The sequence below is a fragment of the Solanum dulcamara genome, chromosome 4 (assembly GCF_947179165.1).
Source record: "Solanum dulcamara chromosome 4, daSolDulc1.2, whole genome shotgun sequence".
NCBI lineage: Eukaryota > Viridiplantae > Streptophyta > Magnoliopsida > Solanales > Solanaceae > Solanum > Solanum dulcamara.
The window spans coordinates 7,082,766-7,146,108 of record NC_077240.1 but is presented as its reverse complement, the minus strand read 5'-3'; the positions used below and the strand labels follow the sequence as shown (position 1 = coordinate 7,146,108).

The window sequence follows — 63,343 nt, the reverse complement described above, 5'->3', positions numbered from 1 at the left end:
TGAACTTAATCATAACTTGAATTAATTAAAACTTGAATTAATTATAACTTGAATTAATTGGAACTTGAACTAATAATTAGGTTGTGAACTTAATTATAAATTTGAATTTAATATAACTTCAATTATTTAGAACTTGAATTAATTAGAACTTGAACTTAATTATAACTTGAATTAATTAAAACTTGAGCTTAATTATAACTTAAATTAATTAGAACTACTTGAACTTAATTATAACTTGAATTAATTAGAACTTGAATTAGTTAGAACTTGTACTAATTAGGTTGTGAACTTAATTATAAATTGAATTAATTATAACTGTAATTATTTAGAACTTGAATTAATTATAACTTGAATTAATTAGGTTGTGAACTTAATTATAAGTTGAATTAATTATAATTTGAAGTTAATTATTATATAAATTAATGAATTATAACTTGAACTTAATTATTGTATTAATTAATTAATTATAACTTGAATTAATGACACTTATAGTCTCGATGAATTATAGTCTTTATGAACTAATTAATTAAGCTTGCATATATATAATTTTGTAGATGGATCATCGTTCGTGGATGTATAACATGCATTATGAAGTTGGTGGTGATTTGAAATCTGAATTTATTGACAGTGTAAGAAGTTTTATCGATCATGCAATGTCACTTGATATTTTTAAGAGAAATGGATTGGTTAGGTGTCCTTGTCATGAATGTAGATGCTTGAAATTTTTTAATCCAGATTCAGTCATGGGTCATTTGTATGGTAATGGATTTAAGCCTAGATATTTTGTATGGGTTGATTATGGAGAAATAGATAGATTGAATAATATATTTTATAATTTGCTGTCTGTGGATGAATATAATATGCTTGCACCACATGGTCAAATTAGGGTTGAACATGATAGGGTTCTACATGATAGAGTTCAACATGATACATTTCAACATGATAGAGTTCATGAAATAGTCAATGATGCTTTCGGGGTTCAATGTGGGATGGAACCCGAATAATATTTTGACGAAACTCTTAACAAGACGCTTCTATCAATAATTAGAAGAGGCTAGTCGTCCACTATATAAAGGGAGTTCGCATTCTACTTTGTCAGTTGCAGTTAGGTTAATGAATATTAAATCAGATTGGAGTGTTCCTCATGCTGCTATGGACTCAATGGTTGATTTTTTGGGCGAACTGCAAATCCCGAGTTTAACGTACCTAAGAACTTCTATCAGAAAAAGAGATTGATTTCCAAATTAGGATTTTCGTATGATATAATTCATTGTTGTGTTAATGGTTGCATGTTGTTCTACAAGACTGATAGTGAATTAGAAAATTGTAAGTTTTGTGGACAAGCTCATTATCTAAGGACTCTTGCTGGAAAGATGGTCTCAATTAAGGCGACATATTATTTACTTTTTATTCCTAGATTAAAGAGGTTGTATGCATTAATGAGGTCTGCCCCACATATGAGAAGGCATCGTAAACCAAGAAATATATCCGGATGAAGAAGTATGGAAACATTTTGATAAAACGTATCTGAATTTTGCTAGTGAACCAAGAAATGTAAGATTTGAGTTGTGTGCAAATGGCTTCACACCATTCTCTAATGCTGCCTCACCTTATTTTTGCTGGCCTGTATTTCTTACCCCCATATAATCTTTCTCCTGAAATGTGCATGACAAGTCCGTACATATTTCTAAGTTGTGTTATTTCGGATCCTCGTAATCCTAAAATATTGATTGATATCTATCTACAATCTTTGATAGATGAGCTTAAACAATTGTGATTTGAAGGCGTAGTGACTTATGATATATCAACTACGCAGAATTTTGTTATGCGTGCTTCTTTAATGTGGACTATTAATGATTTTTCTGCATACGGGATATTGTCTGGTTGAATGACTGCTAGAAAGTTTGTTTGTCCTCATTGCATGGAAAATTATAAGGCATTCATCTTAAAGCATAGCAGAAAAAATTCATGATTTGATTGTTATCGTCAGTTCTTGCTAATGGACCATCAGTTTAGAAAGATGAAACATGCATTAAGAAAAAATAGTGTTGAAAATGATCCTCCACCTCCATCACTGACTGGACATCAAATTTGGGAGAGAGTTTCTCATTTGCCTTAAGTTATAGAAACTCCACCTTCTAGACTTCCTGGATATGGTGTTGAACATAATTGGAACAAACAGAGCATATTCTGGGAGTGGCCGTATTGAAAGGATATTCTCCTACGACATAATCTTGATGTGATGCACATTGAGAAAAATTATTTTGACAATTTATTTAACAAGGTGATAGATGTTAAAGACAAGACAAAAGACAATCCAAGAGCTAGAATGGACTTAAAGGATTACTGTAGGAGAAAAGAATTGTGGTTGCAAGAACTATAAAATGGTAAAATTGTCAAGCCTAAAGCCAGTTTTTTCATTAACATTGGATAAGAAACGTGAAATATGTGAGTGAGTTAAAAATTTGAGAATACCTAAGGGATGTGCTTCGAATTTGGGTAAACGGATAGATCTGAATAAAAGAAAGTTAATAGGTATGAAAAACCATGATTATGAGCGGTACATATGTGAGATGAGAGATTTGGTACAGCCAACACCCGAACAATCCACTCAAATTTGGACAGAAAAAGTGGTTGGAGGGAGCCACAAGGGCCGAATATATGGAATGAGCTATAGAAATGATGTACGATGACTCTAATCAGGTTTAAAAGGTATTGGATCGTCACGCCAAGCCAAGGCCAATGACGAGGTTCAGATAGCTGCTATGTCTCAGCAAATTGCAGAACTTACACACGCATTGACAGAATTTGAGGCAAAAAGGGTTGAGGAGCAAAAAATTTTGAATGAACAATTTGAGCAAATCAAAGATCAAGTGCTCAACCTCGCCCATCAGCCTCCGTCCCGTCATTCAAGAGGGTCAACTCCGGATGACTCCAACGACAGTAATGAACACATAGCAAATAGTCATTAGGTTCCCTGTGTTTATGAACATTTTGAATTTTTTTGTTAATTTTGAAAGCCTTAAAATCGTTTTAATTTATGACTTTATTTGTTTTAAGTATTTAATTATGTTTGTTATTATGTATTTTGCGTATTTTGTTTGTTGTTAGTTGTGTTAGGATGGGTTGAATTGCTATGAAGTTAATTGAATTTTAATTGCAGATGGACAGCAGAAACTGCAGAATTTTGCGGTAAAAATTATTGTAGAAAAGCGACGGACATAGTTCTTTAGTCCGTCGCTTATCTACAAAATTTTTATTTTTATTTTCAGAAAAGCGACGGACAGTGACCCTATGTCCGTCGCTTTGCTGGAAAAATTTTAAAACACCAAGAACAAAAGTGACGGACAATGACCATTTATTCTTCGCTTTTTGAAAAAAAAATCAAATAAAACAATACAGTCTCTCCCTTTATATTAAATAATTAATTATTAATTTTTTTTAAATGACAGAGTCCGTCATTTTTTTATTTGTATTTTTTTAATTAAAAAATATTAGGGGCGACGCAGACCGTTGCTTTTTGCGACCCTGTCTGTCGCTTTTTTAAAAGCGTTGAGGAAAAAAAAAACGGAAGTGACTGTGTCGCTTTTTCATAGAATTTGACCAAAAAAGCGACGCAGTTTTGTGTCGAGTCCATTGCTTTTTTGCATCATTTTTTCATAATTTTTTAGTAGTGACACCCAACACGAAACTCTACCCTGATATATAACTTGGGACCCAACCCTAACACCCTACCTAGGATCTTACCTCAATTTTTGACTCGGGATACGACACTCAAATTGAGATCTGACTCCGATCCGATCTAAGATCCAGAAGTAGGGTCTCGAATCATCTTAAATTTAGGAAAAAAAGTTAATGAAGGGAGGTTGTATCTCATTGAATTGTTGATTGAACATTTTGTCCTTTATTGAAAAATTCTTTAATAGATGAAATTATCATTTATTATTTTTCTACAACAGACAAAATTGTCATTTACTATTTTCTTCAAATGATTGTTATTTAATTATTATGTAAATATGTAGGACTTTGCAATTAGTTAAAGTTATAACTATTAAATATTCACTCGTTAAAGATATAAAAGTCATTCAATATTTAATGAATATTTTGATCAATCAATATTATAAAACTTGTAGAAAGTCCCTACTCATAGTTTGCTTGAAATAGATTTAATTGAAATAGATTTAATGTTGAGCTTTTAGTATTACATGAATAATATATATCATGCAAACTTAGACCTGATAGAAATATGTTTTATTTAGTCCTTGTATAAAATTACATTTATATCATTAGTAATTTGTTAGACGGAGAAAATTTTAACTCAAAAGGACAAATAAGTAACTTAACTTTTAGTGGATATTTTGGTCAATCAATATTTATTTTCGTGCTTTTATAATAGTATAGATAAATACATATCCAACATAATTTTATCAATAAAGATTGAGAAAATATTTTTTTTTATTTTTTTTTATGTATTTACTAGTTACTATTATTAATAAAGGAAGGGGGTATGGGGTAAACCACCTACTAACCTTCTACTTTAATCCTCAACTTTCATATATTTCTATCTCAGATCATATCCTTAGTAAGCTGAAATTGTGTTATGTCAAGGATAATCACCTCTCTGGCCCCTAATTATTTTTCGATCTACCTCTACCTCTCCTAGTTCCTACTACAATCAACCTCGCACACCTTTTAATTGTTGCATGTGTGAACCTCCTATTCGCATGTACTAACTATCTCAACCTCGTTTATCTCATTTTATCCACCCAAAGGTCACTCTCCCTTGCTTATATAATTTCGTTCCTAATCATAACTCTTTTAAAATGCTCACACACCCATCTAAACATTCTCGTCTCCGCTATATTTATCTTTTGGACGTGTGCATTCTTACTAGCAATTACTTTATCCTATGCAACAATGTTGGTCTAGCCACCACTTTGTGTAACTTACTTTTATACCTTAGCGACATATTTTTAGCGCATAGTACCTTGGCCGAAAGCCTATATTTCATCCATCCTTCCATTACGATGTGTGACATCATCATCAATCTCCTAGACTCTTTGAATTATGGAATCAATATACTTGAAGTTTTCTCTTTTGGATAAGACTTGTGCATCGATCTTTACATCCATTTTTTTCTCATTTGTTATGTCACTAAACTTGCACTTCAGGTATTTGTTTTAATCTTGCTTGACCTAAAACTTTTAGACACTGATGTCTATCTCCAAACTTTCAATCTATAGTTGACTCCACTACGTTTCTCGTCTACCAACACCGTTTCATCCGCAAATAACATATATCCTTGAGTATGTCATATAAACTCATACGTTAATGAGAAAAATATCACTAATTCAAATCCAATTAATCTCACTATAAGATTTTGTTGCATAAGGTGGAGCTAGAAATTTTAATTTATAGGTTTTGAAATTTTTAATAAGTAATTTATTAAATCTTGAATAAATTATGTATAAATAGTTAGTTAATTTTTAAACACAAATATTAGATATGAGTTTGATTTATTGGATTGTACCAAATCTCTATGTAGAACAATAATTCAGTCTTAGTTGCATTATGGTATAAATATGATATTCTAGGGGTTGATTTGCCTCAAATTGAATGCAAAAATTACAATATGGATTGATAATAATATAAAATAAAATAAAAAAGTGAATAATACACGAATTGCTATGTATTACTAATGGCCTACTTAAACATATATTTTAAAGTACTTTTATTCGAGTATTGATAATACACGTATTCTTATTTTATTTTATGTGATGCTAATTTATTTTCAGTAATTCCAAAAAAACATGTCAAATTTCTATAATAAACAATTGCACTCTAAACATACTTTTAGTTGTCGTTTATATCCATAGAAATATCTTGATATGCTTAAAATAGCAAAAAAATTACTGAACTTTAAATATAGTTAAATATCATCGTATAAAATGAAATTGGTGAAATATGTTTATTCTTTCATCTCAAAAGTAAATTTCAATCAGGCAAGATTGAAGTTGAAATTCTTACGTTGCCTGAAGTTAGATTTGCATAATCTCCAACTCCTGACTCGTTTGAAGACTTTCAAGCCTAAAGGTCCCAAAATTATGTTGAGAAACATAAAAACTAATTTTATATTTCAAATTAAATGATTCCTCCCGATTATGATTTTATCTCTTTATATATATCCATAAATTAAACGATCACTTATAGTTCAAAGTTAACTCTAACTGTTAGGAGAGTAAATCAGATTTACAAAAAATTTGAAGTTTCTATTCTTCAAAAGAAGTACTCCTATATCAGAATAAATCTCTTTATTATTAATACTTAATGTCTGAAAGTTGCCAAAATTGGTTAAAACAAACACTTAAGAAAAAATAGATATAAGCATTTGACATACAATTGTTCTCACAACACAAAATTTACTACTATTATATGTTCTTTCCCTAGTTCCAACTACCAACCAAATCATAACATATGTATGATTCGTGTTTATGGCATTTTTATATCAATATCAAAATGCGAAAGTACATGACTATTGACATATTTTAGTAGGAATAAAGTGCATAAAGTGTTCGTTATTTTTTAATTTTTGTAATTCATGTAATTATTCTAATATGTTATCCATATTATATCCTACAAATTATCTCACTATATTTTAATTTATTATTCACTTTCTTAACATTTACTTAAGGAAGAAATCTTATACCTATATAAAAAATTTCTTTCTTGTATTGTGAATATGAGAAAGATGAAAAGTATTAGTATGTTGTAGATGAAAACGAACTGTGTTATGTTTATAATTTGAGGTTGATCTAGTAAAAAAAAAAGAGTCGAGGGAGTAATTTTATGTTTGAATGAAGGTGTTTAATTTTTATTAGTGGAGCTTTGGGCGCTTCGACTAATTCAAAATTGTCTGATTTATATGTCGTTGGCAAACTATTTTATCCTTAAGGGGACAAGTTAAGAGTTATGTTGCTGGACCGATAAAGAATTTACTGCAGTGGGCTTAAATTTACTATAAGAGAATGAGATATACACGCCTCAATCTAAATAATTATTTATTCATTTTTTTATTTCATTTTCAATCGTAATTTAAGATACATTCACTAATATGTATTTTTATTTTATTTTTGAAATTGTATGTCTACTACTTTTAATACATATAAACTTAATGGAAATTAATCCATTTTAGTATACAAGATGATTTTTTAAGTCAAAACTTTCATCGTGTTGTCTCTTACCGCTTCCCAAGCCCCTAGAATTGAGATGTTCTATTCTAATGCTCACTTCCCCTCAATTGAAATGTGAACAAAGAACTCCAAATTTATTAAGAATTTTGAAATATATATATAATAGATTTTAAATACAACAAGGAATGTCCTATTTTCAAATAACGATGTTTTAATATAATTTTAAATACAATGAGCAATGTCCTATTTTCAAATGACGATGTTTACTTTACTTAACCTTTTAAATAATTATGATATTTTAAATTTATGTAACAAATCTAAAATAGTAGTACTATAAGATAGAGTTTGGGACAAGCCAGCCAATTTGCGTTACTTTGACTATTTTATCGTGTACTAGAACATTACCTATATCAGAAAGGGAGGATGAAGTTGAAGGAAGAACAAAATAATTTCAACAAAATGACACAAGCAAAAGCGGAGAAAATAGATCTCAAGAAAGGGGGAGGCATTCTTTAGCCATATTAGTCTTAAACTCGGGATCTGTTTAGACATATGATTTAAAATTATGATATAAAATCAGATTGATATGAAGTTGAAGTTTTATTAAGATATGCAACTTTGATTTTTGAAGTTATATATGTTTTTCTCATAAACATAAAAATTTCACAAGCTGTGGAAACTATCAAAATAATTCAAATTCTTATATAATTTTACCTAATGAGACAATTATAGTAGTTAATAAACAGATATAAGAATATCTTAAGGTGACACATTGATAAATCACACATCTCTTTTTAAATAAATGTTTGTGTTTATAAAATTTTAAATTCATAAATTTTATAAAGATTCACTAGTCAATGATAATAGTAAAAAGGGCAGCCCGGTGCACTTAAGCTCCCGCTATGCGCAGGGTCCGGGGAAGGGCCCGACCACAAGGGTCTATTGTACGCACTAACTATTATTTAATATGATATGGACAATCTCTTCAAGTCGAATATGAGTTTTTTTTAATATAGAAATTGAAATGATGGATTTGTTAAGTTTTATATTTTAAAAAATAAATTTACATCTTGATTTGAAATCCCAAATCGTGTTTCTTTGGAAAATTTTAAAATTTGAAATTATGATATCAAATATTCCAAATTACATGTCCAAACTCTCATCTAAAATCATTAATTCATACTGAATGTTTGAACAAAAGCTTGATAAGGAGTATACTCTCTTTAAAGTAAACTAAAAGGAGGTATGAATAATTTCATATATAAATTTAAAAATAACAATACTTGAAGAGTTGAAGATTAGTACATGTATTTACAAAGCTATAACTTTCAAATTCTGAAGGGCACATAATATTTTTCCGTCATAATACACACGTAAAATAGGATTTATATATAAGAAATTATTAAAATTAATTCATGTAAAGAACTTAAAGGTTGATACCGAACACGGAACATGAATTGCCGGGGCAAACTTTAATCGTAACCGTACAATTTCTCATGAGGAAGAAAGATGTTGGACTGGATTGGGCCAAACGTTTTAATATTGGATCATGACATCAGACTGTTGCCACCGCGTCACTGATTTGACCCGAATTCACCGACAATTCCATACCCTTTAAGGATGTGTTTGGTTAAGGAGGAAAATATTTTCTTGAAAAAATAAGTGATTTCTTATTTATTTTCTAATATTTGGTGAGTAAGCAAAAAAATATTATTCTAAAATATTTAACTGTGAGGCGGATTGAAATGAAGATTGTAGGGGGGGGGGAGTTGGGAGTTGGGAGTTGGGGGGGGGGGGGGGGGGGAGGCCAGAGGTAGGATGGTCAAGTCGTGAGAGTTGAGGGATTTGGGTGAGCGGCGGAAGAACAATAAACATATATGCAACTTATTTTTCCAACTTCATTGAGGAAGTCTTTTTTTTTTTAATTCTTAAAGAATTTATTTTCATAAAAAATATATTTCTAAAAATATTTTGATTAATCAAATATAAAAAATTAAAACATATTTTTCTCCGCACCAAACATATCCTAAAAAGGTTAAAAAATCACCACATCTTTTTAAAAAAAAATTATAATAAATAAATCAATATTACTATCAAATAAACGAATTAATTAAGGAAATAAAAAGCAAACATTATATTACTTCTACTAGTACCATAAATAGGGAAGATATACTTTAACGCATGAGCTTTCAATAATAAATAAAAAAAATATTCTTCATTCCTTTTTTTCACTTTTTCTGTTCACCATTTCACACTTCTATGCACTTGTGTCCCTGTTACTCGTAGAATCTCTCGCCCTGTCTCATGCACACACACAGACACACACTAGTAGATTCCTTGCTTTAGCTTCAAATCTCTGCTAATTAATCTTTGATTTTGTTTTTCTCTCCTCTTTTCCCACCATAACCCCATCTCAATTTCGTTTTACCCATCTTCAAAGGCCCACAATTTCCCAATCTTTGTGTCTCAAGAAACCCTAGTTCTGCTAAAATTCACAGATTCTCAAACACCCTTTTCTGATTTTGTGCATATATGTTGATCTTGGTTCGTATCACGTTGTAATTCAGCTTAAAGGTGTTGAATTCAGGTTGGTTTTTGGGAGTTTGGATTTTGGGATTATTTGGGTATTTTGTAAATTGCTTTAAAGATTGACCCTTTGATTTGTTAAATTGAAAACCCCCACATTCCCAATTTGGCATCTTGCAGCAGAATTTGGGTTTGATTGGTGTTTGAAAGGGAAATTGGATAAGAAAGTTTGAAGCTCAAGTTTTGGTGGATTTTGTGGTTTTGAATTAAGGGATTTTTTTGTGATTTCATATATATAGTTAAGTTTGTTAAGGATAAGAAGATGGAGAAATACGAGCTTGTGAAGGATATAGGGTCTGGGAATTTTGGTGTTGCAAGGCTCATGAGGAACAAGGAGACCAAAGAGCTTGTGGCAATGAAATACATTGAGAGAGGACACAAGGTTTGCAAAATTAACGTCTTTTATCATCAATCTAACATCTTCAGATGCTCATTGTTTTCGTTATTGTTATTGTGTTTCCCCCCCTAATTATCGGTTAAACATTCTTTAATCAACCAGGTCCCCCACTCTCTTTTTTTATATGCAATATCATATAAGCTTCCATTAGATTTGAGATACCACTTTTGTTGTAGATTGATGAGAATGTAGCAAGGGAGATCATTAATCATAAATCACTTCGACATCCAAACATAATTCGCTTCAAGGAGGCAAGTGTGTTCATATCATTTACTGTTTTGCAGTACCTATTGCTTTAATTGAGTTTACTTTTGAAAATGGAGAGAAAAAGTGGAGTAATAACTGGCCTTACTGTTGTTCATTTGTTTTGTGAGATGCAGGTGGTATTGACTCCCACTCATCTTGCCATTGTTATGGAATATGCAGCTGGTGGAGAACTGTTTGAGCGCATTTGCAATGCAGGAAGGTTCAGTGAAGATGAGGTATAGTTGAAATTTCTAACTGTGTCAATAACGAGTCTCGCATACCAGTGTATATAGGATTATGAAAGATAAAGAAATTGTGATGAAGGCCCTTCTTTAGAATTCTGTAATTTTAAAAGGCCACTCCTATGGGATCTCAAGAGCCTTGATACCATATCTTTAATGCCTCTCTCATTTGGTTCTTGCTGCTATCATTTCAGGCTAGATACTTTTTCCAGCAGCTTATTTCAGGAGTCCACTACTGTCACAACATGGTGAGCAACTTACAAGAATCTACAGAAAACTATTCATTAACTGTGAACATATAAAATGCCATCTTTTTAATTTAAGGGAGCTTAGTCGTCTTCAAATTTCCATTGCCTCTGCAGCAAATATGCCATAGAGATCTGAAGCTGGAGAATACCCTTCTTGATGGAAGTGCAGCTCCACGCTTGAAGATATGTGATTTTGGATACTCAAAGGTTTATGTGTTCTGCTGAATCGCAGATATAGACATATTATCCCCATAGGGATCACTAAGATGCTCATAGTTTTCTCCTGCAATTGCAGTCGTCCCTGTTGCATTCAAGGCCAAAATCAACTGTTGGAACTCCAGCTTATATTGCTCCAGAGGTCCTCTCCAGAAGGGAATATGATGGCAAGGTAGATTAATTATGTGAATTTTTACGTTTGGTGGAAAGACATTATGCGAATGTTTTTTCTCTGGCATCCATCTGTGTGGAGCTGAATTTTCTACCACGTGTGTCATTTATTTTATAGTATATATTACCTTTCTTCTTATGAGTAGTTAAGAAACTACTATAACTGGCCGCTCTATGACTTGTTAAGAAACCACTATAACTTGTCTCACTAGACTTGGTAAGAAACCACTGTAACTGGTCGCTCTATGACTTGTTGAATTCCAGGTTATGCTTCCATCATTGCGTATATTACATCTTTTTGTTTACATCCTTCCCCTTCTTTCCTAAAGGTTGAGTTTTTTTACTGATCTTTATTCTTATGCTGCGAACGTTCGCTTGTGAATTATTTCAGCTGGCTGATGTTTGGTCATGTGGAGTGACACTTTACGTGATGCTGGTTGGGGCATACCCTTTTGAAGACCAGGAGGATCCAAAGAACTTCAGGAAAACTATTCAAGTGAGTATTTTCAAGTCTTCACATATCCGACGAACTCCATGCGATGCTTACTCTTTTTAATTTGGCTTTGATGTTTCTCTTTCCAGCGAATAATGGCGGTACAGTACAAGATTCCTGACTATGTTCACATATCGCAAGATTGTAGGCACCTTCTCGCTCGCATATTTGTTGCCAATTCAGCAAGGGTATGCTCTCTTCTATCTTTATTGGGTGTATTCTAGCGGAGGTTTTGCTTGAATTTTTAATGGTCTTAACAATCTGATAGAGATGTTACGTGTTTGAAGCATCATTTACTTTCACCCAATGGGTCTATGCATTTGGCCTTTTTGGTGCCATTTTCATCTTATTTCAGCCATACACATTTGATAGATTATCCTCCAATTAGGTCATTAGTGTTACAATATATATCCAGGATCCCCCTTATCTGAACCAAAACTTTGAATTTTGATATGATGGAAAATTACGTTAAGTCGTCAACCTTCCAACACCCTTTTTTGCTTGATCTGAGCTTCATCCCTCATCCCAGTAGTAACCCCTGTACTCTGGGAGTGAGTCGTCGTTGCTCATTTAGATGAATGCAACCAGATAACCATATTCCATGGTTCTTGTCAGGTTAATGTGTTGTTTAATCCTCCAACTAAAATTGAGTTAATGTCAAGGAGTACAACAATTGCTTGTGCCATTAATTAAAGCAGTGTTGTTTAGTCCGTCAGATCTTATCGTACTTACCTGCCTTATTCTTAAACGATCAGTTCTCCCCAAAAGGATGACGTTATCTTCTAATAGTTTGTGGCCACCTCGAAACAAATGGAGTTGGGGTAGTCGTTTTTTTTTAAAATTCAGGTACTACTGGATTAATGATTCCTTGTAACTTTACTTCTCTTTCAAAATGAGAGAATCAGAATCATCCAGAGGGGAAATAAAGTGATATCTCAATTTGGTGGTAATTTGTGATTTTGTAATTGTTCCTATAATTGTAATGGCAGTCTGCATTTGCAATCTTAACCTTGAAAAAACCTGAATCAATGTCTGCTTTGTCATCTCTTCCAACTTTCAACAGTATAAAGTGTGTAATACTGTAACATGTCATAAATAAAAAATATATGTACTAGTATTGAATTTTTCATCTTTCATTTCTCTGTTCCTGGAGTTCTTAACATATTGGAGAGGGAAAAAAGAAAAAATGAGGAAGTTATAACAGAGTTTAAGTTGGAGGAGATTGTGGCTTGTCTAATAAGCAGGTTTATGTTGCAGAGAATTACAATCAAAGATATAAAGTCGCACCCATGGTTTTTGAAGAATTTGCCTAGGGAATTGACAGAAGCAGCACAGGCAGCTTATTATAGAAAAGAAAACCCGACATTTTCGCTTCAGAGCGTGGAGGAGATCATGAAAATTGTGGAAGAAGCAAAGACCCCTCCTCCAGTTTCCCGTTCAGTCTCAGGTTTTGGCTGGGGAGGTGAAGAAGAAGAAAAGGAAGGAGATGTAGAAGAAGAAGTGGAGGAGGAGGACGAAGAAGAAGAAGACGAATATGACAAACAAGTGAAACAAGCACATCAAAGCTTAGGGGATGTTCGTCTCACCTAAGCGTAAATTATCTTCCTTGCTCGCTCAGAACTGTGGACACACATTGGCCTACTTATGTCTTTGGCATTTCCTGGTTGTGTAAAAGTTGTTTCACCTGGGCCTACTTTATCCTTTTTGCTTGTAGAAAACTATAGCTTTTAAGTGTGGCATTTCCTGGTCTTGTCAAGATTTTCTTTTTTCTGTTGTGTGGAACTTAAAAGAAGTCTTGTAAATTTCGAGTTTTGAGTTAAGGAAGCTTGTGAATTATATTTCTATAAGACTAAGGCATTGTGATGTACTGAAGTTGAACCTCAATTGAGTCTTGAGTTGCAATTTGCAGGAAACTTTGGTGAGTTTTGTTGTATGCATCTTGGATATATGCAATATGGTTGTGATGGTCTTGCAGTCTTATTTGCCTTTTATTATGGGTTTTGTTATCACTGTTGATGTTTGAACTCGTCAATATTAACATATAGCTTGCAAGTGTATGGACTTTTCTATTTAAAATAGAAAAAAATTAATACTGAACTAGACCCAATAAATACTACATGTGTAATATATAAGAGAATATCATATATTATGCCATTAATTAGCATACAAAATTTAATTATTGGGTTTTCTCCGGAAACAACCTTTCTAGGAGTAAAGGACACTACCACATATTTAATTATTATTTTAATTCTTCTTTTAACCGATTCATCTGATTTTAGATTTTATTTAAGCAACCTTCTATATTTGATATAATAATCCAAAATATGACTTGTAAATTAGAATAAAGCAGGCCGTTCTTTTGTTATCTCTTAAAGAAAATAAGGTTAGAAAAGCCAAGAGTGAAAGCAAGGTTGAGAAACATGACATTCCAACTCAATTGACACTTGCAAGAGCAGTCACATCTGTATTTTTCAACGTTCAATATTTGATACTTTTTCCGTTTCAATTTATTTGTTATTTTTGACTTGACATCAAATTTAAAAAATAAATAAATTATATTATATGATTTTAAATTAAGGATATGTTAAATGTATCAAATTGTCTTTTAATCTTATGATCTTAAATATGTCACGTGAAAATTCATAATTGAAGAATTGCGAAAAGAAAAAACACGACAAACAAATTAAAATGTATGGAGCATAACAGTTGCTTTCTTGGGTTCTATATATTGGTTTGTTAGTTTATTACTATTCAAAGACTCCATTGGAAGTAGAGAGGGGGAAAAGGCAAACCTATTATACTATTTTTGCTATTTATTCTTTTATATGATTGCAACTTGGATCTGAAAGAATTAATGGAAACAAGTGCAATGATGACAGCGTAGAATCTTTTTTTTTCCACACCGTGCGAGCAACGAAAAAGGTCGTTTTCTCTTTTTGAAAAATCAACTTAAAATTGATAATGTTACAAATTGATTGGTACGTGAATGAGATTGAAGCAAGAAAATGGCAATAAAACTTTTAATCCCTTTGACATTTGTCTATCCAAACAAAGGAATTAAAGTGACTTTCATGTGATGTACGTAATAAGCAAATTGTTCACGAGATATGATTAAAAGTTTAGCTCAAACGCACAATACTGTCATTTTAGAACTATTTCAAGCAAATATTTTTCTTTTTTAATCTTTTTCATGTGCAAGTTGGAAGTACTTTGGGGTTAGATGCTTTACCCCAAATACAATTATTCAGGTTAGTCTTCTTATTTTGACTAGACACAAAATTGAAGAAAATAAAAAAATTTGAATCTTATGATTTTGTATTAAAAATACATCAACTGTATCAAAATATTTTTTAATTTTGTGATCTTACATGTCACGTGAAAAATTGGAATTAAAAAAATGCTAAAAAAATAAATAAAGAAATTATTTTTTAAACAAACTAAAAAAAAATAGGTCAAACAAATTAAAACGAAAGAAGCATAAAATATCCAAGTATTGGAGCAAACGGTATATTAAGTAATAACTAGTAAGTACTAAATGAACAAGTCAAACAATATTTCATATTTCTTCTATATCTATTCCATAACATTTGAGCTTATTTTCATTCCAATATTCCATGATTTGTTGGATTAGCCAAAGCTACAGATTAACCAGACTTCGCACTTACCGTGCATAGATAAATATCTCCAAGACGCCAACTGAAAAGCTGGACTAATAAGAGAACCTCTAATTCCAACACAAAAATCTGCCTGAAATGGCGAGGCAGAATATAACAAATATCAGAAATCTCTGAGAGGCATATGACTTCAAAAATAATTTGAAAGGCAAAGAAAAACATCAACCTTGGCAATGAACACGTACAGTAAACTTCAAGAATTTGCACTAGTTTCAGCCTCCTACTGTACAAGATAAATGAAATATCATAAACCTATCTAGGACAGCATTGACAAAAGGATATCAAAATTCCGGTGCCTGCATTTACTTCTCTAGACGCAAAGTTCACTTTCAAAAATTTGACTAAGAAATATTTTAGTAACAAAAATCGAGGTTGCTTTGCCTGTAAGAGAATGTGTGGTGATCTCCAGCATTTCTTCAGTTCACTATTTTGGTTGACTCCTTCAGCACCTCAAGTAACTTTCTGGTCTCAGTCAAAACACATTCCCTATCAAACAGAGCAGATACAACAGCAACGCCTTTCAGGTTTGGGACACCTAGTTCCATTACAGCCTGAGCATTAGAGATGCCTATGCCGCCAATGGCTACAACTGGTAATTTGGATGACAAACAAACAGTTTTTAGGCCATCCAAACCAATCGTCTTATTGTTCTCTTTGGTATTGGTTGGATATACACCACCAGAGCCGATGTAATCAGCACCATCTATCCATGCTTGCTGAGCTTGCTCCGGTGTTTTGCATGATACACCAATGATTTTGTCAGGCCCAAGAAGAGCCCGTGCAACATGAGCAGGTATGTCAGACTGCCCAATATGAACACCATCAGCATCACTAGCAAGAGCTACATCAATCCTGTCATTAATCAGCAGAGGAACACCATGAACTCGGCAGATTTTTAAACAAGCTTTTGCTGCTTCCAGAAAATCACTAGTTTCAACCTCCTTTTCCCTGTAGTTGTAATCAAGAAAATCCACATCAAAATATAAATCCAAGTCGGGGTATAATTCTTATTTCAAAAGTATCCTCTCTTTTTTCATAAATTCCGTGTTCAGTTAAACTACGCCATATAAATTGAAATGAGGGAGTAGCTTATAACATCCATAAGTCTGACTTCTTAAAAATCTTGCAGAGTTTACATTAATTAAAAAAAATTAAAAAAAGGAGCCATTTGATCTTGAGTCCACGGGGCACTACTTAAATGCCTCTCAAGTTTGAGAAGATATTCTCAATAGGTTAATGATTCTGCCGCAAAAGAGGCCAACTATGCAATTTAAAATCAGTCAGCCATTTTGATTGTTATTGTCAATTCTGTTTGAAGACATTATTTGCTATTAAGTATTAACTGTGTTAAGTCCCACATCGACTAAGAGAACGGGTCTTAGTCACCTTATATGCTCTAGGGTGACTTTTAAAGTTGAGTTGGGTCAAATGTCAATTTCTTCACATGGTATCAAAGACACATCAATCAATCCCTGTTGTTATGTTTTTCAATGTTTTGACCTGCCATATTATGTTATCCACATTCCAGTAATCCAGCCATGCATGTGCGATGGAGGCAGTCTAACATTGGTTGAGCATGAAATCCTACTGTATTTATAGTCCTAATATTTATAGATCTCTCCACCCCAGGTTCAGTAAAATACAGTCCTCAGTTCTTTCTTACTCAGAGGAATCAAAAGGAAGAATGAGAGAGGGAAAGAAAGTGAACCAATTTCAAAGAAGTCACAGACCTCAGCTGAATAATGGAGGCACCTCCTTCTATGGCAGCCTTTACCGCATCAACTATTGAACGACCCCACTTCTTGTTCATCCATGAGTCAGTAACAGCATAGAGGAAGAGATCACAAGGATCAAAAGTTCGTCGCTGAACGTTACTCTTAAGCCTCAAAAGATGATCCATAGGACCTTGACGCCCACCTCCAATGGCAATGTTCTTACTATAAGACAAGGCTGCTTCAACATAGCATTTAGCTACCTGGCAAATGCCAAAAATATATAAAAGAAAAGATGCATCATTTGGCAAATAAGTCAAATCAAATGAAGCAATGAGCAAATTCCATAATCAACAGAGAATCCAATAATAATCTTTTCGACTATCACGGACCTATAATTATTTAAAGGAGAGGAAGATCGTTGGAGGGTGAATTTTGACTACCGTAAGAGTTATTTGATGTACTCTTACCCCTCCTCGCACTGCCTCATTAAAGGTACAAACAGGAGAAGGGCAAACAAAGACCAACAAAACGTTGTTTGTAAGGTGTTTGTACTTGCACCTTAAGCGGTTGTTTGGATCGTGGACTAGTTTGTAGGAATTACAATGCAAGGATTGTTATGCCGTGAAAAATTTGGTAATGTTTTCTAAAAGGCGAATAATAATGGAGGTTTCTATATTGTTAAGTAGTCTACATTAAGAATATTTTAGTGTTCAGATACACATTCTTATTTCACCTTTTACTCTACATAAAAGAATACAAAGAATCCCCCACAAGTTATGCAGGCATTAACAACAGTGAGGAGCTTAATATCGCAAACTAAAAGCTGCATCTATTATGCAGAATTTTATACCAGAGGTTAAAATTGTAGTATTAGTTATGCAGAATTTATACTATTGATCCAGAGTTTATGCTGCAAAATAAATGTTGTATTAGTTAATCAAAATTTTATGCTTGGATTTTATTTTCTTATGTGGTTAGGTGTCTAGTCTATGGCCACCTCATAACAGACCTGATAAATCCCAAAGCTTTCAAGTTCCTTTACACCATAAAATCCTGACCTTGTGCCAATGTACAATCTGTTTTGTAGCAATGTATAGATTCGCATATATCCAACTGGCATATTAAGTCAATTACCTTAACAGCAGAAAGCATTTGAGAACCCTTTGCTAGTTCAGCTGCAACAGTAGAAGCCAAAGTGCAGCCAGTTCCATGAGAATTTGGTGTCATTATGCGTGAAGACCGAAACTCATAGAAATCGTTCCCTATAGGATCAATTGAAAAGAGCGTAACATGTATGAGCCCATGTAGGCATTCAAGAATCATGCAAGCTTTCACGTACGAACAAAAACAAGCATACAGTTAATTCCCAAAGATCTCAAGAAATTCAAGAAATTACTACATTTACCATCATAGAACACATCCACAGCATCAAAAGAAGCAGGGAGATCGCCTCCTTTCACGAGTACATTTCTGTCCAAGAAATTAAGAGATTTTAACACATCAGAAGACAAAATCCTCTGTGGAGACTCAGCTGTGACATATAATAAAAAGAAGAGAATCCACAATACACATCTTCCCTAATTGCATTGGTTTTGTTTTTTTACTTTTTGTAGATCTTCCCTAATTTCACTACACTCTGAACTTGTACGAAAAAACTTGAACTAAACCAGTATAAGCTTTGCAGGACTTTATTCTATTTCTTTATTGCCGAAGTACTAAACAATTTTAAACCTACAAATATGCAAAAGAGCATTTTCCACTGTTTGAAATGCCGACCATTCTTCTCCCACTCTTATAGCCCCAAGTCAAGGAGAAGCTGGAGAAGGATTGAAGTTACTCTGTTTAGAGCACCCAGAAAATGAGCCCTTAAACCCCTTTTTCAAGCATCTACAGGTTTCTTCTTCTTTTTTTTTGAAGGTGGTAAAATAAGTATATATATATATATATATATGGTATAATCACCACTAAGATAGTGCAGCACCATAATACAAATAAGCCAAGAACCCTACTGTGCAAAAAGAAATTTACAGAGAGCCTATCAAATAATCAGCACATCTGCAAGTTCTATTTTATTCAGTTGTAGTTAACTCTCAAGTTAATTTTCCCTCCAAGAAAGATGAAGCAGGCATAGATCCATTCACAGAAGATCTCCTCAAAGTCTTCTCGTGTTGGAGAAAGTGAAAATCTTCTTTTTCATTTTCATAACATGCAGCTGTAGATATGAGATGCGTATAACTCCCTGCTACATGAGTGAATGGATTATAGTTCTAATGATTCATAATGCTTTTGGTTGACTCATCAACACCTTGGGCCTCATATTTCCGGCAATCACAGATGAAGCGTGCTAAGTTGTTGAACCCTGGCCATTGTAGTTAATAGCAGAACATGAAGACTTACTGCAAGTGTGGGTGCTAAGACCAATATGCAATTAAGTACTAAGGCCTGTTCTGTGGAAGCGAAATGTAGAATTCATGTATATCACACCTCTATATAAAATATCACCAATAAAACTAGGTTGAGAATGACAGGGTTGTTGAATTTGTGTAGAGGAAATGCATAAGGCGTCGTGCTACATTGTACAACAAATGATGGTTTGAATGATTTAAAAGGTATTTAGTTCTCTCTTGTAAGTGAGAGCTATGCTCGATAATTTTTCAATCAAATGGACTTTGGCCATAAGTTTGTACAAGGTCAAGGTATCAATTTCACTATCTGAAAGAAAAATCTCAAAAGTTAACCTTGGACCAATGTCATGTATTGCTTTTGCAGCAGAACGCATGTCAGCAATTGTTTCCAAAGGCACACCGCCTAGTAAAGCAGAAGCTTCTTTCAAATTTGGGGTCACTATATCAGCCATGGGAAGAAGCTCCTCCCTGTTATCAGAAATGAAAGGCTATGATTACACATGATTATCCAAGGAGTTGAAACATAAAGAATAAATGTAGAAGATTTCACACGACATTACAGCATATAAATGTGAAAATTACATCGGTACATATATCAATGAAGTTTCATTTATTGTGCTCCAAGATTTATCACAAAAATGATGGTCATGCTTAATCCAAGCATGTGACAGTTGACCATAGATAGCAGGTCTGTATAGGAAGTTTAGAGCTTGTTGTATATTTCATGAATATGGCAACAGAAAATTTGACAATAAAAGATTGTTAGTCAATAAATCCACATATGAGTTTACACGGAGGACATGGAAAGAGAATATCACTCTCAAGGTGACATACCTAAAGCTTTCCAAAATAGAGGGACCAGCTAACGTATGTCCACTTGTGGATACCATAACGGGGTCAACCACCAAGGCTGTCTTCAAGCATTTGATAGCAGCATAGTTAATGTCGTCGAAATTTCAAAAACTGAACAGAAATATTGTGTACCTTGTACGGGGAATTCCTTCAGACTTTGACAGAGGGTTTTCACTATGCCAGTTGACGGAAGCATGCCTGTTTTCACCTAAGACAATCTTAGTGCTGTAACGCAACATAGACTACTGAGACACTAATGGAAATTGCAGACTGCTTAGTCCTAATAATGTTGGTTTACTCTTTCCATGTATGGCTTGAATACTGGATCAAGTTGTATATTCAGTTGTGCAAAATATACAATCGAGAAGACTTGAATAGCGCATCGAATCAGGTATAGAGGTGGGTCAATCTTGTTAAACTAACCATTCTATCCCACCTCTCACATGGTATAAAATTATCCAATAAAAGAGGATTATAATCCCCTCCACGATCAGATCCCAGTGTCCCCAAAGCTAACGGTAACCAAACATGGAACTCTCTTTATCCCATGAGTATCCACGAACCAAATAGCCAATTAATTTCACATATATGGTGACATTTGGATTCCAAAAAGAAAACTGAAAAATAATAATAGCATGAATTTGACCAATATGTATCACTGAAGAAAATGGTCCTGGTAATTCGGAAAACCAGTAAATTAGCCAATCATTTCCTTTATAAAGGATGTTCTATCTGCATTACTTTCAGCCATCATACCTCTCCTCCTAAATTATCTATACCAATTATTGCTAGGTAGTTATGAGTTTCTTAATATGTTGTTTCCTGTAACAATGTCGTGGGCTAGTGGCAAGCAACATAGGTCTTTCGATGTATCTTTAGATTACTTAAAATGTAAGTTTTATACAGTTGGAGAAAAGTAATCAATTCAGTTTTCAATGACAACACTGAAAGACACATAAAAGCAAAGAGTTTGAAGTAAACAGGGAATATAATCCTATCATAGAGTCAAGCACCACTGAACCTGTGCTGGGAAATCTAAACTTACGAGCATCAAATTGGCAATATATGCATAATCCCAAAAAAAATACTCATATTCCAGTTTGTGCAGCATCATAACTTGACTCCCATGTGGCTAGAACTGTTGATAATTCAATCAATGACCGGGACTTTTACTTCAATTGCTCAAATTAATGTATACCTTACCAAAAACAAAATTATCAACTGGATGTGAACATCAAGACATTAATATGATATACTTACCACATTGGGAGGCATATCGGAAAGGACCGACCTCAACTGCTCTGCCACAAAATCCTCTGGCACAATGTTCACACCCTGGAATAAACCACAACAAAATTCACAAAGGTGAACACAATAGCAAAATATTAACAGACTGTAACCTCATGGAGAGTCTTAATACCTGAACCCCTACGGTGTTTTGAGCAGTAACAGCAGTGATCACAGTGGAGCAATACACTCCCCGAGCAGCACAAGCTTTGAGATCCGCTTGAATTCCGGCGCCTCCACCGGAATCGGATCCGGCGACCGTCAGAACATGTGGAACTCTAACTTTGGACTCATCGCACGGCGTAGGAGTGGAAAACTTATCGTCTTGCATTGCCTTGAGATGCGAAAACCTATATTGATGAAAGCTTTTGGTGCAAGCTACACGGGGACTCAACAACACTGGAATCTAATAATTGAAATCCGTATGAGGATCGAGTTCACAACAGGTGCAAACCTAGTAAATATCTTAGGTTAGCAAGAGAAGGATTGAGATTTTACCTGAGGTTTAGGAGTGGAGAAGGAAGTGGATAGAACCTGAGAGCAGAAATGCTCCATGTGAGAGATGGATGGAGCTATAGGAAAGTGGAGAGTCCACGGGTACGGCTATTTTTACCCGCGAGACTCGCACGAGACAGTGGATCACTAGAAAATTGTGATTCTTCGCCGGATAGATATGTGGCAATTAGTGGCATGGAGCACTAAATGATCTATAATATTAATAGCTAATTATGTTATTTTTATTATTATTTTTTAAATTATAAAATTTCTTAAAATTTATTGATTTTAGATTCTTGATTTTTAAATACATCTTGAAAGAAAGATAGATATGTATCAGCGAGAAGAGGGTAATGTATTTAAGAGGGGATTTTGAAACTATTTTAATTGATAAGGAATTTTAGAAATTATAATAAAATAAAATGGATAATTACGTAATTTTTTCTAAAATGATTTGTTTAAGATTCTCTTTTAAATCTTTTTTGACTATGGAAATTCCTAATGATCCATCTATGTTGCAAGAGAAATAGAAAAAATATATATATATTTAGGGAAAATTACCCATTTACACATGTTATATTACTATATTTACTAATAGGCGAAATCCATCGGTGGTCCCTTAAAGTTGACACTAACTTTCATTTAGACACCTAAACCAGGAAATGTTTATTTTAGACACCTTATGTAAGGGTCTGATGCGTCATGTTGACACTTTTTAAATAATTTGTTATTGGACTCAAGCGCGTGTATTACAATTTCGTCCACATAGATTAGTTGGCCAATTATATCATGTCAACTCTCTCTTCCTTTTTTTCTTCTTTCTTTTCCTCTTTTTTTCTCTTCCTTTTTTCCCTCTTTCTTCTCTTCTTTAGCTGGTCCCACTGATAATATATCGACTTTACCAACAACTTTTTTCAATTTCTTCACCAGTGCAACTGTATCCATCTCTCCTATCACTGTTAATTTTTGCTCCTTTAGATATGCTGCTATTGAATCTACACTTATTTGATTTAAAAAATAATTCAATTTTTCTAATGATTAATTAAATCTAGATCATCAAGAACTAAACAAGGGCTTTTTAGTCAGTAAATTAATTAATTACCTAAAATATCAGTTGCAGCTTCTATGGGTGTTTCAACACAGATCTTATCGAAAATCATGCCCATTTTCAGAAAACTTAATTATTGCAAATGGAATTTGAGAATGTTGAGAGTAAATGTTGGCTGTGAATTGTTAGTACTTAAATGGAAGAAAAGGAAGTTTCCGCGGAACTCCACATGAGGTGTCTAAATGAACATATCCTGATTTAGGTATCTAAGTAAAAGTTGGTACCAACTTTAGGGGACCACTGATGGGTTTCGCCTTTTATCACCTCTCCCAATACATTTTCGATATATCTCTACCTCTCATCGTACCCTCTATAATCAATATCTCGCACCTCCTCACTAGCGTATATCACACAGGGCCCGCTCTAGCCTTTAAAAAACAAGGCATATGCCTCTCAAATTTTTACCAACAATAAATTATGTGTTAATTTTTCATAGAAAAAGTGATTATTTATGATTAAAAAATCATTTTTTTTAAAAATATTTTATTTTATTCTCTTTAACATCATTCAAATATAAGAAATCAAGAAAATGTTGTTTTGCCTTGTTACATTCTCTCCGCTAACACTCATATTATTTTATTCTTTTTAACACCTTTTGTGCTCTTCTTCTTCAATTTTTTGATGAGTTGGAGTAATACTTTATCAAAAATATGAATCAATAGTCGAAAAATATTGTACAAAGTGAACTGCAAATATTAAGTAATAATTTGCATCTAGGTAAAAAAAATAATTAAATAAATATATATGAAGTTATTTAGATTTTAGGCCTCTAATTGAAATTTTGCTTTAGACCTCCAAATATATTGAGCCGTCCCTGACATCACACATCTCCTCTTCACATGTCCAAATATCTCAGTCTCACGTCTCTCATCTCGTCCAACATGCATCTTCTCTATGCAAATTATATGTAAGTTATGTTTTAACCAAATTATATTAGATAAACCTTTTATACGCAAGTTATATATTTTGACCAGAATTGTATATGCAAGTGGTATATAAAGTGTATATAAATGGTATATTTATTGGTTGTTTGTCCCAAACGTGAATATCGTCAGAATCGGGCGAAGCCCTAACTCGTTGGTGAAAACTATCCCGCCAATCCATCCCGCGTCTCGAAATTTGAAGCTTTCAACCTGTATCCTCATTTCTTCGTTTCCCTTCCATATCGTGACTTACAGACCTACTCCATTTCGCCGGGGACTGATTCGCTGACGACGGTGATTGTCTTAATTTTTATGGTCAGTTGGATCCTTCAGATTTCCTAACTTTGTTATTTTCAAAGCAATTTTTCTTTCAGTCTTCTATTCGAGATCTCTGTTCCAGTAATTGCTCAATTTCTGTTAACTTTCGCATCTGAAGAGTGTTATTAATGATTGGTGGAGTGTTAGTATCAATGCACCTTTTGTGGATTATCATCCATCAACATTTTCAATGTGCACATAATTTTCCTATCCTTCGTTTTTTTTTCTTGGGAGGCTTATCTCCATTTGGTTATATATATGTTTTTTGTGTGCTATATATATATATAATAATGTGTCCTCCCTCCGTTTCAATTATTTTTTGGTTTTGACTTGATACAAATTTTAATAATCTCGTGGTCTTAAACTAAAATGCGTAAAATCTATCAAAATATCTTGTGCTCTTAAATATGCCAATTAGAAAGTTGAAACTAAAGAGTTGCCCATAAAGTAAATAGATGTTCTCTTTTTGAAATGGACTAAAAAGACAAACAAATTGAAAAGGAGGGAGTAATTGTTTTCCTTAATCAGTTGGTTACAGACTCATTTTTCATGCTCCTCTCCTGGACAATTCGGTGTCGTTTACATGTTTTTATGTGTGATTTTGGTTTTGAGCTAGCTAGACCACTAGGGAAGTAGATTATGTTAATTCATGCCCCAAGGCATAACAGATGAGGCTGTGTCTTTTAGTTTATTTGCTCATGTATGTTACTTTTTCTTATTATTTTTTGTTTCTTGAAGTTTGCTGGAGCGTCTTTTTCATGCTTAAAAATTGGACGTTCTATGCAGCGGCTAATTCACCTGGAGGTTCCATGTCTAAAGATAAGCTTCCAAAAGCCAACTGGATGCAGCATGCTACTGCACATGATTATTTTTCGTGCCAAGATAAGTTCTTGAGTTCGAACATCCTTTTCTCTCTACCGACACAAAGACCTTGTGCCAGAGAAGAAATGAATGCCAGGTGTGTCAATCTATCATCATCTGATTTGTTTTCTCATAAGATTGCATATTTTTTCTACTTAAACGTTCCAAAGAAGATAACTTCTGTACATGATTGATGCATACAAAATATCAACCATCTGGTGGCTGAACTCTAAACCATGCAACTATAGTCATATTGTTTTCAGTGTTTCCAAATTTGTGTATATTCCACCAGTAGTATACATGCAAAAATTTCAGGACAAGGTCTATTGTTCTGGATGTACTTAATGCTAGCTCACAGAAAAGTTTTATTCTCAAGATAAGTAATCATGGAGAGTAATTGGCACAAACTGTAAAGCATTCTATTAAACGTACTATGATCCATCATCAGGTTATCACTCAGCAAATTCCTGGGGAATTCTTTTCCTTTTCTTTTCTTGGTACTATTGTTTATAATTTTTTTTGTACTATCTGAAATTTAGTTGTATCTGTGTTCTTTATGGTTCTTTATCAATTAAAGGATGCTTGTATTCTTATTCTATTGCTTATTGTTATTTTTACAGGTCAATGGTTTGTCAAATCAGAAGTGTAACAAAATTGGAAGCTGAAAAGGTGCATTTGGGTCTGCAAGATATTATGATCCTCCAACCATTTCATTCATGACAGCGCTTAATACATCTATTACTAATTGAGAACATATTATTATTTTTGCTTTTTATTTGTTTTACAAATTGTAGAATGGATTTATGTAGGCACTAGCTTCATGAGCACATTTTTGAGGGATCCTTGCATATATTGCTGAAGGAAATATTTATTTCTGTTTGTGTCATGCATCTTTGTTTGGTCAGCTGAAAGAATAACTTTTCAAATTGGATTCCCAATTCTTGGCAGGCTTGGAAGCTTCTAACTAGCCTTAAGTTGTCTCCCAAGAGTTACACAAGACCAGGGAAAACTCTACAACTAAGGAAAGATACCAATACTTTTTCACAACACTTTCATCACACACAAATCCCGCGTGCATCTGATGGAAACTGTGCTCCAGCAAGGTATGCAGAAAATTCTTTTCCACCACATTCAAGTGGTGTAGCAGAAACAGGGAATGTTCTGAACAGGCAGAGTGGAGTAGACACTTCAGGGGTTAACAATTCTCATGCTCGAGGCGTAGGAGAAATATCCAGCAATCATGCAATTGGTGTAAGGAAGACACAGGAGTTGTATACCACTTGTGCTGATGGAACTGAAGAAGATGACATTCTTCTGGTAATTTTTGGTGTGGCTTAAGCATATGACAGAAAAGACTTCCCACTTCCCTAGGATATATCATATTATTGGTTGTTGACTTTTGAAACTAGGAATTGCCAACTTGATCCAATTTGAATATGCTGATATTTCGGGTAAATGAGACCAAAACAAGTGAGCTTTACCTTGCTTCTTTTAAAGTAATGCCAAAACCAAAAATAGAAAAAGGAAACAAAAGGATAAAACAATCAATATTCTGCTCTAATTGCTGCTGTCTCTTTTTTACTGGTTTGTGCAGTAAAGGATGAAATGTGCATGCTAATCAATTATCTATGTTTGTCACTTCGACTATCTTCCCCTGATAATTTGTCTCTATCTGGGTTTTTTAGACAGTTAGAAAGTTATGCTATATTCCTTTTTCAGAATATAGATGTTGACCAAATAGTGGAACACTATCAGACCAACTCCACGCCACAGCCTTCTGTCTCCAGGTTTCCGTCAACTACTCCAGTTACAAATTCTCAAAGTTTGGCTGGACCTGAGGAGACAAATTTGCCACCGGAGTTGTCCTTAAACTGCAACCATGGGTTGAAGGTAATAATGTTTCTGTGCCTCAATCATGTTTGTTTCAAAGTTACTGACTTTTTTCTCAACTCTGACGGTCGATTTCTGCAATTATTACAGCTAGGACTTTGCCCTGGAGCCTTGGATCATTTACAAGAAATGAAGGACAAGCTAATTGAGATTTCAAATGATCTTCTTGACAATGTTTCCGACCTGAGTTCAGAACAGGTTGAAATGCTTCGCCAAGAACGGTATATTCTCCTATATTATTCTTTTCTATTTCTATTTTGATATTTTCTCATACCATGCCTTGTCTGTGCTGCACATTTGTTCTTCCTTGACAAAGGTTTTAGATAATATTGAAGCTTATAACTGGTTGCGTTTGCATACTATCAGGTCACAGCTGAAGCTGCAAATTCAGCACCTTGAAAAATTTCTTCAAACTGTATCAGGCAATGAAGAAAGAAAGACGTCACAGTGTTCTGCTTCCACACTGACTTCTGGCTTTCAGTATGAAACACCTTCTGCCTTTCAGTATGCGACACCTTCTTCATTCCCTTCCAGGATTAATCCTACGAGACTCGACACACAGTTTAGTGGATATAATGAGTCCAATCACTTTGACAACTGGAATGCATCATCACTTTCATTTGATGCGACTGGTGGATATGGTCTTTCAACAGCCCCAGTGGAAAGAGAACCATACATCCCAAAGTATCTTGAAGTTAACTATATTGATGGTTCAAATGACAAGAAGTGGAGTAGCCGAGATTTCCCTTGGACAAAGAAGCTTGAGGTGTGTATTTAAATGTGTGCGCAAGAATGAGATGTTTCTGGAGTTGAATTTGAACATATTTTTCATTGGCAGGCCAATAACAAAAAAGTATTCGGAAATCACTCTTTTCGTCCTAATCAAAGAGAGGTGATAAATGCAACAATGAGCGGATATGATGTATTTGTTTTAATGCCAACAGGAGGAGGCAAGAGTCTTACATATCAGGTAAGACATTCTACTTTATGGCTTTTGAGGTCTTTCCCAGTGGTGATTATAAGGTGAAGCAAATGTTATCTGCTTAAGATGCTATTATCTGGTACAATTATAAATTTAGCGGGGTTACATGGTACCAGTTTCAGAAGGTGATTAAATAACAGAAGAATCATCAACCCTTCTTAGCTATGCTCAATTCTGGGTTTATTTTGCTAAGAAGCCATCAGATTGTACAGAACTTCCTTCTTGATATCTGCCACTTTGCCAGTTGTCGATAATGGCCTTAAAGGTTGTCACATGTCATAGCATCAAGTGCTGAATTTTCTTCCATTGTAATTGCAAATGACAAAAGTATTTCTACTACCACCCAAGGTGCTCATTCCATATTTCTTACAAAAGTTGTAATTCCGCTAGCTCTTTGAGTGCTGGTATGAATGTGTAGAGCTGTTAACAAGTGACCCCTGTTTTAAATGTTTAAGCTCAGTCTTTTTTGGAGCTTGCTTGGTTGAATTTCATTGATCAAAATCGTCCGTAAAATTTTTCGTACTGCTTGGAATCAACGATTCATACAAGATTGTAACCTACCGCTTTTTAGTAAAACCATTCCTAATGAAATTGTACCTATTTCCCAAGAAAAGAATTATCAGAAAATTTACAGACTCTTAACACATACATATGTAGTTAACAGCTGAAGAACAACTATATTCACAAAGTAGAAAAGTATTTATTCAGTCTCTTTAATGATAGCCCTACAAAATGGAAAGAGGGAGGGCTAGGAGAATTGTTGAAGCCTGACGAGGATGAGAGATGCAAGATGTTTCCGTCAGTAGTGGTTTTCCTGAAACCCAGGTGATTACTGGGAGAGAAGTATACAACCATGATGAGGCTAGAGAATGTCTAGTGGAAGTCATCAGCAACAGGGGTAGGTGGGTCCCTGCCTATGAGGAGATAAAGAAGGGTAAATCCATGGAGTCATGCTGTTGGGAGTTAAACTAGGGGAGATTCTCTTTTTGACGATGATATGCCTCTCTATATGTTGAAAGGCGTACATACAAAGAAATAAAGACATGTTTGTGAAATGTTTTCTTGCCAAGCTCGGCTTGGGTATACTTGAGCTTGGCTTAGTTATCTAAAAAGCTGTTTGAGTAGATCTTTCTTCATGAATTGTTACACCTATTAAATGCATCAAGTAGAAAAGTGCATGAAAAAATGCACAATGGTTATGGAATTGAGCTTATTATTGTTAGAAACTTTTATTGTCCTTGTCGCTCCACTATTGATATTTACATTCTTCTTTCTCTTGCCATGGTAATTTGTACCCAAAATGTGGACTTTGTTAATGCTGCTATTCCAATATAACTACTTCAAAAGATAGACATTTTTGGGCGTTCCAGTTTACAGTTGTACATTTCTTATTATTCTATCCTATGTCATAGGCATATAATTTGTTTCGTCATCTGGAGATTCCATCTATTGTGTACTGGGCTTGGTATTTGAATTTTTGGCAGCTGGAACTCTCACATCCATGACCTACTTCCTGCAGCTTCCTGCTCTTATTTTTCCTGGGATTACTTTGGTCATTTCACCGCTTGTTTCGCTCATCCAGGATCAGATAATGCATTTGCTGCAGGTAATGATGGTTGAGACCATAATAACTTCATCTGCTTCTAAGAAATCTACCTTAATGCCGTGTTTTCATGGTATGTTCACATTGTAGGTTAACATACCTGCTGCTTATCTTAGTTCCAACATGGAGTGGACTGAGCAACAGGAGATACTTAGAGAGCTCAATTCAGATGGTAGCAAATACAAATTTTTATATGTTACCCCAGAGAAAGTTGCCAAGTGCGTGCTCGTAATTTCATTTGGTAACATTTGAAACTTATGTTAACTTCTCTTACTAAAGAGTCTGATATTGTTATTAGCTTGGCGATGAAACTCTTATTTTCCTTGTCCATCTCCGTTCCACTTCATAACCTTAGTAGATCTTTTAATTAACTTGTCATAATCCTACTAATACGATATGAAGACAACAATATGCAATTTGTTTTTCTAAAAAAAATAAGCAGGAAATTTCATTTTAAATTAGCACCCAGTAGGTGCAAAATATGTATGAGTGCAAAGTTAATTTCATTATAAATGCAGGGTACTCAGGAATTCTAATAAGGTATTCATCTCATGTACATTCAAGAAATTATTCCAAAAAGAGAAGATACAAGTGTTTTACTTATCAGAAAAAAGATACAAGCATCTATACTTAAGCTTATTCACAGGTCTGATCTTCTCCAGCCATGTTATTTGAAAAATAGGTAGGAATAGTGATAGACAACTTCTTGATTTCTGTGAGAAATATTGGAGAAGAATATTAGTGAATTCTGTTTCTACATTATTACATTTAGACTTTATTTATAGACACTACATTAGACTCCTTTTCCAACCAGGCCACTACATTACAATCATTTTTCAAGTATGATTCTATATACTATTCCTATTCTAAGTGGAATTGTATATACTATTCTTGTTCGTAGCCTATTCTAACACTCCCCCCAAGCTGGTGCATACAAGTCATATATACCTAATTTATTACAGATGCAATTAATATGAGGTCAGTTAATCACTCGACTTCACAAATTTTGTAGCAATGCGTCCTGAGAGTATCTTTTCTCTTATAAAGTGAAAGTCAATCTCAATATGCTTATTTCTCTCATCAAATACTAGATTTTATGTAGAATGTCGATAAAACACAGAATGATCAGCTCCATTACGAGTCATGCCAAACTCTTGAATTATTGTGTTGAACTTTCCAAACCAAGCTCGAGAAGACTATTTCAGACCATAGAGTGAACTGTGCAATCGACACACAAGACTACTAGACTCTCCCTGAGTAACAAATCTAGGTGGTTGCTCCATATAAACTTCTTCCTCGAGATCATTGTGGAGAAAAACATTCTTAATGTCCAACTGATTTAAAGGCCCATCGCGAACGACAACAATAGATAGATAAAGGTGGACAAATGCTATTTTAGCCACTGGAGAGAAAGTAACACTATAATCTAGCCCAAATATCTGAGTATACCTTTTTTTCCGCAAAAGTAAATCTGAAACAAGGAGAAAAAATTGTTGGAAACCTTAGATATACCAGAAACAATGCAATGGTCGTTAGAAAGTGCTCTAAAATATATAGATCGTCTCAAAATCAAGAGACTAGTCGATATTGAACAAGAAAGTCGTTGAAAAACTGGCTAGATAGTCTCATGCACTGATGCGGTTATTGGAACCCTAGATCTACTGGCTCATGAAGGATCTGTGATTGGCGATGCTGGTTGGGCTTTGGTTGTCGGACCTTGAGGTGGTGTTGGATTTTGCACAACATTTGACAAAAATTGAAACTATGTAAGTCACATCGGAGGAGTCACTGGAAAGACGCACGAAACTACACAAATTAGATATGAGAATGTAGTCCAAAAAGATGCACGGTGCTTCGCAAATCAGATACGAGAAAGTCGTCACCGGAAAGATGCAAGGTGCTACACAAATTAGATATGAGAAAGTAGTCACTGGAAAAGATGAACAGTGCTACGCAAATCGGATATGAGAAAGTAGTCACCAAAAAAATGGCTACTTTCTTTGTCTCGGATGCTTCTCAAATTAGTCTTTCTATTCTCTACCAAGATCGTAGAGGCTTTGATACCATGTGAGAAATATTCGAGAAGAATATTATTGAAATGTGAATCTACATTATTACATTGAGACCCTATTTAGACACTATATTAGACTCCTTTTCCAATTAGGACACTACATTATTATCATTTTCCAAGAAGGATTCTATATACTATTCCTATTTTAAGTGGGATTGTATATACTATTCTTGTTGCTATTCCTATTCTAACAATTTCTTTATCTACCTTTCTGCCTGGCCAATGCCAATCAGCTCTTGACATCACCTGTTTTTTGTCCAGAACAGGTTCAGAAACATTTTCCAACTTGCAGTGTAACAGAAGATGATTCATGTCCTCTGTTCTTTTTCGCACATGAGGATACTGATGCAGAATTATCCTTAGGTATATCAGTTAGCATCTCCTAATCAGTTCCACAAACATGGGTGTGAATTTGCATATAAATTTTAGTTGATGTATTTCCTCTGGCAGTGACCACAGTGGAACCTTGAATTCAATTCTTTGGGCATCCAATGTTAGTCATCCAACATAGACCCTACTTAACTGGAAGCCTCTTGCTTAGTCCTCTCTGAGTGGGAAAAGTAACCCTCTGGACTACCATTTATTAGCAGCGAGAACTAGATGGTTATGATGCAGAACCTGATCCATTTTTACAATTTTTTTGAAGGTCATGGACTTCAAGTCAAGTTTACCTAACAGAAAAGGATAGCCTCTCTTCATCGTCCAATTGAGACTTCAGTTGCAATCTGAGCAGCATTTAATAATGTAAATATAGAGAAAATAGACATGAAGCAGTCTATGTGGTGATCCCTGCTGGATGAGAATATTTTTAACCTTTGCAAAATATTTGGTGATCCAGGTAGACTGTCAAACTGATATCCTTAGGGTTTTCAGAAGTCTACTGCTGCTCTTCTCTCAAGTACCAAAGTCCTCTAGCTAATACTTTTCTAATCTCATTTTATTGTTCTTCAGGAATCCATAAGTAAAAGTTTCAGCTTCCTCAGAAATTATAAACAGTATCCAATTTCCATGGAATATTAATTGTGGATCATAAAGCAGGCTTCATTTGCTCTGCTATCTGTTATTCTGGTGAGACTATGAAATAGTGAGGTGCTAGCAGGAAAAGTAAGTTCCTTACTAGAGGCACATCGTGTGACCAGAAGAACTTGAAACCTTTCTGAAGCTGTGATGTATAGGCTGCTATGAATGAATTGGGATTGCTCAATCTGTAATTACTATAACTTGGATAGTGCTACTTCTTGAAACTTCGCCTTGCTCCTTTGGACAAGGTTCTACTTCAGCAATTTAATTGCCCTACCCACAAGAGTTATTTGTTTGGGAACCATCCAGATGAAGGGGACTATATTTCACGTTAGACTAAGTGCAACATTGTGCAGAGTGACCACTGCCTCAGGCCCTTAAAGCCAACCTTTTAGTCCCTTGATTCATTGTTCCTGTAATTGATAGAGCCTCAACAGTGAAATTAGGTTTTTGGCTTTGCAATAATGACATGATTTAATACCTAGCTAAATACGTTGTTTGGTGTAAAAATGAATAGTTCTTTAAGTTTTCCTTGGCTATCAAAAGGTCAACCTTCTAAAGTCACGCTAAAGAAAATTTATACTGTTTCTAGTAATTTTTCTGCAGGGTCCTAGGGAACATAAAGTGGGTTCCTTACTGCACAAAATGTATCCTTATATCAAACTATATTTTGTAATACTCAAAGATTACTGGTATGGTATTGCAGAAGTGATGTTCTATTGAGACACTTGGAAAGTCTACATACCCGTGAATCACTTGCTAGAATTGTTATTGATGAAGCACATTGCGTAAGCCAATGGGGACATGATTTCAGGCCTGATTATCAGGTAATGTCTTTGAAAGCATTTTTCGTGCTGTCATATTTGTTGGGGTACTTTTGATGGATGCTAAACATTTTAGTTGTCATCCAGGGTCTAGGAATCCTGAAGCAAAAGTTCCCAACTGTGCCTGTTCTGGCCTTGACTGCTACTGCTACAATAAGTGTCAAGGAAGATGTTGTTCAGGCTCTTGGTCTTGCCAACTGCATTATTTTCCGACAAAGCTTTAATCGTCCAAATTTAAGGTGATTAAATGATTCTGAAAGTGTAGTGGTACCTTAACACTTTTGGCTTTACACATATATGATTGTGGAAATTTGTCGATGTTGCAGATATACTGTTATCCTAAAGACAAAGAAGTGTTTGGAAGACATTGGCAGCTTTATACAGAATAATCATTATGATCAATGCGGGATAATTTATTGTCTTTCTAGAATGGATTGTGAGAGAGTAGCAGAAAAGCTGCAGGTTTGTCACCTTTATAAAGCCATCTATTTCTTTCTTGCTTGCTTTATTGTTGGTTTCCTAGCGAAAACTTTCTTAATACATAATATAATGCATGATGTAAACAAGATGATGTTTGTATTCATTTCTCTTATGATGAGGGGATAATTATGAACTAGTTTGAGTGGTTGCTTGTTAGTATCTAGATATCAATTTATGAAATCTCTTCTTCCTCTAAAAGCTTCTTCTTTCGTGATTGTATTTCTTTGATTTTGCATCTACAATTGTAGAATGTTTTTGTCTTTTCTTGAATTAGTTTTAAAAATGATGATTATAAATTAGAAATCTGTCACTGTGGCTCTAATATTCAGGTACTTTAAACTTCTAGCAATGAGTAAGGGCTGTCTGGAGTAATTTGTTTTTTACAGTATCTATTTCATTTCTACATAAACAGAAAGTGCTTTGTCAAATACATAGCCAGCAACCTTTATTCCTTATAGAACATTATGTTCAAGGAGATTGTGGCTGTTTGATTGAATTATGTATAAAATTCACCACTGTTTTTTCTAAAAGCTAGATAGATGATGACTAACAAAGATCCTTTTCACTTTCTCTTTTCTTGTCTAGTTCAGATAATTCTTTTTTGGAGTTTATAGTTGTCTAATGGGAATGTTTAATTTGCAGGAATACGGACATAAAGCAGCATTTTATCATGGCAGCATGGATGGTGCTCAACGAGCTAACATCCAGAAGCAGTGGAGCAAAGATGAGATCAATATTATATGTGCAACTATTGCATTTGGAATGGGTATGATTGAGACTTTAGTGGTGTTTTCAAACTGATGTGATGTTAACTAATCAGTGTTAACATGATGACTGCAGGTATCAACAAGCCAAATGTTCGTTTTGTCATTCATCATTCTTTGCCAAAATCTATTGAAGGGTACCATCAGGTGGTTGCTAAAACTTATTTCTCGTTCTTTCTTTTAAACTACTCTGAAAAACTAGTGTGTTAAATTCAGTTCAATGGAGTATAAAATTGACTTTGCTGTTATTGTTCAATAGGAGTGTGGTCGTGCTGGTAGAGATGGTCTACCTTCCTCTTGTGTTTTGTACTACAGTTATAGTGATTATGTGAGTCTCTGTCCCAATACGTTTCTTGTTTCTGTTAGCGAAGTATTATATGAGTGTTGATCTCCTCTACTTCTTTATTTCCTGTTAAACATCTTCATTTTTTTTTTGATAAATGTCAATAGATAAGAGTCAAGCATATGATCAGTCAAGGCTCCGTAGAGCAGAGTCCCTTTGGGTCAGGATATGGTCGTTCAAATGTGGCAGCTTCAGGGAGGAACCTTGAGACAAACGTGGAAAATCTTCTAAGAATGGCATGTGATTGTTCATAAGTCACTGAGATCTTCACTGTTGTAATGTTAGTTTGCTCAAGTCTTTCAACACTTTTTTCAGGTCAGTTACTGTGAGAATGAAGTTGATTGTCGTCGTCTCCTTCAGCTTATTCACTTTGGAGAGAAATTCGAATCTACCAACTGCAGAAAAACATGTGATAATTGCTGCAAGATTCAGAACTCTATTGAGAAAGACGTCACTGATGTTGCAAAGCAATTAGTAGGGAAAAAATTCGTTTGTTCAATTCTGTATTTGACAGAAGACATTCACTTCCTTGTAACACACTAGACTGTTGCTGGTTTTAGTAAACATTGATATCTTGCTTGCCATGTCAGGTTGAATTGGTGAAGATGACAGGACAAAAGTTCTCGTCAGCCCATGTTTTGGAAGTCTACAGGGGCTCCTTGAGTCAATATGTATGTCCTGGCTTTTAACTTCTCATTTATTATCTTTTTTTTTCTCATTGGCTAATATGGTCCCCTTTACTATTATGTACAATATAGGTGAAGAAACACAGACATGAGTCCTTGCGGCTGCATGGAGCTGGAAAGCATCTAGCCAAGGGTGAAGCATCCCGTGTGCTACGTCATCTTGTTACTGAAGATATTCTTGTGGAGGATGTTAAAAAGAGTGACCTTTATGGATCCGTTTCATCAGTCCTAAAGGTGATTTACTGAAGATAGAATAGAGACAAAAACAGCCTTTCACATATCATATGTAAAAAAATTAGTCTTTATTTATCTCCAGTATTCATCTTTTAAATTTCAAACATTTGAGGGTTTACTAAGAAACTGAAAATGTTATCTTTATTCAGGTGAATGAATCAAAGGCCTACAATCTATTTGCTGGTGGTCAGACTGTGAGATTAAGGTTCACTTCCGTTCTTGTTGCTTACGTTTAGCTTGTGATCTATTTCTTGTTACTGGATGTGACCAAGTTCTTTTCACATTTCTTACTATTTACTATTTTGAAGTAATTGAGTAATCAGAAACATGCTTATCAGAATGATTAAAGATGTGCTCTTTGAGCTTGAATTTTTTTTTTCTTTCTCCCAGACTTCCAAATTTGGTTAAACTGTGGCCAGGAACAATAGCATTCTGTTTTCCAATCTTTATGTTGTGTTTTCTGAGAACTCCAATTAGGGATGTGGTTCATGCATGACTTACCATATGAATCTTCTTTTTCCATGTAGTTGCTCCGGCCTAATACATATGATTCAACTTGGGGATGTCAGATTTCCACGACATTCAACATTCTAATTCATTTAACACTTCAATTTTTATACTTTGATATATTGTTTCATATGAAGTAACTTTTAAACCACAAGTTAAATTAATATCTTAAACTCCTTGCTGTGTAGATGGTGTCATATTCAATGGGAGAGAAAGGGTATATATTTCAAGGGCTTAAAATGTAGGACATCCCTATACTATTTCATGGGCTAAAAATGTACTCCCTCTGTTTCAATTTATTTGTCTTGCTTTTCTTTTTAGTCCATTTCAAAAAGAATGTCTTTTTCGTTTTTTGGCAACTCTTTAATTCTAACTTTCCACATGGCATGTTTAAGGCCACAATTTAAAAGGCATTTTGGTACATTTGACATGTCTTTAATTTAAGAACACAAGATTCAAAAGTCTTCTTACTTTCTTAAACTTCATGCCAAGTGAAAATAGGACAAACAAATTGAAACGGAGGGAGTAGTACATCCCACTTTGTGTGTTGGCGCCCTCACCATCCGAGGCTAAGAGCTTTTCTGAAGTGTAGAATAAGATCAATCAATGGGTCTTTGACATATCATATCAATGCTATTCATTGAAATTCTCTTAATTTAGTGCAAACCAAATATCTACTAATTGCCAAAATAAAGATGGCTTCCGGTTATTGAAATCATTCTAGTTTATCTTATTTTATAATCAAGATTAACTTATTCATGTCCGTCTTGGTTTCTCTTTTTACCTGCTCGATCTGTGATACAATTTAGTTTTTTGGTGATTGACTATCACGAGTCCAGTTAATGTATGTAAGTATAATAACAGCTAGATTGTGGGAAAATTGTCTTTTTCTATGTTCTGCCACATGCCATGTGTAGTCCCGTGTCTGATTTTTTGCTTCTGGAGTGGCGAAATTTTGGCAAACATGTTACTACTAATCATATTTTTTTTGTACTATTATAAGTTTGAAAGAGAAATCATTAGATGACCCATCAAATAATCTAAACATAAAGTAGAACAATCAGTCTCTAAAGGGTGCTGCTTTCTATGAGTACTTGTATAGTAAGCAACTAAACCAAATATCTTCATCTGCTCCTGATCAAATTGTCACATGCAACATACAACGGAGTATGATCTACTTGATGTTATTACAGGCTCCCTTCATTTGTGAAGGCATCTAAACTGAGTAAATCTGAAGCCACTCAAGCAAAAGGTTCACTAACATCAGGAAAGCAGAGTCCTCCAAGGACAGACCCTTCTGCTGTACCTCAATCTACATTTGATCCAGTACGTTCACATTACACATGACTATCCAAGCACCTTGTTGTAGGTGTGCTTTCCTTATCAATAAGTTTTTGTGCCACTGCTTATTCTTTTTGTTTATTTTAGTTCCTTTCAGCGAAACTGTATTCAGCTCTGCGGAAACTTCGTACTAATATCGTTAGGGAATCTGGAGACGGTGTCATGGCTCACCATATATTTGGGTAAGTGCTGTTTTAATCTCTTTTACTTTCCTCTCTTTTCCTTTTTTCTAATAGAACATAAGCATTTTCTTGTTGCTACTATTTCACTTGGGCAATGGTGTTGAACTTAAGTCCACTTTTGAATTTCTCCCGGCTTTTAAAAGATGTGATATACAAGTCAGCACTGTTGTTTCGTTGCCTTACAATTTGGTTCTCTAGAACCATGGTACTTCCTCTTGTTCATATTAAGTGAATTTTTCAAAGTTCAAGAGAAATGTTGGAACATTTTTCCATATTCACCCTTCCTTTTAATGAGGTTCTTAACTAATTTTTATTTTTCTAGGAGAATAGTTTAGGAATAATCAAAAGGGTAACAGTGGAAAGTAGCTTTCAATTTTTGTCCTTAAATGTTTTTCTTAAGGGTGTGCCATACACCTATAATTCATTTGATATGGACTAGAAGGAGTAGTATATAAAAAGTTGATCAAAGAATCACATGATATTCAGAATCCATTCAAAATGATTGCTTTTGATTGGCATATTGTGCCATGGAAAAAAATCTGGTAGAAAATGTTCTGTATTCTTAAAGTTGGCATATATGCATTCTATGCTAAAGCCCTTTGCTATTAGTGCAAGAAATCATTACTAAAATCAGAAAGAGAGGAAAGCCACCAAATCTAGTTATAAAACTGGATATGATGAAAGCTTATGACAGGGTAGAATGGATATTCATGACTAAGGTATTAAGAAGAATAGGTTTTGGGGAAAGGGTTATTGATATGGTGTTCAGACTAATCAGTAACAATTGATACTCGATTCTACTTAATGGACAACCAAAGGGATTCTTTCAAATCATCTAAAGGACTTAAATAGGGTGATCCTCTCTCACCTACCCTGTTTATATTGGCAACTGAAGTTTTGTCTAGATCCCTAAATGCTTTTATGGAGAAGGACTTTAAGAGGTTTGGAATGCCAAGAGGTAGTCTTAAAGTGAATCATTTAGCATTTGCAAATGATATGATTATAATGTGCAAGACAGAAGTGAGAACAATGCAGATGATTACAGATACTTTGAAGAGATATAAAGATACTTCTGGACATAAATAAACAAGGAGAATAGTGCTATTTATATGCATCATTCTGTAGCAGACGGAGAAGCAGTGATAGCTGAGGTAGCAACAGGAATCCTAAGAAAGGAATTCCCTTTCACTTACTTGGGATGCCCTATGTTCTATAAAAGGAAGCAGAAAGAATATTATCAGCAGATTTTACAAAGAATTGGTTCAAAAATTCAGGCATGGAAAGGAAAATTACTATCCTATGGAGGAAAAGCTATTCTAATAAAACATGTGCTCCAAAACACTCCAATTCACTGCCTGTCAGTCATGAATCCTCCCATGAATGTACTGAATCAAGCTCAAAAAATGATGGCACAATTTTTTTGGAGCAGTTGTGTTGGAGAGAGAGAAAGACATTGGACAAAGTGGAGCAATTTATGCTTGCCAGAGAAGGAAGGGGGACTAGGATTCAAACTAATGGAAGATGTATCAATGGCCTATTTTGTAATCTATGGTGGAATTTTCGAACAAAGCCATCACTATGGAGTGAGTCTACGAGGAATAAGTATTGTCGAAAGGAGCATGCAAATGAAGTGGTGCGGAGAATAGGAAATAGAGGATCACAAGTGTGGAAGAAAATGCTACAGGCCAGAGATCTTACTGAGCATCAAATCTTTTGGCTATTAAGAAAGGGATCAGCATCAGTGTGTCATGATAATTGGACGAAAATGGGGAACTTGTACACCATTACAGGAGAAGTATGAATGGGAAGACAATTACAAAAGAGTTGATGAATTAGTAAAGAGAAAAAATTGGGACATACAAGTTTTGGATGCTATACTGCCACAGGAGCTAGTAGAGTATATTAGTCATAATATTCAACCTCTTGGACAAATGATTGAGTTAGATAAGTTAGTGTGGATGATGGACAATAAAGGAACTTTTTATGTGAAATCAGCTTGGCAGTATATAAGGCATAAAGAAGGAGAAAACAAAATTTACAAGTGGATCTGGACAAAAGGCATCCCTTTTAAAGTGGCACTTACAATGTGGAGGTTATGGAAATTTAAACTACCTGTAGATGACAGACTGAGAAGATGGGGACTGGAAGGTCCATCTAGGTGCTGGTGTTGTGAAAAACCTACTCAGGAGACACTTGCTCATGTGTTCCTGAGATCATTTTTAGCTAACAGGACTTGGTCCTATTTTTGTTCTTTTGCAGGTTTTAACATTGAAGGACTGCACTTGAGGGAAGTGATAATGCTATAGTGGGAGACAGATGTTAAAAAGCGAATGAGACTATACTATAGAGCTATCCCTAGCTTTATAATATGAGAACTTTGGAGAAGGAGGAATAGAATGAAGCATGAGGGAAAGAAGACATCAATTCAGAGAGTTATTCATAATATTACTAGGAACATTTTCATGATGGTACAAATGAGGCCTAATATGAAATGTCCTAGTAATTGGCCAGATATGATTAAAGAATTGAAAGGTTACAGTCCCAAGTTGAAGGTAACAAGAGTATTGTGGGATTTCCCCCAGTAGACTGGCTAAAATACAATACAGATGGAGTTTCGAGGGAAAATCCAGGTATAAGCTCCTATGTCTTTTGTCTGAGGAATGAAAAAGGGGATTTACTATATGCAGAGGGAGTTACTATTGAAAACACCACTAACACTATAGCAGAGGCGAAGGCGATTTTAGAAGCATGTAAACATAGCAGGCAGAAACAGACTCTATGCTATTGTACAAAATTTTAAAAGAAAAATGGTCATGTTCTTGGATAATCACAGAGATGGTGACAAATATCAAAACAGCCTTACAAGACAAACGACATACATTCCAGCACATTCTCAGGGAAGGAAATCAACTAGCAGACTACTTGGCAAATATTGCAATCAATAAAGGAGGGTGCAACTACCAAGATTTCAGTAGTTTGGAAGTAGCAGGGAGAAAGATCATTAACAGTGATAAACTAAAATGTCCCTATTTAAGAGTAACTCCAGCAAAGGGATTGAGGGGACAAGGAGTTTCAAAGTGTTAGGTGTTTTGTTTTTGGTTGTTTGTTTATTTCTTTCCTAGTCGATTAGGCCATGTAGGGAATGAACTTTGCTCGAGGTGGTATAAGGTGGTGTTTATACTCATTACTTCATCAATAAAATACCAAAATTTAACCAAAAAAAAACTTTGCATTCAGGCGACCTACGTTGCATATTTGCACAACCTATTCTAACTTATCAAAAGAGGAGAGTAACCAACAACAGATATGAATTATTTACAGGTTATTCTGGACTCTATTTCTCTTTAAAGTTGAACATTCTAGTGTAATATAATTTTCTTAGACTTTTGTATTCAGGTTTGGGTACAATAGACCCTTGTGGTCAGGCCCTTCCCCGGACCCCGCGCATAGCGGGAGCTTTAGTGCACCGGGCTGTCCTTTTTTCTCATCTATATGATACTTCATTTGAATATCCTTCAGTTCTGGAGGATACAAAGGGAAACAAATTTGACACTTTGTAGATCGTAGAAATGTATGCGTTATTGTAGACTAAAGTTAAGCTGTTTGACATGCCATTTTGTACTTTTCTTCTTTCCTGTTGTCAGGAGCTGATAAAATTATTCTCCTTTTTGTTAATTTTCTAGAGATGATACCCTGCAGCATATTGGCCAGAAAGTACCTAGAACTATAAATGAGCTACTTGACATCAATGGCATTGGCAAGTAAGTTAGAGAACAAGTTAGACAATTTTTTCACCCTTAGTTCCTCTTGTTTAATGAGCTTGATGGTGCAATTTAGGGTAAAAATCACCAAGTACGGGGATAGAGTGTTGGAAACCATTGAGGCTACCATCAGGGATCACTGTAAGTCAGGTAAGACGAATAGCAGTGGCAATGACAGTACTGATTCAGGTAAAAAGAGGAGAAATTCCATCAACATACAAAACGGAAATTCCAAAGATGAAGAGTACTTCACTGAAAGCACTGGATGTACAAAGAAAAGGGTGTTGGAGAAGCAGAACAAACATGCTGAGGTTATTGACTATAAGGACCTCGGATATTTTGATGAATGTATGGACGGTGACCTTGATTTCGACGAGACTATGATGCCTTAGTGAATGCTTCCTATTTCAAAATTTGATCAGAATGGAAGACGCATTCCATGATCAACACCAGGTAGTATGTTCGGAGTTAGCATCACAGTTTACATGAATGAAAAGTTTATGATCACCATACTGTTTTTATTAATTTGGGTGAAATGTATCGTTTAACAAAGCTGCTGGAACAAGGCTAAAGTTCCAGCTACTATGAGATGCTAAATTAATCTTGCTGTGATTTGTCGTAGTGTATATAATAATTCTCTTTTCTCTATATTAGTTGATTGCTAAATTTCTAATTGGATTCATCAGGTCTTTCTGAATTCTGCTTTGTAGCTAAATGGCTTTTAACTTTAATAATTTGTTCTTTATCAAAGCTTTTTTAATGTTTATGTTGGCCAGTTGGCTTGTGTAAAGTATGAATTTTATTTTGTTAAATATATTCAAAGAATTGAAATCACAAATTCACAATCTTTGTAAGGTTGGTCATGAAAAATAAATGGTAGTAAATCAGTAGGATGGGACTAACATCGCCACACCTTTTACTCAAAACTAGCTTGTAGGATCTTTTGAATGGGCGAATTGCTCGCGAGCACACGTTTGAAGATATTCAAATTCATACGTATTGTATTTCTACCAGATTACTGCTCAGTTTCAACTTATTTGTTCTAATTTTTTTTTAGGTTGTTTAAGAAACATGTATCTCTTTGTTTTTTGGTGATTATTTAATTTTAACTTTTTATATAATATGTTTAAGATCCTTGGAAACAGCCTCTGGCAGAAATGCAAGGTAAGGCTGCGTACAACAGACCCTTGTGGTCGGGCCCTTCCCCGGACCCTGCGCATAGTGGGAGCTTAAGTGCACCGGGCTGCCCTTATATAATATGTTTAAGATCTTAAGATTAAAGCACATTTTGATACATTACACATCTATAGTTTAAGACTATAAGATTCTCATCTATTTTTACTTTTTAAAATTTTGTATTAAATCAAAACTAGACAAACAAATAAAATTAGATGGAGTATTATTTACTTCCTTAGTATATTTGATTACCCTTCGAATGATATCAGAAGTGAGAAAAATTACCCTTAAAAAGAACCTAGGTAATCTTTGGGATCACGATATTAGTGTATTTTTTTAATTAATCGATTCCAAATTTCAAGAATAGGTATTTCCTCTGTTTCAATTTACTTATCTGATTTTGATTTGAAAGTAAAAAAAGACTTTAATTTTATAATTTTAAACTAAAATATGTAGAATAGGCAAAACTATTTTTTAATTTTTTAATTTAAATATTATAGTGAAAAGTTAGAGTTAAAAATTATTAGAAAAAAAGAGAGATATTTAAAATAAATAAGACTAATAAATCGAAACAACTGAGGAAAAGTAGATATTTCTGTACACGAGAGAGACCTGCAAATCCCGAAATGATTGGAATCAATATACGAAATAAATAAGTAGTTTTAATCTTAGTATATTTATGTGACTATAAATTATTCCATCAAAAATAAAATAAAAAGTTTAAAAATTATTTTATTACTAAGAAGAAATAGACAACATTCATTTTTGAATGAACTATTTTTTTTTAACATAAATTAAAATAGACGTAATACTTTTTGTATGTTGATTCTGTGTTCAAATAATATATTAGTAATGAAAATTAGATGTAATTGCATCTTACATTGTATAATTTGTTCTTTTATGGACAAAAGAAATACCACAAAATTTTAGTATGAGACATGGGGTGTGTTTGTTACGGTGGATTTTTTAAAAAATTATTTTGACTCCATTTATAAAAGATATTTCAATTCTTTTTGCCTTGGCGATGGATGAGCTGACACGTTCTATTCAGGAAGAGGTCCCATGGTGTATGCTATTTGCTGACGACATAGTTTTGATTGATGAGACTCGGGACAGAGTTAATGATAGGTTGGAGGTTTAGCGACAAACGCCGGAGTCCAATGAGTTCAGACTGAGCAAGACCAAAACAGAATACTTGGAGTGCAAATTTAGTGTTGCGATAGATGAAGAGGGCACGGAAGTGAGGCTTGCCACTCAACCTATCCCCATGACAGAAAGCTTTAAATACCTTGGATCCATCGTCCAGAGTAGTAGGGACATCGATGATGATGTCACACACCGCATTGGGAAAACGTGGATGAAGTGCAGGCTTACCTCTAGAGTCCTATGTGATAAGAAAGTACAACCTAAACTTAAAGGTAAGTTCTACAAAATGGTGGTTAGACCAGCGTTGTTATATGGAGTGGAGTGCTGGTCAGTAAAGAACTTTCAGGTTCAGAAGATGCATATTGCGGAGATGAGGATGCTGAGATGGATGTGTAGACACATTAGGAGTGATAAGATTAGGAATGAGGTTATTCGGGAGAAGGTAGGAGTGGCACCTGTGACAGACAATATGAGAGAAGCGAGACTGAGATGGTTTGGACATGTGTAGAGGAGGGGTGTCGACGCCCCAGTTAGGAAGTGCGAGCAGTTAGAGTTGGGGGTTATGCGGAAGAGTAGGGATAGACCAAAAAAGTATTGAAGAGAAATGATTAGATAAGATATGAGGCTACTCCATATCACCGAGGATATGACCTTAGATAGAAATGAGTGGAGGTCGCAGATTAGGGTAGAAGGCTAATTGGAATAGAATAGTGTCTTACTCTGTGTCGATTTAAGAGGGTCGTAGGTCTAGGCATGCCTTTATAGTTGTGTTGTTATTGCCTTTGATTGTCACATTACCTTACTCTTGTTATTGTTCTTGTTTTGTCGATTTAAGGGATCGTAGGTCTAGGCGTGCCTTTATATATATAGAATGCTATATATATTATTTGTTTTCTCTCTTACTTGAGATTGTGATTTTTGAGCCGATGGTCTTTCGAAAACAACATCTCCATCTCCATGAGGTAGTGGTAAGATCTGTGTACATCTTACCCTCTCCAGATCTCACTTGTGGAATTTCACTGAATATGTTATTATTATTGTTGTTGTAAAGATATTTCAACAAAAATATTTCTCTTTCTTATCTTGGAAAAGAAAGAAAAGAAGAATAGGAAGTAGATATTTTTGTACATGAAGTAGGGCCCATCAAGGGCATGGTAAGAGGTTTATCCAATCCTCCTTGCGGAGAATAAGTATATTAACAACGATACATTCGGTATAGTTTTATAATAGTAAGATTTGAAAAGGATAATATCTTGGTAAATTTTACCTTTCTCTTGAAGGTAAGGTAGAGATATTGTTTCAATAAATTCAGACTCAAGAAAAAGATAATTTAAGAAAAGGCATAATGAAAGTATTAACATAACAATATTACAATAGAATTATACCATAAATAAACTACACGAAATAATAGATAGTCACAAAAATCGAAGAATAAAAAATTACAAGAGTAGTCCTACGACTATTAGTAAGGACAATAAGAAAAAGCACTCCTACCTAGTAGTATGGACTCATTCTTGCGTACTAACCTTCTATCCTAATTCGTGTTTTTTCACATCTTCCTATCTAAGGTTATAACCTCAGTAAGCTATAAATGTGTCATATCTTGTCTAATCAGTTTTCCTCACTATTAAACTTTGTTAATGAGGCGAATTGGGGAAGGTTGGTTCACTTGAATTCTTTCAATTATAAAATTACACAATATATATAATAATTTTTTAATATATATATATTGAGAGATGGTTTGAATTTCCTAAGCACACAATACGAGATTGATTCAATGATTTAAGGGTTTAAAATTCACGTTAAGGTTTCAGATTTTAAATTCTAGATACTATATATATTTTTTTAAAACCTCTTCATCGTCTCAGTAATTTTATTTTATGAATTTTTGTTTAATTCACGGGTCAAATTTGAATAAAAAATAAGTCTATTTCTAAGGACATTAATAATTTATCCCTTTTATATTATTTAAATCAATTATAATTGCTTGATTTGGATAGTTAAAAGTATTTAGCGCAGAGTTTGAATAAGGAAGGATAGAAAATTCACTTTTAAGTTATAACTTAATTTAAATTAGTCCATATTTTTTCTTGTATATTGACTCCTTTCATAAAAGGGATAAGATTTGCTGAATCAGAAACAATTAATTAAATCAAAATCTAGAACAGGACAAAAAGTATGGGACCCACTTTGTCAGGCAATTGAAACGTGTCAAATAGCCTAACGTGCCATGTAAGTAATTTCGCGGTGACTATTCTCTGCATTTTCTATGTCTGCTATCAGTATTACTGCTCTGCTCTCTTTCTGGTTTTCGTCTTGAAGAAATTTAAGTGCAAAAACGGAAGGATCTACTGCTTATTTTCTGGATTTGTGTATAGTTGATGGGGTGGTATGAGATCAGCTGACTGTAACATTTTTCTAGTAGGATGATTATGAAAAACCCTAACATTTCTAGCTCAAAAAAGGAGGGAGATGTTAAGATGGAGGAGGAAGAAGGTGTAAAGAGAAGAAGTGAAAGTGAAAAGCCACCAGAGGATGACTGTTGTCCCATTTGCTTTGGGAATTTCTCCATTCCTTGCAAAACAAACTGTGGTCACTGGTTTTGTGGTACTGTTCTACCATCCTTTACTTTCTAGTTACTACTACCTGTTTGCTTTTCTTTTCAGAATTTTGACTACTTTTAGTAGGGAAAATTTTCGCTTCTGAAAATCATTTGATGGATTTTTCCGTGTTTAGTTGAGTTAGTTTGAATAATAGAATAAATCCAGAGTATGACGAATTGACGATGTTTTCTTTCCTAATATTTTAGTGAGTTAGGGGTTAACAATTAAAACAAGTAAAAAAAAAAGGGCAGCCCGGTGCACTAAAGCTCCCGCTATGCGCGGGGTCCGGGGAAGGGCCTGACCACAAGGGTCTGTACGCAGCCTTGCCTTGCATTTCTGCCAGAGGCTGTTTCCAAGGCTTGAACCTGTGAACTCCTGGTCACATGGCAGCAACTTTACCAATTAAAACAAGTGATCTAGCTAAAAGTAGAGAGATTTATAAAAGGAAGTGATTAAGAGCAGCTAAGAAATTCTTATTGGAGAAACATTTTTAACTAGTCTCACATTTTTGTTTTGTTTTGCAACTTACTTGATTAAGAACTTGCTCCAAAAAACAAGATTTCAGATAATTATGCTAATACCATTTTTTGATTGGGAAAAGTTGTCTGTGTGTATACACACAATGCTCACACGTAAAGTATGTAGATTATGATTTCCTTGTCTGCTTTTCCCTTGTTCCGCAGCAAGTTGCATATTGCAGCTGTGGTACTACAGATCAACACTGTGCCGGTGCAAGTGCCCAATATGCTGCTGCCTCATAAGTAAATTGGTACCGGAGACATCATTACTTGTTCAACAGGAAGAGGATGTTGTGGAACTGCTTAAAAAGATTAGGCGGTACAATCATCTCTACATAAGTGGTGCTTATGGGTTTTTTCAGGTAAGGCTGCTATCTTAGAGCTCCATTTCTGCAATTTGATTCTAAGTTGTACATTTTTAATGTATACATCTTACTTTTTTATTTGAGGAGCGGTGGTGTTAGTTGGGTCTTTTTTCCTTTTTTGGTTCTCATAAAACTCTGTTAGCAGCATCTCCGGATAAAGATATTTTGTTTTGTGAAGGGTCTAATGGCCAGAGCAGATTACATGATAATTTCTGGTTTAAACTGAAACTGTTTGCTTTCTGCAAGTACAAATGAGATGCAAGATTTGGTTTTGGGATTTTCTGCATGACAAACGTGAGTTAGTTTTATTATATTCTTGCATCTTATTAGGTTCTGTCCTCATATCTAAAGCTCTCAAGATGGGCCATTTGTTATAGGGAACAACTTTGGTATTTTAAGATCTATGATACAAAAGCTGCTAACTTGAATTCAACTATTTTGCCATTCTGCAGTAGATGGACAATGGCATTCATGACCGTTAAGCATCATTTACTGTATGTATCATTGATGTCTCCTTCAGTAATGTTTTCTATAACAGTATCCAAACTAGTTCCCCTACTTATTGTGAATGTCGCTTCATCCTTTTACAATACCAACCTCTCTTTGTTTCTTTCCCCATTATATGAAATAATCGCATAATATGGTAGGAACTTGTGTAGCATTACCCTTAGGTAAGTAGCTTTAATTAGATACGAGGTGCATTTTAGAAATTCTGTTTGAAGTTGGTGCAGATTTAACTATTCAGGAAGCGGTAATAAGCAGTCTGGTAGTGATACAAATAAAAGGTCGTAACAGAATCAACCTTTTAGCTGATGCCCTTCTTTCTGATGTGGTACAATGACATTTAGCAAAAGGGGGACAGATCTGATGCAGACAACTCCTAACAATTTCTGGTCCCAACTCCAAAAGAGCTACTCTAATAACATGGTTGTTCCAGTATTCTTGGTGACTAGTACAAGCATGTTTAGTATAAGTGAAGCATATCACAAGTATAACTTACCTCTGATGCAAGTTGTTTACTAGCATTGGTGAATAATGTAATCTTTGACAATAAGTTAATATTTGGGTGTTGCAGCCATGCATTTGTTCCTCATGAACTCTTTATTGCTACAACTGTGCCTATACAACATAATGGAATTAGGGAAGTTTTTCTCTTTACAGAGAGAAATCATTGATGAAGTGAAACAAATTGATTCATGTTATTGTTTCATTTTAAAACTTCAGAATAATATGTTTCTGATAAGTCTGATTTTATATGTTCTCTTTCTCTTTCCCGCAGAAGGTACTAGCACTACCACTTTTAACGAGGAGAATTTTCCAAGCGCTGATGGACACACTGATGGATCCTGATCAAGTTCGTTTAAACTATTACTTGATGCGCATTCTTGCAGTAAGTTTTTAAAGAGTTAGTTGGGAATCTTCCAATAACTTCTGGATTCTTATTTCAATATTACTTGTAGAAGGTCTATGCATAGTTATGTAAATGCTGGAAGGTCTAAAAAAGGGGGACATTTGAGTTGCCGTGCAATCTTGTTGCTTTTTTTAATGATTATGATTACTCAATAACCTTGCATTCTGAGAGAAAATAATCCATTTTCTTTGGATGTGCTCTGTTCTGGGTGAAGCATAGATTCTCATGAAGTACCCTAGGACAATTTTGGTTAAATTCCTCTGTGAGGTTGTCGGTGACATGGAGAATCCCTGGAATATTGCATACATTGGTAATCTAAGTACTGTACTATGCTAAACCAAAATACCACTTATCTTATTGAACATTGCTTCTTGATTTATGATGTAATTATGCTCTAAATCGTCTTTATTGTATAGTTCGTTTTTCTGATTGTTTATGCTTTAGCTGCTTTCGTCGCAATTGGTTGCCCTGAAGTAAATTCCTTATGTCTACTGCAGTTGTTCCTGAGTTGGATCTACTGTAGCTGCCAATTCCAGTTCATTCCTACTGGTATTCTACTTGTCATACTCTATTAAAGAATAAGATTTGTATTGCATGGCATGCATGTTAAACTTTATGGTTATCTGCAGCCATGAGACACTGAAGAATCTCATCCTTTGTACGTGCCGCTGATGATTTTAGTGTCATTTATACCATTAATATATGGTCATGCTGATCTTCAGAATGCAACTTAATAGAGTTGACTATACTGCTTCTGATGAAACAAGAAATTATTATCTCGTAGAATAAGTTATTTGTTTGGTCTGTAGAGAAACTATTCTAATTTCACTTCTAGGACTTTCCAGGTCTCGATTCTATATGCAGCCATTGACAGGATGTTGCTGCATTTTGAACATAAGCTGATAAATTACTTGTTTATAGGAGGACTGGGAATCTGGAGACTGTTTGACATCTGTGCTATTGCCACGGTGGCCATTTTCTCTTTGGCTGGCCTATACCGTAGATGGGTGCTTCGTCGTCGTGTGAGACAGTTGGCTGTTCTACCAGTACAGCCTGATTGAAAGCCTATGCCAGCTCACTGAGAAGTCCTTGTCTGTGAATATATCTCAACGTTTCTTGCCTAAAAAAGAGATTCCCCTGCAGTTTTTTCTTTTTTCTTTTAGGGAGGTTATTTTAAACCGTTTTCGTCTATCATTTTGTTGGTGGCCAAGAGATCTTAATTCTTCCTCCCACTGATAGGTCATACATATTAGTCTTAAAACTCTAATTAACAAGTGCTTAGCATGCTTTTGGTTCATATTCGAACTTAGTGGATTTTCAAGTATTCCATCAATTAGTAATCCAAGATTAAGGCTCGTGGTCAAGTGGTATATTATCGCCAATTCTTCGAGATTAATTTCAGAAATTTACAGCATGATATGTGGTTACCTGCTTATTGAGATTGGCACATTCATGGTTAAAGCATCAAGTCTGAGCTATTCTTATGATATGCTTTTTTGGATTTATTATACTCATTTCCTAGTTGCTTACATTAACTAAAGAAGTTGCTTGATTCTCCCCAAAGAAGAAAGGAAAATGTGTCCCTTTCATTATTGAAATAATACATAACCCCTTGGGTAATTTTGTTCCTAGGCAAACTAAAAAATAAAATTTTCAAAAGATTCTAGCACAATACCCCGAAAATAATTGAAGCTCATTGTGTCAATTGTTTAAATCTGAAGGGGGGTGATTAGACATTTAAAGTTGAAATATATAAATGATTTTTGCAATTTCTTTTAATTGAGATTAACTAAATATTTTTAACCTTAAGAAGTGTATTACAAATTTTGTAAGACATAATCTAAAATACTTGGCTAATTCATTGGTAACTAGATAATTTAATGAGCTTTGTGATCAATTATAATTTAAATTAAAAAAGAATTCTAATTAATTAAAAGGAAAAACGTATTTGCAAAGAAGCGTAAAAATGATGTTTCCCGTGAAAGAGGTAAATACAAGAAAAGGATAAGACGAGAAAGGTGATGAGGTCATTTCTGGAAAGTGTGCGAGCAGGGATCAAATTTTTCAGGCACGTCATCAACATTTCCGCATTATATAAAAACAAACTTTCTAAACAAAAACAGCTTCCATTTCCATTATTTCTGCTATCATGAAATTCTTCCTCAATAGTCTTCCTCTACCAAATCATAATCAAAACCCTAACCCTATCCCACCTTCTCCACCTATGCTTTCCGACTTAGCTTCCGATTCCGGTGACGGACGAGAAGAGGAAACGGCATCTTCCGCCGCCGTGATAAATTCGGAGGAGGAGGAGGAAGAAATGGGATATGAGTCGCCGGAGGATGAGGACGAGGTGAATACGACGTCCTTTTCAGGGACGGAGATAGAGGATGAGCAGGAAGGTAATCGTGAACCGACAGCTGAGGATGAGGACCGTAGGGAGTTGGATGGTGCATCTTCGAAGAGCCTTGTGGTTGCTGAGACAGAGAATACGTTTCTGAGGACGGACAAGCCTCCTACTGATGATTGTTGTCCTATTTGCTTTGGCAATTTTGTCGTTCCTTGCCGAGGTCCCTGTGGCCACTGGTACTGCGGTAAAACATTTTTGCTTGTCTTAAATCTCTGGTTCATTTCCATCTTTATTTTGTTATTATAATAGCTCAAGGATATCATTTGTTTTCCATGAAATTGATTATGTGCAGTTATTTTGCGAATGAATTGGGTCTATATGGTGCAGATGGATGTTCTTCGCTCTTCTCTGAAATTTCTTAACTACTAGCCGATGCTAGTGGGATAGTGGTTTTCACACTACATTTAGATTTAGCAACTCGCCTTGGAAATTGACGGTGAAGAATGTGAAAGCACCACATGAAATTACATATAGTTGGATTAAGCTGTTAAGAAAAGAAGAAGATATAGTTGGAAAGCCGGCTTAATCCCGTAATTTTTTAGGTTCATTAGGAGGCTTTAACGATGTGCAGCTCATGTTGAATCATTTTACTCAATCACTCTTACCTTTTTCAGTGGTTTGGTTGATATCTGAAATACGTTAGGGTTATAATCCACTATTTTATTTATTTATAAAAAACACTATTTTATTTGGAATCCCTTTTTCTGTCAATGCTGAGGTTTAGATAGGAGAAGATAATCATAATGTGATGCAACCGAAGTAGGAAAATATCCTTCCTATGGCATCTTATTGATTAGGACAATATTTGAATTTTCTTGAACATTGTTGAGATCTGTTATCTCATAAGTTTACTAATCCTGGTTTTGTATCCTCTTTGGAGAGTGAGGTGTCAAGCTTCTCCTGTACTCTTATATGTTTAATTGTTTGAATGTTGGTAGAGAAAAAGTAATTGCATTCTTAACTGTGTATTTTTGATAAAGCCACTTCTTGTCCAGTCGACCATCACAGTTGTTTGTATTGAAGTTGTTTCTATCAAGCTTTTCCTCGGGTACTTTTTTCTGTCAACATATTCTTTACAATTTGGTTTTTCCGTGTGTAGGAGGTTGCATTTTGCAATACTGGAACTATGGGGCCGCACTTCAGCCTTGTAACTGCCCCATGTGTTCGAGTAAGCTTACTGATTTGGCACCTGAGGCATCATTGTATGGTCAGCAGGACGCTGACGTGATTGAGGTCTTGAAAAAAGTTCGAAAGTATAATCGCCTTTTTGTAGGTGGCACTTATGGCCTCATGCTGGTGCGTTTGACTCGGATGTTATTCTATCATATGTTAGATTGCGTAGATGGGATTATCCTTATATTTAAAGCATGTGGTGTACCATCTGTTTGGACGTTGTGTGTCTATGTTTTTGATTGGGATCTATTTGTGCATTGTCCTTTGGTTCTTTCAAGCTCAAAGCAGAATATCTTCTTGCTTAATCCATTTAGTTCGAGTTCAAGATCATGTACTTGGAAAGTAAAGGTCATTAATATCCTTGTAGAGAAAGTCTTTAATATGTGATCTCCGCGAATTCAGCAAGAGATTAGGCAAATTAGGAAATCAGACAATGTTTGTGGTATCAATTGAATTAATCAGATTTGTGCCGACTGTTTACGGATAATCCTCTTGCCTGCCTACCTATGGTTTGTTAAACAAAGCTAGTTGAACCTAACAAATATAATACATATCGTGTGTCTTATATTTTGCTGGTTTGTTGCTTAAGGTATCCTCTTGCCTATCTATGGTTTGTAAAAAAAAAGTTAGTTGCACCTGATTTTACATCAACCTAATAAATGTGTACAATACATAATGTGTGTCTTTATTTAAATTTTTATCTCTCTTAAATAATAGCAAAGCAATATTTTCAGTGGTTTCTAATCCTACACTTTTTGCAGATATAAGTGCTGGCTTACCATTAAGTAACAGCAGAGCACCACATTTTTCCTTATTTTTAATCCTTCTCTTTCTATTTTCTGCAGAAGGTTCTTGGACTGCCCTTTTACATGAAGAGAGTGTTTAATGAAATGTTGAATCCTGACAGGCCTGGTGCTCATTTGAACAAATTGCGAATTTTTGCTGTAAGTTCGTCTGACAGCTAAATGCGATGACTGCTACATTACTACTTTAATCAGCTATCTGTAATATTTGGCATTATAGCTCTACAGTCAATATTCTTCCTCAATTATTTATTTCAGAAGTGAACATCAAATTCTCATAATTTATTAATTTTCTGGTCTTCTGATTTACTATCTTTATCTACTTTGCCTTTCTATTCTTTAATATATTGTAGTAACCTCATTTCTTGAACTTATCCGCTGAAGCAGATAATTTCTTGCAGATGTTCCTGGGACTCCTTTACACACTCAGCCCCTTTGATTTTCTCAGAATAGGTACTCACATCTGCTAGTTGAACTTGATGGGTGTAGATTTTGAAGAATAATAATTGAGCAAATTGATGTAATCTTGGTCTTTTAGTAGAAGTATATAAACTATGAATCTCTCTGTTGCATTACAGGCAGAGGTGGCTACTGAAAGGTAAATAGAAGCTGAGAAAATCCATTTTTTGGGTGTCTTTTACTCTTTACTATTGAGACTAGTCTCCTCTATTTAATTGCAGTGAGAGCTTTTCTTTGTCCACCCTTCTTGCACGCTGGAGTGCTATTGGTGAAGAACTCAAGGTGCATTTCTCTTTGCATTGACCTTTTGTTTATTGCCATTTCACTGCAGGCCGTCAAAATGTCATTGATGTGTTTGATTACTCTGCCATTGCACTATCCTCGGTGTTATATTTGGTTGGGCTGTATCTTCGACGAAGGCGTTTCCGACATGTTAGGGAAATGGCTGAGGCTGATTTTGCTGCTCATTGACAGCTGCCAGCTGGTGAAGCAGATGTTTGTCGTCAAGTCATTGTGGAGCTTGAAGATTTTGGATTTCTAAAGATTTTCCTCTGCTTTTGTGGTTGCGCGCGTCAAGTTTGAGATGGACTTGCCTTATGATGCAGTTCTCTTTCCTTTACCTGCCAGTCTGTACAGATAGAATGTATAGTGTATATACTCATTTAGTTGATCGCTTTTCCACTTCGTCATATATTCTTTAATCTGAATGGAATATAGTCGTCAGAAAACTACCAGCTTCTTGTACTAATAATGAGTTTACGACCTTTACTTGAACAAGACCTGTATTTAAGGGGCTTCGGCTTTCTTTATATTACTCCTGCTATCACTTTGGGTTCTAGCTATGCGAAGTACCCCCTTGTCATTGTGGAGGGAGAAATCTAGTATCATTAGGGATTATTTACTTTTTGAGTGCTCCATAGCTTTTAATGAGTCGTTACAGCTGTTGAATATAGGGGCAACCTTTTTAGATTAACTAATCCTCGGATTATTTATGCCTTCTGAAATAGCTATTGACAAAATCCCAAAGAGAATCAAATGAGGGAAGAAGATAAAATAAAATGCACCACAGATGGAACACGAGGGTTACACTAATTAATTATGTGCAAGGGAATTTTGGCGACATGTCAGTTGCTCATTCATTACAGTATAAGGCGCTACAAAAAAATGGTTGCATTGGGCAAGGTTTAAACAATCAAGCTATGGGTATCTTTCTAGTATCAGAGAGCAGCATATATCACTGGGTTAAAAATTCAAAAAGCACGACTTCCAAAAGCAGCCATTAATGAATATGACAACTATGGTATTTGTATTTCTGAACAACACCCATCCTTTGTATACTGTATTATTGAAGTCCCTTTGATCCAATGTCTTCAACAGCGAGAGAGTGTCGTAAGGAATACTCTTGGCTGTAAAAACCTGTAAAGCAACAACGAAGTTTGTATGCCGTTAATATAACTTTTGTAACCCCTCTCAGATATATGATCTCCCTCTCATGTATGAAACAAATGCATCTTTTCTTGAGCCTTCTCAAGTTTTTTCTTCTTAAAACTTATGCACACCTCCACATCACAACATTTAATCATTTTGTATCAGTTGAAAATAGGCAGCACGTGATTAGCAGGGTGAATGGATCGTTCCAAATGCTATCTTCTGAGCACCTGTTAGAAGAACTCAAGAGCACATCCCAAGTAACGGAAGAATATAAAACAATTTAATAAGTGTGTTTCTGGAGCATAGGCTTGATAGCCACTGTTTTAGGCTCTCCTGTCGTAGTAGTGCAGCACCGTACAGATTTTTTAATCCAATGCGCATTCAAATTATTTCTCAAACTTAAATGTATATATACAAGCAAGTCAGCAGGTCTTTTAAGTTGGGCCATTATTTCAAGCAAATATTTACATTCTCTAGGTTTCCAGTCACATTACTACAATAACAATAACCCTCAATCTAGGGTGACTGAGATTCACAGCTAGATGATACAGAATAATTAACTACTTGCCCTGATATATATACAAAAGAATGTAAAATACCTTCACATATTATCTACTAACTGTGCATACCAAGGACCATGAACATTCACTGTCACATGCGCTGCCATAACCAATACAGAAGCAGCTTCCACAATCTCGTCAATTAGAACAGTTGCTCCCACCTGCCGCAGAGCCATTTCAACCAATTCTCTTCCATGTCTTCCGGTTCCCCCGAGTACAACTCCCCTTCCAGCCAAATATATTGCCCGGGCTACATGTACAAAGATAGCATCCCCAGCTTGCAGGCTCTTGGATAACATCCTTGCCATGATCTCTTTGGTCTGCTGAAGCTTCATCAAATCAGTACCGTGGCCATGATCTAAAGGTTTGCCAAGTATCGAAATGATCTCTTGAATACCAGCATCATTGTTGGAGTCAAGGAGCTCAGAAAGTGCTTTCGCACTTCCCTGAACAATTTTATCCATATCTGCTGCACTTGATACCATTTGCATACTCTGAAGAACCTGTCTTTGGACTAGAATGCTGCAGAATCATGATCAAGTCGATAAGTAGATCATCGAAGGTCAAGTAAAATATTAAAATAAGAGCATTTCGCATCTAGGAGCCTCTTTATTTTCCTTTCAGGAGGGGCAGGGGACTGAGATGTAGTAACAGTTACCTGGTCGCTATTACAATGATCTTTTGGATTTTTGCCTGAATAGACCTTAGTCTAAAGAAGTTCAGCTGCATAGTTTCAGGCAACCCTTCTTGCGTCAGACCAGATACTGCATTTACCAACTTTAACAAGCCCAGCCTCACCAATAAATCAATCTTGTCCCCTGTGCATTCTTGGAATTCATCTACAGCTTCTGAAAAGAAGCCAGTCACTAATCATGTAAAAGATACAGGAAGCCTAGGCAGTTGATTGCTCTAAATTAATCTGATGCCATTTGGAATTTAAAGGGGTAAAGCAAGGGGCCGACTCTGAGGTAACCAACCTGTAGAGGCCAAAGGTGAAGCATGATTTTTATTCATTTTAACTGAAAAGCTTCCTCCAGTTTTAAGGGTGGCAGAAGGAAGGAAACAATCCTGTCCACTTGTCAGGCTGGATAGAGCCTCCTTGTGTTCATTAAATTCCTGGTCCATGGAATCTTTGACAGATAAAAGCCACTGCCGTGTCAAGGGTAAGGCGGTCATAGCCACAGAAGGAAGTCCATAACGCTTGGTGAAAGCTTTCCTTAAATAATCTAACGCTGCAGGTCCCTTGAGAATTGGTTCCAACATTCTAATCCTTGCCTTGCTTATTTCTTGTTTCAGCAGCTGCACAAAAAAAGAGGGAATTTCAGACACCTTATACTGGGTTAAGGAAAAAACAGAGAAAGCAGAATTGGAAGCACAAACATCCTCAAAAACATAGCTGATGGAAAATTTCTAGTCTAAAGACTTGTTTGTTAAGCAAAGTGGTACAACAATTATGTTTCAAGATGAATTCAAACACCATACACTTGACAGTGCCCCCCTGTATCAGAATAGAATATCCTCGCACTCAGGACACTTTCTTTGGAATGTGAAATAGGTCCTATCTAGACTACACAAATGCTATAATTTATCATCTTACATATGACTTATGCTCCCCCGATTCTGCAGCATAGAAAAAGGGGGAGAGGAGGGAGAAATACAAAGAAAATAAAAAGTCAGTATATATCTATAGTATTACAAGTATCAAATCCTGGTCATCTAATGTTACTTTGAAACAACACTCTTTGCAGAAATTTTTTTAGTTGTGATGAGTTAAACAATGGAAAGAATGAAAGATGTCCAGAAAGATTTTTACCTGCATCTCTTCCAGTACAAAACGCAAACCCCTGACTAGTGCCAGGATAAATGAATCCTCTGACCCATCCCCACATATATCAGCTAGTTCTCCAAATAACTTTTGACAATTTGCTTTTAGTTCATCCTCCTTAGCTGGAGAGGATAGTTTCTGCAAAGTTACCAATGTGAAATCCATGATCTTTTGAAGATAATCCATGTCAAGTTTGCCTGAGATCAACAACTAAAAAAGGAAGGCAAATTGTTAGATGGATAAAGAACTTGCTCATATCATAAGGTAAAAACAATCAGACATATGAGCTTAATGATCTGGGAGGTACCTGAGAGAGAATGTCTGTATCAATAGCTTCACTAATCTTTTGTCTCCAGCTCTGAGGAGCCAAACTACAAAGTTCATCTCTTGCTTCTCTCATTAAATCAACAACTCGGTTGTATCTATGTTCATCCTTTTTCATGGATTCCACGACACTATCCCAGAAAGCCTTCTCCATTGTTTCTCTAACTTTGTCCTGTAAAGGTCATCAGGGCAGAACAATCAATTAAAGTTTCTACTGTCCCTTCCAGTTTTCAGGTCAGTTTTCAGGTGCCTGACCAAATGTGCTTTGGTTTAGTAAATCAAGATGTAAGAATGCACCTACCTTAATACTATTATCGTATTTATCAGCAACTTTTGTAGACTCAGCAAATTCCAGATGCTGACCATGAAGAGACTCGTTCACAATTAATTCATTCTCCATTTCCAATCCCTCATCAATACGAGATGACTGCATGCTATTGTTGGCAGAAGAACCGACTTTTGAAGGCAGTTCATTCCTAAATAAGGTGCGCACCACACGGTTCGGCTTCTGATCACTCACCTCAAGTAAATTCCCTCCTTTATTTGAACCCCCAAGAGAAGAAGAGGCACTTGCGAGAGTAATTGGGCTTGGAGATACTGAATGCATAATTGGAGAGCCCACAGGACTTCCATTTTCTTTAGCTTCAAAGTATTTGTTTCGTGTGTCAGAAATTGCATTATCCATCCGTTCAATACCAGCACCTCCACTAATATTAAGCACCTTTTCTCTGAGAAGTCTCTGATCTTCTGTCACCTACATGACCGTAATGATGTCTCAAAAACTAAGCTCCTAAGAATGGATCTTTTTGAAAGAACCGACATTTTCTGAACCATATATTGAAGGAATAACAACTTCTTCATGCAAAAAAAAATAGGGGTAAAAAACCTGTTTCTGGATAGCCTTCAGATCATGAGTAAGAGCACCACCATCTCCTTCAGGAGTCATTCGGCATTTTTGAATCATGGAGAGTTCAAGCTGGCAAGCAGCTCTAACTAAATCCTCCTCTAAAGACTGGGCATCTTTAACCTTCCATACCACAAAGCTATTCAAGTAAGAGCACCATGCTGAATCAAATTCTGTGAGTTGCGACTTGAAGGTCGTGCGCCTTGCCAATCCACAATCAGCATTCCCATCTGAGGTCTGGATGGATCCATTCAAAATTATCCTTACCAACAGTTCAAACTCTCTGACAAATTTTTCAGCAGATTTGGCCAGGGCAATCTCCCGCTCCCCTTTACCACTGAACACTGCATCAGGGTGACCTAGAACCATATATGCACACAGCACGATTCGAACTGGATACCGCAACAACTTAACTGGAGTTTTGGCTGCTGGTAAGCTGGATACTGTTTTTTTTGCACCACCACTGTGGAGAGATCTCCTTGGTGTAGCCTTCTTTTTGGGTGTAGCTACTAGATGGAGAAGATGATCAATGTCGCCCCAACCAATGGTACTTGTGGCACCGTCAACGTCACGCAACAATTTGAAGCGAAGCTCAAGCCGATCGAGCAAACCTTTCACTCTCTGTAGTGTATTAGGCGATTCAATCTTCATTGCTAGCTGCTCAAATGGCATTACCTTAGCTGTATTCTCATTAATACTCAGCATAGTATAAGCTTTTGCAAGATGGAAGGTCGTCTTTCCATGTGCAAGGAACTGCTTCCAACACCTGCAAAAGGATACTTACAAGATGTTACCACATCCGTTTTATCTTATTTACCGACAGTATTTCATGCAACTAGGAAAATGAGCTCACTTATATTATGACAATTTGTGTAACGAAAGAGAGTTTGCTACTTCCCTTACCTTGCTAATTTCCTTGAAAGCAGGTAAGCCTGGTCATGTATCTTGTCATAACTTTCACAAAAAGAAGTATGTGATTTTCCTCTCTGCATCAAGTATTCTTCTCTTTGCCTCTTTGCCTGTTCATTATTAAGTTGCAAAGTGACAGAAATAGTATCACATTATACAGAGGACATGATCATTAAAATTTGTTTAACTTGAATCAAGTGTGTATGCTGTTACCCTTTGTAGCTTGTCTTCTATTTTGATTTTCATTTCCCTTCTTTTGATCTCTTCCTGGTGAGAAACTGACTTCGCAACACTCCGCGCTTGCATGACTCTAGCACAAGCCCTCCTCTTTTCGGCTTGTAGCAATCCCATCCTCCTCTTCTCAGCAGCTGCACGCTTTTGACAAATTGCGGCACGCACTCGTTCTTTATACTTGCTCTCACGAGCCATTCGGCGTAGTAATGACTGAGATGTCCTCTCCCTCAGTGTGGCCCTCCTTTGGCGATTAGCTTTTAAGAGAAGCATTCTATTTACCTCAGCCTGCTGAACACGCAACTCAACCTTTGTACCCAGTTCAGCTCGTTCCTGTCTGAAGCGCATTTCTGCTCCATTTTTAGCTGCCTGCCTCAACTCATCTAATTTTGCCAGACGCGACTTAGCCTGCGCTAGAATGCTCATCCTGCAAATAGAGAGAACTTAGAAGTCAAAACTAATGGAATGGCTTACAGTCACACAGAATAACCTACTAAAACATAAACAGAAAACAGTCGTTTTACTCATTTTATTGTGAAAGATTGATATTTAGCAGCATGGCATGCACAATCATTCAGTTTCATGAAGTCCATCAGTTCTTTAACTCTACTAGTTATAAAAATCAGGCAAACAATAGAGATTATGCGCATACATCAAATCAACGTAGCATTTTCCCCCTGTTTTTGCTTTTCATCTCTTTTTTTCTTTTCTTTAGGCAAGTATTCTTGAGTATGGGATGTGTTTGTGTTTCCCTTTGAAAGGATCTTCAATGTAGACCATATTGGTTAAATGCACTAGTAAAATGTTTGAATCCAGAAACAAGAATCTTCAACTCAAATAGTTTGCTTTAAAAGAAGAAGAAACTATTAGTACACATGGAGATATAAACAAGCTCAAGCAGATATTCTATAACATTAATTAGAGAAGAAAAAGCTTAAGTAGTGAACATCCACAGTGATTTAACAAAAAAAATCCCAAACCCCGTCGGAGAGGAGGGGATCATGAATGAAATACAGTGAACAATAAAAGAAAGTCCGGCAAAATGATACTTTGAATGACTGGCAAACAAAGAGAACATAATTCTGTTACATGTCAGCCCCACAAATTGCTATAATGACAAACTGAAAAAGGCCTATAGAGAAAGGTAAAGACCAGCAAACGTAATAATTTAGAGTGGTCAGCATAATTATGATCAATCACATGGCTAACTATTTTATATTATTCAATGAAAACCCCTGAGCACTTTCAAAAGTGCTCCCTCTGTAAAACAAGGTGTATATAAAAAAAAATGCATAGTTGCACAAAAATGTACAGTTGGATTTCAGCAGAAAGTTTGCTCAGAAAAAATATTATGAAAAGTTTAGATTCAGGAACAAAACTATATAAAAAGAAGTTGTTACCTTTTCTCCTCAGCAGCCTGAAGTTTAGCCTCAAGACGCTGTCCAAGATCTTCTCCATGAGTTGGAGACTGTGAGGGGCTTCTGGGCTTCGGTCTAGCTTTGCTTGATAGATACTCATAGAATTTCTGCTTCATACCAAATTGCAAGTTTTAATGGAGTGTTTATCAAAAAAAAAAAAGAACATAAAAGAAATAGCATGACAGAAAAAAATTATGTAACTTTTTCATATTTATGCTCCCTGCTAATGAAAAACCCAACAAATAAAAAAATTAACCAGGAATTAGCATGTGATTAACTCAAAGAAGTTGTTAAAAGATCATACCCCAAAAAAGAAAAGGCAAATTAGGAAAATATTAGCAAAATATCAAGGTAACAGTGGAACTATGATCATCTATATTGTATTTTATAAAGAAAATATCTAAACATAACTTTTTTATCACAGCAGATACAGGATTGAGTCTTTAGTTGATTATTATTTTTTAAAAAAAAGAAGTCTTTAGTTGATTGCTTGATTGAGTATAGTTTAAAAGGAGGGATAAAGTATAAACAACAACCAGATTGCTTGATTGAGTATATTTTAAAAAGAAGGGATGAATAAAAACCAGAAAATGGTCTTTTTCTTCATCACCTAACAAAAAACTGTAACATAAAGGAAAGAATCGCACACCTCTACCTAACACAACAAACAACCGTACTAACGATCGAAAATTTTACAACAAAGGTAAAGCTTTTCACTACACACAAAAATTATTTAGGGAAAAAAGTATATACCTAATCAAAACCAGGACTTTGTACAAAACTGATTCCCTACAAGTTTGAAGAATATCTGAAAGACGCTTAACTAATTATTACCAAAATGGAAAAAAATCCACTATAAACAGTTAAACTAAAGACATGGAAGTAGAAGCAAAAAAAGAATCAATTTTAATTCCGAGTAATTCCTAAAAATAGAAAGAAAGAAAAAATGATTATCGACTGTGTACAGCTTATCGGAAAAAGTTAAAGACCTGTCGACGAAGATCGGCGCCACGAAGCTTAGCCTCAATTTCTTCGGCAGTAGGAGAAGAAGTTTTAGGCTCCGATAGCTTTTGAAGAAGCCTAGGTGGAACCCTCAGCGGCGACCATATCGTTTCTCCGTCATCACTCGCCGGAATTTCTATCGCTATTCCACCTATCTTCCCTCTTTCCGGCGACTCCACTTCCATCTCTATTTCCCAAAAAAAAAATCTCCGAAAAACGAACGATCAAATCACTTCTTAAAACTTGAGCTTTTGATCTATGAATATTACAATATTAATTATAAAAAAAAAAATCTATGAATATTTAAACCTCTTTAAGAGAAATTAAAATTTGAATTTCGAGAAAAGTCGCGATGATTTGTGAAGAAGAGAGAGAGAGAGTTTTTCTTTTTTGTGTTTTGTAAAATGTATTTAGAAGCTTTTTGGTGATTTTCTTTTTCTATTTATAAAAAAAAAATTATATATAATGGAATTGCTTTTGTGTGTCAAAAATGCACAAGAGTGCGTGTAAAATGAAGAAAAGGCGTGTTGGAATATTAGTGGATTTCTTATCCAGAAAGC

The 63,343-nt window shown here is 35.2% G+C and overlaps 6 protein-coding genes across 21 annotated transcripts; 4 read left to right on the top strand and 2 right to left on the bottom strand.

The window, feature by feature from the left end:
• Positions 1–9,403: 9,403 nt before the first annotated feature.
• Positions 9,404–13,769, top strand: LOC129885860 (serine/threonine-protein kinase SRK2B). The gene is made up of 9 exons (XM_055960325.1): positions 9,404–10,158; positions 10,350–10,424; positions 10,554–10,655; positions 10,856–10,909; positions 11,024–11,116; positions 11,205–11,297; positions 11,688–11,792; positions 11,879–11,977; positions 13,047–13,769. The coding sequence occupies exons 1-9, from the start codon at positions 10,039–10,041 to the stop codon at positions 13,377–13,379; spliced, it is 1,074 nt and encodes a 357-aa protein (XP_055816300.1). The 5' UTR covers positions 9,404–10,038; the 3' UTR covers positions 13,380–13,769.
• Positions 13,770–15,333: 1,564 nt separating this feature from the next.
• On the bottom strand, positions 15,334–22,400 carry LOC129885859 (thiamine biosynthetic bifunctional enzyme TH1, chloroplastic). 3 transcript variants are annotated; one of them, XR_008766149.1, is made up of 11 exons: positions 22,221–22,400; positions 21,856–22,128; positions 21,696–21,770; positions 20,568–20,643; positions 20,418–20,493; positions 19,917–20,051; positions 18,584–18,648; positions 18,313–18,440; positions 17,194–17,438; positions 15,630–16,411; positions 15,334–15,536 (listed from the first exon to the last, which is right to left on the bottom strand). XR_008766149.1 is itself a non-coding variant. In XM_055960323.1 (10 exons), the coding sequence occupies exons 1-10, from the start codon at positions 22,275–22,277 to the stop codon at positions 15,880–15,882; spliced, it is 1,662 nt and encodes a 553-aa protein (XP_055816298.1). In that variant the 5' UTR covers positions 22,278–22,400; the 3' UTR covers positions 15,587–15,879. The 3 variants fall into 3 exon arrangements, 2 of the variants coding, with proteins under 2 accessions (XP_055816298.1, XP_055816299.1); XM_055960323.1 differs by lacking the exon at positions 15,334–15,536 and having other exon boundaries at positions 15,587–16,411; XM_055960324.1 differs by lacking the exon at positions 15,334–15,536 and having other exon boundaries at positions 15,587–16,411; positions 21,856–22,121.
• Positions 22,401–24,362: 1,962 nt separating this feature from the next.
• On the top strand, positions 24,363–42,791 carry LOC129885858 (ATP-dependent DNA helicase Q-like 4A). 3 transcript variants are annotated; one of them, XM_055960320.1, is made up of 26 exons: positions 24,363–24,563; positions 25,305–25,524; positions 26,048–26,096; positions 26,376–26,744; positions 27,147–27,317; positions 27,408–27,538; positions 27,684–28,083; positions 28,156–28,287; positions 29,819–29,905; positions 29,993–30,143; positions 30,421–30,442; positions 33,700–33,820; positions 33,905–34,056; positions 34,144–34,279; positions 34,940–35,063; positions 35,138–35,208; positions 35,321–35,389; positions 35,512–35,640; positions 35,720–35,878; positions 35,995–36,075; positions 36,163–36,324; positions 36,474–36,529; positions 38,025–38,157; positions 38,260–38,354; positions 42,038–42,115; positions 42,192–42,791. In XM_055960320.1, exons 2-26 carry the CDS (start codon positions 25,325–25,327, stop codon positions 42,505–42,507), a joined length of 3,594 nt encoding a protein of 1,197 aa, XP_055816295.1. In that variant the 5' UTR covers positions 24,363–24,563; positions 25,305–25,324; the 3' UTR covers positions 42,508–42,791. The 3 variants fall into 3 exon arrangements, with proteins under 3 accessions (XP_055816295.1, XP_055816297.1, XP_055816296.1); XM_055960322.1 differs by having other exon boundaries at positions 24,364–24,563; positions 25,353–25,524; XM_055960321.1 differs by lacking the exon at positions 30,421–30,442 and having other exon boundaries at positions 24,364–24,563; positions 29,993–30,120.
• Positions 42,792–46,685: 3,894 nt separating this feature from the next.
• On the top strand, positions 46,686–50,704 carry LOC129885856 (uncharacterized). Of its 9 annotated transcripts, none has more exons than XM_055960316.1 (6): positions 46,687–47,044; positions 47,724–47,920; positions 49,203–49,313; positions 49,554–49,644; positions 49,832–49,883; positions 50,180–50,398. In XM_055960316.1, exons 1-5 carry the CDS (start codon positions 46,864–46,866, stop codon positions 49,855–49,857), a joined length of 606 nt encoding a protein of 201 aa, XP_055816291.1. In that variant the 5' UTR covers positions 46,687–46,863; the 3' UTR covers positions 49,858–49,883; positions 50,180–50,398. The 9 variants fall into 9 exon arrangements, with proteins under 9 accessions (XP_055816286.1, XP_055816291.1, XP_055816292.1 ...); XM_055960317.1 differs by having other exon boundaries at positions 50,170–50,398; XM_055960314.1 differs by having other exon boundaries at positions 49,964–50,398.
• Positions 50,705–51,238: 534 nt separating this feature from the next.
• Positions 51,239–55,017, top strand: LOC129885854 (uncharacterized). 4 transcript variants are annotated; one of them, XM_055960307.1, is made up of 5 exons: positions 51,239–51,928; positions 52,844–53,040; positions 53,763–53,861; positions 54,122–54,173; positions 54,401–55,017. In XM_055960307.1, exons 1-5 carry the CDS (start codon positions 51,484–51,486, stop codon positions 54,718–54,720), a joined length of 1,113 nt encoding a protein of 370 aa, XP_055816282.1. In that variant the 5' UTR covers positions 51,239–51,483; the 3' UTR covers positions 54,721–55,017. The 4 variants fall into 4 exon arrangements, with proteins under 4 accessions (XP_055816282.1, XP_055816285.1, XP_055816284.1 ...); XM_055960310.1 differs by having other exon boundaries at positions 54,108–54,173; positions 54,401–54,483; XM_055960309.1 differs by having other exon boundaries at positions 51,240–51,928; positions 54,108–54,173; positions 54,511–54,647.
• A 1,023-nt stretch (positions 55,018–56,040) lies between these two features.
• Positions 56,041–63,138, bottom strand: LOC129885853 (uncharacterized). Its single transcript, XM_055960306.1, has 11 exons — positions 62,771–63,138; positions 61,764–61,888; positions 60,346–60,790; positions 60,127–60,242; positions 59,206–59,989; positions 58,621–59,073; positions 58,303–58,491; positions 57,984–58,205; positions 57,148–57,469; positions 56,829–57,018; positions 56,041–56,692 (listed from the first exon to the last, which is right to left on the bottom strand). The coding sequence occupies exons 1-11, from the start codon at positions 62,966–62,968 to the stop codon at positions 56,212–56,214; spliced, it is 3,525 nt and encodes a 1,174-aa protein (XP_055816281.1). The 5' UTR covers positions 62,969–63,138; the 3' UTR covers positions 56,041–56,211.
• Positions 63,139–63,343: the final 205 nt, after the last annotated feature.

What these genes read in the sequence shown, in the direction of transcription:
- LOC129885860 (XM_055960325.1), top strand. Translation starts at nt 10,039, where the DNA reads ATGGAGAAATACGAGCTTGTGAAGGATATAGGGTCTGGGAATTTTGGT. An exon ending in ACATAATTCGCTTCAAGGAG is followed by an intron (nt 10,425 to 10,553) that starts GCAAGTGTGTTC and finishes TGTGAGATGCAG; the next exon opens with GTGGTATTGACTCCCACTCA. An exon ending in GAAGGTTCAGTGAAGATGAG is followed by an intron (nt 10,656 to 10,855) that starts GTATAGTTGAAA and finishes CTATCATTTCAG; the next exon opens with GCTAGATACTTTTTCCAGCA.
- LOC129885859 (XM_055960323.1), bottom strand. Translation starts at nt 22,277, where the DNA reads ATGGAGCATTTCTGCTCTCAGGTTCTATCCACTTCCTTCTCCACTCCT. An exon ending in AAAACACCGTAGGGGTTCAG is followed by an intron (nt 21,771 to 21,855) that starts GTATTAAGACTC and finishes GGTTTATTCCAG; the next exon opens with GGTGTGAACATTGTGCCAGA. An exon ending in GCCTCCATTATTCAGCTGAG is followed by an intron (nt 16,412 to 17,193) that starts GTCTGTGACTTC and finishes TTACAACTACAG; the next exon opens with GGAAAAGGAGGTTGAAACTA.
- LOC129885858 (XM_055960320.1), top strand. Translation starts at nt 25,325, where the DNA reads ATGCTTAAAAATTGGACGTTCTATGCAGCGGCTAATTCACCTGGAGGT. An exon ending in GAAATGCTTCGCCAAGAACG is followed by an intron (nt 27,539 to 27,683) that starts GTATATTCTCCT and finishes GCATACTATCAG; the next exon opens with GTCACAGCTGAAGCTGCAAA. An exon ending in GACATCAATGGCATTGGCAA is followed by an intron (nt 42,116 to 42,191) that starts GTAAGTTAGAGA and finishes GGTGCAATTTAG; the next exon opens with GGTAAAAATCACCAAGTACG.
- LOC129885856 (XM_055960312.1), top strand. Translation starts at nt 46,864, where the DNA reads ATGATTATGAAAAACCCTAACATTTCTAGCTCAAAAAAGGAGGGAGAT. An exon ending in CTGTGGTCACTGGTTTTGTG is followed by an intron (nt 47,045 to 47,723) that starts GTACTGTTCTAC and finishes CTTGTTCCGCAG; the next exon opens with CAAGTTGCATATTGCAGCTG. An exon ending in GTGCTTATGGGTTTTTTCAG is followed by an intron (nt 47,921 to 49,202) that starts GTAAGGCTGCTA and finishes TCTTTCCCGCAG; the next exon opens with AAGGTACTAGCACTACCACT.
- LOC129885854 (XM_055960307.1), top strand. Translation starts at nt 51,484, where the DNA reads ATGAAATTCTTCCTCAATAGTCTTCCTCTACCAAATCATAATCAAAAC. An exon ending in CTGTGGCCACTGGTACTGCG is followed by an intron (nt 51,929 to 52,843) that starts GTAAAACATTTT and finishes TTCCGTGTGTAG; the next exon opens with GAGGTTGCATTTTGCAATAC. An exon ending in ACAAATTGCGAATTTTTGCT is followed by an intron (nt 53,862 to 54,121) that starts GTAAGTTCGTCT and finishes AATTTCTTGCAG; the next exon opens with ATGTTCCTGGGACTCCTTTA.
- LOC129885853 (XM_055960306.1), bottom strand. Translation starts at nt 62,968, where the DNA reads ATGGAAGTGGAGTCGCCGGAAAGAGGGAAGATAGGTGGAATAGCGATA. An exon ending in CAGGCTGCTGAGGAGAAAAG is followed by an intron (nt 60,791 to 61,763) that starts GTAACAACTTCT and finishes CTCTATTTGCAG; the next exon opens with GATGAGCATTCTAGCGCAGG. An exon ending in TAGAAGACAAGCTACAAAGG is followed by an intron (nt 60,243 to 60,345) that starts GTAACAGCATAC and finishes AATAATGAACAG; the next exon opens with GCAAAGAGGCAAAGAGAAGA.